The sequence below is a fragment of the Dromiciops gliroides genome, chromosome 3, assembly GCF_019393635.1.
Source record: "Dromiciops gliroides isolate mDroGli1 chromosome 3, mDroGli1.pri, whole genome shotgun sequence".
NCBI classification, from domain to species: Eukaryota; Metazoa; Chordata; class Mammalia; order Microbiotheria; family Microbiotheriidae; genus Dromiciops; species Dromiciops gliroides.
In genome coordinates this window covers 359,420,786-359,481,733 of record NC_057863.1, presented here as the reverse complement: position 1 = coordinate 359,481,733, position 60,948 = coordinate 359,420,786, and the positions used below count along the sequence as shown (strand labels likewise).

General features: G+C 43.3%; 1 protein-coding gene across 1 annotated transcript; it reads right to left on the bottom strand.

Annotated features, from left to right (window-relative positions):
* Positions 1 to 1,298: 1,298 nt before the first annotated feature.
* TMPRSS13 (transmembrane serine protease 13) lies at positions 1,299 to 47,364 on the bottom strand. The gene is given in 14 exon segments (XM_043993554.1): positions 1,299 to 1,458; positions 3,897 to 4,049; positions 4,286 to 4,428; positions 5,724 to 5,822; positions 10,201 to 10,373; positions 11,321 to 11,448; positions 11,450 to 11,484; positions 14,410 to 14,453; positions 16,507 to 16,599; positions 20,120 to 20,249; positions 21,834 to 21,956; positions 25,595 to 25,699; positions 26,863 to 27,058; positions 47,344 to 47,364. Coding segments are annotated over 14 exon segments (1,470 nt in total). The 3' UTR covers positions 1,299 to 1,431.
* Between the last annotated feature and the right edge of the window lie 13,584 nt (positions 47,365 to 60,948).

Below are 60,948 nucleotides of genomic sequence, written 5' to 3'. Positions count from 1 at the left end.
GGAGAGGAGGAAAAGACTTTATTTAAACATTCAGCATCTGGAGGGAGGTGAAAGGAAGGACACACTGGTGTCTTCTGGGAGCAAAGCCAGCTTGGATCCTCAGAAAGAGCAGTGTGGAGAGGTGAGAGCAAGGGGATGTATATGAAGGCTTCTCCTCCTTGGCACTGGAGCACACTGAGGTGCCACGTTGTCAGGCCCAAAGAGATGAGGAAAGTATGGATGGAATCTTAAGGCGCTGAGGGCTTGGTACAGGCCCTTGATAGGAGAGATAGGTCTGTCCACCAGGATTTTGCAATGGATTCTCAGACCCTGGGCAAGGGTCCACATCTTTGCCACCTCTAGCCCTCAAATTTTCTGGGTAGGAAAAGTGTGGTTCACTTGCTGACACCCAAAGGAGAAGCCAGGGATCTCAGAAGCCTGGCAGGTCCAGAGGAGCCCTAGGGAGCTCTTGGGGGCAGCATTAGATTTCTGAGTCCCAGCCAGATACCTTCTGGAAAAGTCCAGCCACAAACTGCGGACACAGGAGAGACTGGGAGGAAGATGCCAGCTCTGAGATTCTGTGAAGACCTTCATCTCCAAAAGAATCTCCCAAAACATTTCATTCCTTTCCAACTCTTTAAGAAAAAAAAAGAGTCAAAACACCCCTCACATGGCTGAGTGGCAGCCACAGATTACTTTATAGCTGCTTCCATTGACAGTCAGGAGGTTGAATGGCCACAGTGTGGGAGGTTGACTCATCAGGAGGACAATGCGGTCAGGGGCGGGGAGAATTCTGGAGCCCCTTTACTAGGTATACATTGCAGATCCAGCAGAAACTTCCTTCTGGACTTAGGAAAGAGTTGCTTCAAGGGCCCTCCACACACGCCCCAATGACCCTCCACTCCCAGTGTGGCTGCAGCCTAAAGAATCTAGGTCTCCCCGGTGCTGTGCCTCAGTCAGCTTCTCTTTGTGCCACAGTCCTGAAGTCAGCAAGACAAGATGAGGAGAATGGCACAGGTCATGGGGGGCATATCCAGCACTCCTCTAGGACCCTGTTCACCAGATCCACCCACTTAGGCCTCCATGTCAACTCCTTTCCCTCCCTAAACTGGTGTGGCCATCCCTGTTGAAAAGGTCCATGGAACTCAGGGTCCACTCTCCCAATATTCTCCAGTTTGGTTATAAAATTACTTTTCCATTTTATAACAGTGGTGTCCAAGATTGGGAAAGCCAGGGCACATATTCATATATACACGTATGTCCATGCACACTCACACACACACGTGCGCACACACATACACACGTGCCCAATGGATGGGGTAATAAAGTTACTGAAGAGCATCTTTTGGGCCCACATTTCCAGGTGATGCTGGAGAATCCCTGCAGCTTCAATCACAGGTAGAGCCTTCACAGTCAATGCTGTGAAATGGTCTGGCTTGCCATACCCACTTCTTAGGACTTTTGACCCCGCACCTCACCCTGAGAATGGAAGAAAAGCACAGAGCAGGTTAGAAGGGCATAACAAGGCTTGGCATTCTCCTTGCCCCACTTCCCATGGATTTGTTCTCTGCCTCTCAGGAGAGAAGATAGTGGGGCCCATTTCAACTCAATTGTAGAAATACTTCTTTTTAATTTTGTTTTTAATTTTTTCTTTATTTAGCATTTTCCCCCAATTACATGTATAGAAATACTTCTTAAACACTTACTATGTGCCAGGCATCATCTGGCAGGGTCAAAGGCAATAACAAAACAGTCTCTGCCTTCAAGGGGCCTACATTCAACTGTTCAGTAATAGGTAAATACATATACATATATACGTAGGGGGGCAGCTAGGTGGCACAGTGGATAAAGCACTGGCCCTGGATTCAGGAAGACCTGAGTTCAAATCCAGCCTCAGAAACATGACACTTACTAGCTGTGTGACCCTGGGCAAGTCACTTAACCCTCATTGCCCTGCAAAAAAAGAAAGAAAAAAAGAAAGGCTTCATGAAGGTGGCTCATAGCAGAGCCTTGAAAGAAGCTAGTAGGAATTCCAAGAAGTTGAAATAAAGAGGATGGACAAACTTTCCATACTTAAAGAACTGTAAAGGCAAAGGTAAGGCAATGGGAGGTGTTCCTTATTTTAGGACACAGTAACAGTGACCACGTTAAAGTATACGTGTACATTTCATTAGGATCTATGCTAAGGAAAGGGGCTCCTTTGATATCTGTGTGGCCTCTCCTATGCTTCCCCTTCAGTTCCTTTACTTGTCATTCTACTACCTCTAAAACACTGGAAGGGCTAGGTGCAGGGGTGTGATGGTGTATGTCTGACAGTTGCCTCTCCAAAACAAAACCAAAAACCCACCAGCAGCAAAAAGTAAGCATAACACACTTTTGGGGACAGGGGCCGCAATGAGGGTTAAGTGATTTGCCCAGAGTCACACAGCCATTATGTAAGTGTCAAGTGTCTGAGGTCGGATTTGAACTCACATCCTTTTGAATCCAGGGCCGGTGATTTATACATTGCGCCACCTAGATGCCCCAGTATAACACACTTTTAAGCCTCATCTGCATTATTAATATTTTCTTCATCATATCCTTAAATCTAGACAATCGACAAAACAATAAATCCACCCCTGATCTGTAAGTTGGCCTATTTCTCAGGTGTAAATGTTCATACTGAAAATTTAATAGTCAACTGGTAGAAGCTGGCCCCAGAACACCCCTGGCTGAGTATGATTTTTTTTTTCCTTTGGATCAACAAGACACCAAAGCACAGAAACATCAAGTATCTTGCCTGATCACATAGCAAGTTGGGGCAGAAACCAGGTCTCCTAACTCTTAGCCTCCCCCCACCCCAGACAATACTGAATTCCCAGAACAAAAAGGCAAACTCCATTAACAAGTCTCATCTTCATGGTCCATCCTAATCAATAATGTCTATGTTGGGCCCATGGGCAGGGGAAGGACAAGGGTGACATTTCAGGTTAGTACAGAAGCAGGGTCCCACCATATTTTCCTTTTAGGGAAGGAATGAGAGGGGAAGGTCTTTGAACATGAAGAAGCCTTAGGTTTTCACCAGCCCTGTATTTTGTAATTTGCTAAGCCATTTATCACGTAATATGGTGTGTGATATTTGACAGGTTTGTCTGGTCTCCTTTTTTTTTTTTTTTGTAAGGCAATTGGGGTTAAGTGACTTGCCCAGGGCCACACAGCTAGTAAGTGTCAAGTGTCTGAGGCTGGATTTGAACTCAGATCCTCCTGAATCCAAGGCCAGTGCTTTATCCACTGCGCCACCTAGCTGTCCCCGGGTCTCCTTTTTAGACTGAAAAACTTCATGAAGGCAGAAACTGGGCCTTCCCTAAACTTTGCATCTACCTTAATGCCCAGCTCGACACACAGTAGTACCACATAAATGTCTGCTAAAGTGAATTTTATCTTAATCCCATCATTTCTTAGTCACAGTATTATGGGTGGATGAGGCAGCTAGTTAGCTCGATGGCTAGAGCACTGGACTTGGGAGTCAGGAAGACAAATTCAAATGCAGCTTCAGACCCTAGCTGTGTGGCCCTGTCTAAGTCATTTAACCTCTGTCTACCTTGGATTCCTCATCTATAAAATGGGTTAATAAAAGCACCTACTTTTCAGGGTTGTTGTATCAAAGAAGATAATATTTATAAAGTGCTTTTGTAAACTTTAAAGTGCTATGTAGTAATAAATGCTAATTATAGTAATAATAATAAATGTCAGATTAAAGGGGACAAGGTTTTCTGTCCTCACCGAGGACAGGAGAGATGGGGCAGTACCTAGAGGTCCTGATAGGATTAAGGACTGGTACCCAGCAGAGCTTGGGTATTGACGATTGGAGAGCAAGGCCTAGGGCTCAGCTAGTAGTACCCCATCACTCTCTGGAGAGCATGCCCTAGTTCTCTCACCTCCATTTTGCTATAAATCCAATGAAGCACTTCTGTCACTTTGGTGTATACACCAGGTTTGTTCCTCTGGCCACAGCCTGTGCCCCAGCTGGTCACGCCTGTGAGGTACCATCGGTTGTTCTTCTCACACACCAGAGGCCCCCCACTGTCCCCCTACAAGGAGAAGATAGTGGTCTCAGACATGGAAGGAGACCGGATTCTTCCTCAGGTAGCTTGGGTATCTTGCTACAGGGAAGCCTGAGTCTCTCCAGTCCCCCATTTCCCCAATCCCCCTCACACACACACACACACACACACACACACACACACACACACACACTATTCTATCACCTGGGACACTAGGCTCCACCCTCCCCTCCCACTCACCTAAACAGGAGTCATTCCCTCACCTGGCAAGAGTCTCTCCCTCCTCGGAGGTCCCCAGCACACATCATTCGAGGAGTCAGGTAGTTGTCGTAGACCAAATAGTTATTGCACTGTTTAAAGTCAATGAGATTGACTTGAACCTCCCGCAGGTAGGGGGAAGTCTTCTCTTCATGGAAAAAGAGTGAGAGAGGGGAAGTAAGGGAGATGGGGAATGAAACCCAGAGTGTGATTTCCACCCATCCTAACCCAGCCCAACATCCACAGTGCCCATGACCAGGGAGGCCTCCTGGGGTCACAGAAACCCTTCTGTCGGGGTCTTCCAAGTGCTACTGTACTTGACCCAAGGCCCAAGGAAATCAAGTCCCCTCATGGTTGAATGTATACCCTGAAGTAAGTACACCCAGCAGGTACAATCTGAACAGCACTCATAAATGTATATGGATACACACGCACAATACTCTGATTTTGTATAAACTCATCCACAAAGTGCCTTCACATACCTGTACTGATCCTCAAAAGAGTTCCAGGAAGAAAGCGGACAACTATTCTCATTCCCATTTTACTGATGAGGAAATTAAAGTCGAATGAGGTTGCCTTAGGTCATCTGACCAGTAACCTGGGAGCCCAACCCAGACCTTTTCACTCCCATTCCACCATATCACCTGGTCTTTCCATATACCACATTCACATACACATAAACTCCAAAATGTGCTCTGCAGTTACACATACAAACACATGAAAAGAAAGGCCAAATTGACACAGACATATAAACAGGGACTCCTCTTATAAAGATGGCCACTACCCTCCATCTGGCGCCCATCTCTCTGTTTCACTTCCCCCAAGAAGCAGTAGGGCACAGTCATCATCATCATTATTGACTTATATTGTGTCCTAAGCATTTTATTCATGTTATCTCATCTTAACAGAAACCTTGTGAAGGAGTTGCTACCACTGTCCTCATTTTACAGATGAGAAAACTGAGGCAAACAGAGGTTAAATGATTTGCCCAGAATCTATAGCTAGTAAGCATTTGAGGCAGAATTTGAACTCAGGTCTTCCTGATTCTGAGTCCAACATTTGTTTCCTGCATTTAACACTAAGAAGTTAGTTAAAACTGTGCTGCCTGCCAGGACTCTTGGATCCCCGTGGCCAGTGACCTGTAGAGGTGGCTGTTGCTGGGGGTCATCCATTTCCCCCCTGAGGCTCATAAACTTCCCTCTAGGATGCTCAGCCCCACAGCTCTAGCTGCTTCCCCTGCTTTTCTAAGCTTACCACAAGAGCCCAATTAGATTCTGAAGACTAGGCACCCGCCTAAACTTTATTCCCCCCAGGTTATGTTCAACTCTGTACAGAGTGACCTTCTGTTTCAGGGCAGGGAATTTAGTAAGGCTGTGACTCAGGATGCCCACCTCCCTACCCCCACAACCAGCCACCATCTCAATATCATCTCTGGCTCCTTACCATCCGTCTCCTTTGTCTTGCCAAAGCCTGTGATCCAGCAGGTCTCATTGAGACCGAAGGTCTGCCCATGCATGGGTAGGCAGGCAGGATGGATGTGAGCTGCAAGAAAGACCCCCATGACGTCAGCCCAGCACCAGCACTGGAGTTTTGTTGTTTCATTTTTTCTCACAGGCATGGAATCCATCAAATGTCCTAAAAATCCTTGTTCTTCCCCCTCCGCTTGCCATCCCCCACAGATCTCAGAATCCTCATGGGAGCTGAGACTGACTCCTTCCCTTTTCCCAAGGAGGTCTCACAGCCAAAGTCCTCAGAGGACCTCGGCTCCCCTTTGCACACATACAGAATTACGTTGAATTTGAGATCAGGAAGGACTCCAGTGACCATCCAGCCAAACCCATGGTCATCCATATTGTGATTTCACTCCAGTTCGAAGGTCGATCCTCAGGTCACCCAAGCCACAACAGGATTAAGTGTATGGGCAGTGGACACTGATGAAAGTGGCTTACTTCCTGCCCCCTACCCCACTTGCAATAGAGGGACATCTCCTTGACAGAGAGCACGCAGGATGTGTGTTTTGTAGCCATTGGGCACTTTTGGCATTCTGTTATTAGACAGAAGAAAGTAGTCATGGTCTGAACTCTTGGACATGCAGGCAAATGGTCTGGTCTCCCAGAATTGAGTCCAATCCACTCTGGTGATGGTGTCACCCCCTCCCCGGAATTAATCCACAGCACTATGACCCAAGTAAAAGGTCTACTTCTGTTCACCATGACTCCAACTCCGGCAGAATGCAGAGGGAAAAACATTGAACTGGGAGTCAGAAGATCTGGGTTCAAGGCTCTGCTCTGACATTTACTGATTATATATCACCTTAGGGAAGTCATTTCTCCTCCCTAGGCCTGTTTTTCAGATAATTTGCAAAATGATTATTTAATCTCTAGTCCTTTCTAAAATATGGTCTTGAGCATGTTACTAGGCACTAGAAATGTTTAATTAACTTGAATTCTAATCCTAACAAACCTCTCAAGTATGGGTTCATTCCACTGTCCTGCTCTTTTATGTCTTATGGTATGCATAAGCAGAGTTTCTTTTCCTTCTGGCCTCCTTCTCTTCCCTTCAAATGTTTGTTTAAAACTTTCCATCGCAGACTTTCCTTGCACAGGGATGGCTGTTGCCCTGATGGTGGTCAGAACACATTTCAGAGATGCCAAGCCATCCCACTCTCTTAAGACTCTAAACATCAGGCCTGAGTGAACCTGCATCCCTCAAGAAGGGGCCCTTAAAATGCAAAGCATGCAGGCCAAGGTTTGTAATAGGTTCTGGGTGGGACCACCCTGGGTCACTCTATGTCCTACTTCCAGTCCCTCCTTGCTCACCAGGCCTCAGTTTCCTCCTCATTCCAATGGGCTAATAGCAATGACTCATGGCATCATCTTCATAATTAAGGAGCTAGATATCAGCAAGTACCCCAGGCCCCAGGAGCATGACAGTGGCAGGATTAACAAGGTTAAGATTCCTGGGACTTCAACTCCACCCTAGGACCTCCTGCTAGTACAATGTTAGACACATAGGAGGCATACTCCCAGTACTCCTTCCATTTCTCCACCTGCGTACCTTTGTAGGATCACAAGATCAAAGATCTATGGATGTAAGGGACCCCTAACCCTTTCATTTTGCAGATAAGCCAACTAAGGCTCAAAGGTGCATAGTAATTTGCCTATAATCACATAGGCAATAAATGTCAGAGGTAAGATTTGAACTCAGGTCCTCTATCTCCAGAGCTCAGCGTTCCTTTATACCTTGTACTCTCATTTTACAGGAAAAGAATCTGAGGCCTAGGTTAGTGAAGTAATTTTTCCAAAGTCACATGACTAGCTAGTGACAGAGCCAGGTCTAGAACCCAGATCTTCTGACTGCAAAGTGTTCTTCCCACAATCCCAAGATTGACTATGAAAGATCTTTCTTCCAGCTCTCCATCCTTTAAAGTTCAATTCAAGCATGTCCTCCTCCATATAGCTTCCTCTGAGTAGCACAAACCACAGTGATTGCCAATCACTTGAACTTCTGAAATACCATCTGAATCATTCTTTTGATGCTTATCAAAAACTGTCTATCACAGGGCTTTAATATATACATTTTTTAAAATCTATTCTATTTTATCTTCAGGTATTCATTTTCTCCCTTTCACTCACACATCCCTCTCCCCTCCATCCCCACCTCTAAGAGAACAAGAAAAACAAAACCAGTTACTAACACTTAGTCAAGCAAACCAAATTCCTGCACTGATTATATCCAAACCAAAAAAAGGCTCAATCTGTACTCTATCACTTCTATCTGGAGATGGGTAGCATGCTTCATCATGAGTCTTCTGGAATTGTGGTTAATCGCTGTAATGTGCGTCTTTCCAGACGTTCAAAGAAACAAAAGTCGAACTATGCTCTCCAAAAGTCACTATCACAAAATTGTTCATACCCTTTGACCACTCAGTGATAACACTGCTAGAACTAGGTTCCAAAGAGATCAAAGAAAGACAAAAAGCATACATACAAAAACATTTATAGCAACTCTTTTTGTGGAATGTCAAAGAATTAGAAATTAAGGGGATGGCCATTGATTAGGTAATGGCTGAACAAAGCCAGTATATGAATATAATGGAATACATTAGAAGCCAGTATATGAATATAATGGAATACATTAGAAATAATTAAAGGGATAGGTTCAGAGAAACCTGGGAAGACTTATATGAAGTGATGCAGAGTGAAGTGAGAAGAATCAGGAGAACATTTCATACAAAAACAAGAACATTGTAAAGACAAAAAACATTTGGAAAGACCAACTATAATTCCAGAGGACTGATGAGGAAACATTGCCCAACTCCTGATAGAGAGGTGATGGCCTCATCAGGTGGTACAATGAGTTTTGGGACATGCCCAATCCAGGAATTTGTTTTGCTTGACTATGCCTATTTATTTCAAGTTTTTTCTCTTCTTTTTTCAAGAAGTTGGAAGAACTGAGGTTTTTATTTAACCTGGAGAAGAGGTGACTTAGAGGAAATATAATTGTCTTCAAACATTTGAAGGAATGTCACCTGGAAGAGGGATCAGATTTGCTCTGAGTGGGCTCCAAGGAGAGAAATAGGAGCAATGAGTGGACGTTTTAGATTTTGGCTACATGTAATTAAAGCATCCCTAAAAATCAGACCTGTTTGAGAGCGAGATGGAGTTTCTCAACAAGTAGCGATTTCCCCATCATTTGAGACTTTCAAGTGGGGTCTGGATAACCACTTCTTTTGGATATTGTAGAGGAAATTAATATCCAAGTAGCAGCTAGACTATATAAACCCTGATCTCTGCTTCTTAAAATCCAACCCATTTTCCAAGATTCTGCTTTAATGCCCCTTCCTCCATAAAGTCTTTTGTGGTATAACCAGTCCAAAATTATCTCTCCAAAATTTGCAGAACACTTTGAGCCTCTCTTAGTTTTTACTCTATTCATTTCTGCATGACATCTATCATATAGTTATTACATATTTGTGTATAAAACACATCATATTCATTTCTTATATATTCCATAATTGCCTGTGTTCATGACATCTCCAACCATTAAAATGTAAGTTCCTTGAGGGCAGGGACTGTTTCACTTTTGTCTCTGTATTCACAGAGCTTAACACAGTGTTGGCACAAAGTAAGTGCTAAATAAATGTTTGTTGATTGATTCAATGATGTGTATCATATGCCATATTATATCATGGGCAGCTAGTTAGCACAGCAGAGAAAGCGCTGGTCCTGGAGTCAGGAAGACTCATTTTCCTGAGTTCAAATCTGGCCTCAGACACTTCCCAGCTGTGTGACCCTGGGCAAGTCCCTTAACCCTGCTTACTTCAATTTCCTCATCTGTAAAATGAGCTGGAGAAGGAAATGGCAAACCACTCCACTATCTCCACCAAGAAAACCCCAAAAGGGGTCATGAAGAGTTGGACACAACTGACAAAAAAAAAGACTGAACAACAACAAATATGACATCATCATAAGTGAGATTATATCGTGCTTTAAGGTTGGCAAAGCACTTAAATACTTCATCCCCTTTGTCTTCATGACAAACCTGTGAGGCAAGTGCTATAGGTATCATTATTATCCTGGTTTACAAATGAGGATACTGAGGCTTGGAGAAGCTAGCTGGCTGCCCAGAGCCACAGAGCTAGGGTCAGCCGTGAGACTGAAGCCTGATTATTCCTATCTCCAAGCCTAGCTCTCTGTTCACTATACCATGGGAGCAATGGCCAGGTGTCAGTCCTCTTCACATTCTCTCCCCTATTCTCCTCCCCACACACGACGATGCTTTGCATGCAGTAGGCACTTAATCGATGGTTAAGGAATGACTGAGTGGCTTAATGGAGGCTGCAAAGCCCAGCTTCCTCCCTGTCTGGTGCCGTCCCCGGGGAGATCTGGGAAGAGCAATGTTGAGCTCACTCACTCACCAGACAGGGTCAGGGGCTTGTCAAGCTTCATGAGAGCAATGTCATAGTCGTCTTGCTCATCGGAGTAGTTGGAGTTGATGATGATCTGGGAGACAGAGGCTGCTTCAGGCAAGCGGTGCAGGTTGATAGTCCCTGCATACACTTTCCAGCCCTCTAGGATCTTCTCTTGGGTCCTGCCAGAAGAATAGAGAGAGCAGCTCTGTCAGCAGCCACCCACCCACCCTCCTGAGCGGCTAATGGTCAGCATCCGATTCAAGCAGACAGCATCAACCTATACCTATGGCAGCCTCATTAGAAGATCAGTGTGAATGGTAAGTCTTCTGGGAGGCCCCTTGTAGGGACAGTTTCCAACTCCTGTCCTTTACTATACACCCCCTCTGCATATGCGGAGTACCTATTATTGCTGCAGCACCTCACGCCCTCCCCTGCCCCCCCCCAAAAAAGCCAGACACTGGGACAGCCATCTGTCCCTGCCACCCCCTTTGTAGGGATGCAGGTAGGACATTGCTCCTGGTCTATCTTTTCCCTGTGAGCCTTGATTCAGCGGCTGCTGCCACAAACAAAGCTTCTTTAGTTCCATTTCACAGATGCGACCTCCAGCTTCTTACTATGTTGAGGATACTCCTGCCCCTCCCACCTCCCCATCCTGAAACATCCTAAGATTGATCAGGAGTAGTTTAGGAGAAAGAATGTTGAATGTGGAGTCCACAGAACCTGAATTTAAAACCTAGATCCCATACTTGCTACTTTCAGAATTCCGGGGCCATCATTTAACCTCCATGGGTCTCAGTCTTCTAATCTGCAAAATGAGCACGTTAGGCTAGAGCTCTAAGATGCCTTCTAGCTGTGGAGTTGTGATCCAATGAATCAGGTCACTTCATTCTCATTCTATAAATCAGGTGAAGCTCCTGAGAGAGTAGCAGCAGCAGCATCTTCTAACTTGGCAGAGGTCATCGAACCTGATTATGGGCTGTGAGCATGACTCTATCTGAGATGGCCCAGATGCATGGCGGGGTGGGGGGAGGGAGGGGGAGGGGGAAGGAGATCCTTCACTTGGGAGTGTGTCCCAGCACTCACCAACCATCCCTCTGCCCCCACCCCACCCCAGATCCTCACTTACACAAAGAAGCAATGGGCAGCTGTGAGCACCCACTGGGCATCAATGAGGGTGCCCCCGCAGATGTGAGTAGTGCCGAACTGGAGACTAACTTGCCAGGGCCACTTGCTCTCAGGGGCCAGGGCCCCCCCCAATAATCCGCCCGGTCATGCCCCTCATACCACAGCCTGTGGGGGAAAGAAGAAGGGAAGAAGCCTAGAGTTTCTGATTCTTCCCTGTTAACCCCATTCTTTAGCCTGGCCTCCATGCTCTTTCCCCTTGGGCCCAGGAAGGGCTGAGAAAGCCCCACCCCTGTAAAACATGCCACCCACACCTGCTGCATCATGTCCCACACATGACCTGACTTTATCATTTCCTAGTCCCACATTGCAAAACACGAAGGATGTGCCTTGGGCATCAGTCACTTTGAGAATCATCTAATATTTGGCGATTCCAATGAGATAACATATGTAAAGCACTTTGCAAACCCCAAAGTGCAACAGAAATGACTGGTATTCTTTTTATTATTCTCTCTGGCCTCAGAAGGCTCTGGTACTTCCTCCCCTTTTCAATCTAATTTAATATCACTCTTAAGCAAGATATAATTAGGGGAATAAATCTGTCTTTTAAAATAATCATGTGATATACTTCAAAGCCCAGATTAAATAAACTGTGAATTATATTATATTTTTCATTATCTACTCTGTAGCTTCCTTGCTTCAAGACAGATAACTGAGGGTTAACTAGGACACCTTATCCTGATTTAGCATGTCCAAACAATCCATTTCATCAGTGAGTCTCTTTAATGGTAGGTAATATGCAGGGGTGAAGTGGATACAGTGCCAGGCCTGGAGTTAGGAAGACTCGTTTTCCTGAGTTCAAATCTGGTCGCAGACAATTCCTAGCTGTGTGACCCTGGACAAGTCCCTTAACCTTGTTTGCCTCAGTTTTGTCATCTGTAAAACAAGCTGTAGAAGGAGATGGGAAAGCACTCCAGTACCTTTGCCAAGAAAATCCCAAATGGGGTCATCAAGAATCAGATATGACTAAAAAACAGCTGAACAACAACAATATGCTGGGGTATGCTGGTAAATGTTTAACAAGAAAAGAAAATATACACATATGTACATTTAATCAACATGAAGTCTTGTTCCTTAATTCTTGAAAATAATAAATCATGCCCTGATTTGTAGCAATTACCAATCGTTAGGGCAGGCTCAAGCACGTGACTGTTAATAGGAGAGCAAACCTCAAATCACAGACTGGGCAGACTTCCTCTGGAGGTCAGTGGACCAGAAGCCAATGCGGAAGTTTATACTTTTTGTGATGAGGCTAGAGGGAGCAAATAGTAGGCTAAGAGAGCCTTTGGGTGCTCTGTCCAGTGCCCTGGCAGCCTAAGACTTGGTTCGACACTAAAGAATGAAATGACATCTGGGCTAGTACTCCTCCCTGTTCCTTTGTTATTGTTTGTCCTTTGTTCCCGAAGAGGACTATGACATTGGGGTGATGCCATGACTTGCACCGAATTGGATTTAAGTGAGGGATGGCTATGCAAGGTCAACAACCTCACTGTCTCCTCCAGAGCCAACTGGGTCCAGTGGCAAGATATACATCAGGATGACTGGGGCCCAGGATGTTTAAGGCAATTGGGGTTAAGTGACTTGCCCAGGGTCACACAGCTAGTAAGTATCTGAGATCAGATTTGAACTCAGGTCCTCTTGACTCCAGGGCCAGTGCTCTTTCTACTGTACCACAGAATGTCAGACTCAAATAGAAAAGGGGCCACTAATCTGTACATAAGGATCCCTGAGGGCTACATATTGACTTAGTTTTCAAATGTAATATCGCTATTTTATTGTATTTTTATTTGTTTCATTTTATATTTCCCAATTACGTTTTTATATGGGTTGGGCTGAGTTTGAGAGTAAGCTACATGGTTGACACTTCCCTTCTGGGCTTGAGTGCCTTTAGCTTAGCTATTACTAGAATCAGTGGAAATGTGAAACCATCATTCTGGGAAAATAGTGTGACATTGAAAGATTCCAGTGCTGAAGCAAAAGCTTGTTGATCTACTCCACTCTGGCTTATGCTCAGTAATGTTATTAGTTAAAATAACAACTGCTATCTTTTTTTTTTCTTTTTTAGTGAGGCAATTGGGGTTAAGTGACTTGCCCAGGATCACACAGCTAGTAAGTGTTAAGTGTCTGAGGCCGGATTTGAACTCAGGTACTCTCTATCCACTGCGCCATCTAGCTGCCCCGCGCTATCTAGCTGCCCCAACCGCTAGCTTTTACTAAGTGCTTTAAGCTTTGCAAACTGCATTATCAATGTGATCTCATTTGATCTTCAGGACAACCCTGTCAGGTGGGTGCCATTATTATCCCCACTTTACAGATGAGGAAACTAAGGCAAACCAAGGTAAAGTGACTTATCCAAAGTCACACAGGAAATGGGTATCAGAGGCAGGATTTAAACTCAGGGCCTCTGGCTTTGCAGTACTTTTTTCTCCTGCATCGGAGTGATGTTAGACTGTCCAAATAATAACTGTAATAATGACGTGCATTTCTATAGCACTTCACAGTTTACAACGCACTTTCCTCACAACAGGCCTATGAAGTAGGTAATATATACATTATTATTCCCATTGCACAGATGAGAAAACTAAAGTTCAGAGAGACAGCATGGTATAAAGGATGGGGCACTGGTTTTAGAGTCAGGAAGAACTGAATTTAAATCCTGCCTCGAACACATTGGCTGTGTGACCCTGAACAAGTCATTTTAACCTCTGTTTGCTTCCATTTCCTCATCTTGTAAAATGAAGGGACTGAACTTAATGGCTTCTAAAGTTCTATCTAATTCTAATTCTTTTGACCCCATAGTCTCACCCACAGTCACATAACTATCAAGTATCAGAACTACAGCTGGTACTCATGTCTTCTGATTCTTTTTGCTACTGGTATTTCATAATAAAGCCATGCCTCTCACGTAGACTCTGGCACAGAGCCACTGAAGCCCAGCCACCCACCCCACTCAAGTTCCCTGCTGTAGCCCAAGCCTGTCTCCTTGCTGGAGCCAGGTCTATTCTGGTCCAACCAAAAAAGGAATCTTCTTACGAGTGCACTGAAGAGAAATGAACTGATGGGAAGGGCAGTCAGACCTAGAGAGGGAGATACACAAAGAGGTGAGAAGCAAGAACAAACCTACCTCCCCCAGGGGACTTTACCACCAGCCAACCTGTGTTGCTACTGATGTCAGAATTCACTTCTCATAAAAGTCTAATAAAATGAGACTTGGCAGACAGAGCTGAGCGACTGCCAGGCGAGCTGGCTATTAAACGCCATTCTTAGTCATCTACCCTTTCTCAACCATCGCTCTTGTGGCTAAAGACCTGCATGTGCCTGGATAGATGGATTTCACAACTTCTCTCTGTGTGAATGCGATTTGTGGAATCTAAGAGGGTGGTGTAGCTGAAAGGGAACTGAGGAGGGACTCGTAAGATCTTGCTAACAATCCCAGCTCTGCAACCTCCTGGCCCCTCCCTCTAAAATGAGGGTTTTGGACTGGTTGGTTCCTCAGTTCTAAATCCTACCACCCCATAAATTATGCTTGTCTTCTCAAGGCTGGACGCCCTACTCACAGACTCCTCAGTCTAGCTCCAAATAGGAGCTCAGAAAATGCTAACCATTGCCTAATAGCAAGGCCCTGGTGCTTACAAGCACAGGAGACCAAGCTGTATCAGAAAAGCCCATGGATAGAAAGTATTTCCAAGGCATAGTTGGGGACTCACCAAGCCAAGCCCTGCCAGTTCTTGGAACTCCCTCCACCCCAATGATACGTTCACCCTCCCCATCCTTCTATTCAAAATCCACTTCCTCCTAGCAGATTTATAGTGCAAACAGTGTGATGTTTACTTTGGCATTAGCCTTATTCAATGTTATATTGTGCTTGTGGGTTCAGATCAGCCACTCTGTCCTAAATGTCAGCTTTCCAGAAGCCCAGAAGGTAGGAATTATGGCTATGGGCCATGCCTACCCTAAGTAGGTGTTGCATATGTGCTTGTAGACTTATCAAGACGGGGAAGATTGAATTTCCTGTGACCTCCAAAGATGTTACAAAAATACAGACTAATAGGATCTCAGGATTGGAAGGGAACTCCCGAGTCACAGAACCACAGATTCCTAGAGCTAGAGCTGGAAGGAACCTTTGAGGCCATTTAGAGTTCAAGAACTTGCTACCCAGAGAGATTATGTGACTGTTCCCAACTGTACTTTTTTTTGGGGGGGGGGGCGCGGGGCAATGAGGGTTAAGTGACTTGCCCAGGGTCACACAGCTAGTGTCAAGTGTCTGAGACCAGATTTGAACTCAGGTCCTCCTGAATCCAGGGCCAGTGCTTTATCCACTGTGCCACCTAGTTGCCCCCTCCCCAACTGTATTTGAACAGGAATCCCCTTGATCACCTTCCCAACAAGTCGTTATCTACCTTCTGCTTGAAAATCTCTAGTGACTGGACCCTCTGCCTTCCAAAGCAGATCATTGTGTGTGGGTTTTTCTTTTTTGTCATTGTGTGTTTTTAATAGCTCTAATTATCTCTAACTATCAAGTTTAAATTTGCCTCTTTGCCATTACCCTTGCTCCTGGCTCTGCCCTGTAGGGCTAAAGAGAACCAGTCTCATCCCTCTTCTAGGCAAAACACTTCACAGACTAGCTGATACCGACCATGCTCCCTTCTCCCCTCTCCTACCTTCTCTTCTCCAGGCTAACGATTCCCAATTCCCACAAGTAAACCTTGCATGGTACATTCTCCATCCCTCTTAGCATCCTGCTCATACTTCTCTGATCTAGCACAATTTTGTTAATGGCGCCACTAAGATGTGAGGCCCACAATGGAACGTGGCACTCTACAGGTGATCTCCGACATTGACTGCTCCAATAACTACCAGTGATGACAGTGGGACTTTCCCTTCCCTTTGCTGGACCCCATGACTCTTCAAACACAGTTCAAGATGGCAGAAGTTTTCTTGGCTACCATGTCACACTATTGACTTTTACATCCATGGATATAGCCTAGAAGTCTCAAGTTCCACACTTAAGCCAAGGAGGGGGGAAAGATCCCTAAGATAGACACTGGTCCTCTTGTCCTGCAGCTCACCTGAGTGTGGAAGGGCAGGTGGGCTCTAGACAAACTGGCAACACTCTTCCTCAACCCTTACCTGTTGATGCTTTCCTGGATGGTGTTGTTGTACTCAGAAACAGAGTAACTACTGGTTAACCCTTGGTTAATAACTTCACCTGTGTAGTGAGCGCTGATGAAACAAAGGAGAAAAGAATGAGGACCTTTGAGCCACCAGTCCTTACCCCAGGACTCCGAATTCTGACCTAGTCCTGAAGTCAGGTGATAAGTGTTCACAATCATAGCCCCTTAACATCGATGGAACACTTTATTATACCCCACTTAACACATTCTTATCTTTCATCTTACTTCATCCTTACAGCCTCACTGAAAGATAAAGCAGGATTTACTCTCCTATTTCACAGATTAGAAACTGAGACACAAAGAAAATAAGGAGCCACTCTCTCTACTCCCTATCAAGAAAAGTTTAAGTTTCAACACTGGCTTCTGGGCAAATGCCCTTCTGACTTCTAGAGGAGGTTTGCCCAGTCTGTGATTTGAGGAATGTCACCCATGTTATCCATCATCAAAGAAACTCACTGATTAAATGAATTGTTTGAAGGTTCTTTGTATGGATAAGGAGTCTTAGACACATGAAGGTGAGGATCAGAGGACTGGTCAAAAGTCCTAGACCTGGTCTTTTATGGTGGCTTCTCTCCAAGGAATGCACAGTCGTCCTAATTAAGGGTTGTTTCTGTCAGGGGTACTTTGGACCAGGGACTGTTAACCTTTTTTGTGCTGTATATCTCTTCCACAGTCTGATGAAACCTATGGACTCCCTTCCTCAGAATAATGTGTTTTTTTTAATATGGTTACTAATTGTTTCAAAGTTCTGATTAAGACCTCAGATTAAGAACCCTTGATTCACATGAATGCTCTGTCACTTGGTTGTGCCTGGATTCAGAAAGACCTGAGTTCAAATGTGGCCTCAGATATTTACTAGCTGTGTGGCCTTGGTCAAATCACCTAACCTATTTCCCTCAGTTTCCTCAACTGTAAAATGAAGGTAATAATAATACCTACTTCGAAGGGTTGTTATGAGGACCAAAAGAGAGAATTTGCAAAAGCATAGCACAGTGCCTAACACATAGTAGGCCCTATATAAATACTTATTCCTTTCTCTTCTGTCATCTTCTAAGATCCCTTTCAAGACATAGACACCTGTGCCCATAAGCCCGTTCAAACACATTTAAGCATTTACATGCTTGACCAGCCCCTTGCATAGTCCTACATTAGTGACACCAAAAGCTTGAAGACAAAAAGGGCAGAAGGAGAGCAGATTTGGGGGGCTATATATCACAGACCCTTTAAAATCTAAATGTCACATGGCACATCCATGAACCCCAGGCATTGTCTATACCTACTTCAACCTAGTAAAGCAACTACTTTGCCCTCCCTCATAGAGGTTCCCAGACTCCTTGGTCATCTCTCCCCACATCTCATTGACCTTCTAAGACAACAAGATTATAGGATTTGAGATCTGGAAGAAGCCTTAGAATCACTTAGTACAGCCATGAGGAAACTGAGGCCCAGAGAGGTGAAATAACTTGCCCAAGATTTTATTTTGTTTTGTTTTGTTGTTGTGGTTGTTTTTGCAGGACAATGAGGGTTAAGTGACTTGCCCAGGGTCACACAGCTAGTAAGTGTCAAGGGTCTGAGGTCAGATTTGAACTCAGGTCCTCCTGAATCCAGGGCTGGTGCTTTATCCACTGCACCACCTAGCTGTACCCAAGATTTTGTTGAAATCCCTCTTTCTATGGCATGAGACACATTTAATCATTGAATATCAGGTACGAAAGGGATATGAGAAGACCTCTTCTCGTCTACCTCCCTGCCCAATGTAAGAGTCCTCCCTATGACATCTACAACAAGTGGTGATTGAGGCCTGACTGAAATCACCTCTAATGTTAAGAAGTGCACCACCTTTCAAGGTAGCCAATTAGATTCTTGGACAGCTTCAATTATCAGGAAGCTCTTCCTTTGGCCACAAAAACGGTTAGACAAGCAGGATGGCTTTGAAAGTTATAGGCTGGGAGGCAACTAGGTGGTGCAGTGGATAAAGCACCAGCCCTGGATTCAGGAGGACCTCAGTTCAAATCTGACCTCAGACACTTGACACTTACTAGTTGTGTGACCCTGGACAAGTCACTTAGCCCTCACTGTCCTACAAAGAAAAAGAAAGTTATAGGCTGAATGAATCGTTCTCTCTCTCTCTCTCTCTCTCTCTCTCTCTCTCTCTCTCTCTCTCTCTATATATATATATATATATATATATATATATACACATATATGTATGTATGTGTGTGTGTGTGTATTTGCAGGGCAATGAGGGTTAAGTGACTTGCCCAGGGTCACACAGCTAGTAAGTGTCAAGTTTCTGAGGCCAAATTTGAACTCAGGTCCTCCTGAATCCAGGGCCAGTGCTTTATCCACTGCGCCACCTAGCTTCCCCCCTACGTATATATGTATATATTTTTTAAACCAAGTTAGACATAATAGGGACCTGCAGATTCACCCACAACCCTCTTCCTGTTCTACTATGTATATACAAATACTCATTCTATTTGGTGTTTGTTAAGATCAGAATAAAATTTAAAACTAATTCTTAAAAATGTTCTTCCTTATACTTATATAACTGATGCAAAGTGAAGTGAGCAGAACCAGGAGAACATTGTACACAATGACAATAATATTGTAACAATAACCAACTGTGAAAGGCTTAGCTGCTCCAATAAAGGCAATGATCCAGTTTCAAAAGACCCATAATGGAAAATGTGATCCATTTCCAGAGATAAAACCCACGAATTCTGAGTGTAGATTGAAGCACACTTTTTTAACTTTATTTTTTATAGGTTCATGTGTGTGTGTATCTGTACATGCTTTTTCCCCCCCCCAACATTGCTAATATGGAAATATGTTTTGCATGACTTTACATGTATAATCAATATCAGGTTACTTGCCTTCTCAAGGGGTACAGAAGGGGTAGGAAGGAGGGAAAGAATTTGAAACTTGAAATTTGTTAAAATACATGTTAAAAATTACATGTAATTGGGAAATAGTTAACAAAATAAATACAAATATATTTACAGTAAAAAGTTCTTCCTTATATGAAACTGAAATCCGCCTTTCTGTTGCTTCTATCCATTTGTCCTACAACTCTCCCTGGTACCTAGAAAATCATTTCAGGATGAGTCCTTTGATTGGTGTTCTAGAACAGGCTCAAAACCAGAAAGCTTATTGTTAAATTTTCAGTGTGAAAATCTAACACCTCAGAAATCAGCAAACACTACAAATGGGGGCTTGATTTATTGTTTTGTTGATTTCCAGACTTAAGAACGTAATGAAGAAAATGTTAATAATGCCGATTAAACTTTAAAATGTCATGCATTGTTTTTGCCCCCAGAGAACTAAATATTTACCAGCACACCCTTAAGTCTTTTGGCTCCCAGCCATCCTATTAAATAGCACAGCTGCCTCTTCAGAAAATATTCTGGGCCAAGACTGGCTCTCAGAAGTCTCTTAGGCTAATATTTAGCTACTATCAGGCTTAGAAAGTTTTGGAGGCTGGAGGGGAGGTGTTGGAGGGAAAGTAATTTGATGTAAAAGCATGGGGGTGTGGGAAAAGGTGGCAGATGGATGAAAGGACACAGTACCTCTGAAAGCCAAGCTGTCGGCAGATCTTTTCAGAGTAGGAATTGTTCCAGCCTTCACTGCAGACAGGCAACCACTGGCGGTGGACTCCGGAATAGAGTCTAAGCATAGACTTATCCCAGTCAAATCTCACTGGAAAAAAAGGAGAGAGACCCTGAGGCTTGGGATCTATGGGGTTATAAGTCATCCTCCCAGGGCACAGATTGGGAGGAAGGGAGAGCTAGACATAGTGAGGGCCTGAACTTTGGTTTGGAGAGGAAATAAGGTTCCAAAACAAAACTCCAAAATAGGAGCCGAGCCAGCAAGCTCTCTCTATATTGGCTGAGGTCTGGGCATCCTGAGACAGTATATGAGAGAAGACCCCACAGCTGATGTGTTGGTTAGTTTTGCTGACGTACTTTTTTTCCTCTTTTTTTCTTTTTTTGTGACATGGGACAACTATCTAGGGAAAGGATATTCAGTTAGTCAACAAGGATTTATTAAATTCCTACTATGTTCCAGGCACTGTGCTAAGTGCTAGAGATACAAAAAAGGCAAAAAAAAAAAAAACCCCACAAAAAAACAGTCCCTCTTCTCAAGGGGTTCACAATCTAATGGAGAAAAGAACATGAAGACGATTATGTACACGCAAAATTTATGCTATTTGTAAAATAAGATGGAGAAGGAAATGGCAATCCACGCTAGTATCTTTGCCAAGAATACCCCTAATGGGATCATGAAGAGTCCAACGTGACTGAAATGAGTGAGCAACAACAGCAAAACAAAAACTGGAGGTGGTAGCAGGAGGAAAGCACTAAGATTTTAAGGAGGACTGAGAAAGGATAGAAGAGGGATATATTAGGAAATGAAGGTGATGAAACAAAATCAATAAAATTATTATTATTTTTTAAAACTTGTTTTTTATTGTTGATTTTTTTAAAGAGACTTCCATGGGGCAGCTAGGTGGTACAGTGAATAGAGCACCGACCCTGGAGTCAGGAGTACCTGAGTTCAAATCCAGCCTCAGACACTTAACACTTACTAGCTGTGTGACCCTGGGCAAGTCACTTAACCCCAATTGCCTCACTGAAAAAAAAAAAGAGAGAGAGAGACTTCCTAGGTCTTAGTTTCCTCATCTGTGAAATGAGGGGGTTGGAATAGCTAGTATTTGATGTCCTTTCCAGCTCTAAATTGATTCCCTATGCTCCTAATCCCATAGGCCTAATCCCACCCAGGACTGTGGCCAGGCTATCTGTACTTGGGAGGAACACAGTCAGTCACTGGGGATGGGATGGAAAAACTACTAAGTTTTTTCCTGCTCTGGGAAGAGGTGTGAGGCCCCTAGAAGAGAGAGCAGGGACTGAAATCTGAGCCAAGTTCCTAGACATCAAAGGATATGGCATCTTGAATTTGGAACTGGAAGGCACCTTAGAGACCAATGAATCCAACCGTACCCCTTTTAACCAAGAGAAAGCTAAAGTAAACTTTGTCAACCTGCCTCTCCCTGCACACACAAATAGGCACGTGTATCCATGCAGCTAGGCTCCCACGTGGATAGAACATAAACACATGTGCATGCATAAACATTGACAGGTGTGATTGTCCAGCACCCTAAGTGAGGCATAAGAACCACTTCTTTGCCCCACATTCACCTGCCCTTTTACAGAGCCCCAGGCTCAGGCAGGATCACTCCCATTTATACCCAGAGCACTGCCCATCCACCTTGATGCCGCTTACCACAGCCCAGCTCATCACTCTTAAACTTGCAGTCCACAACCCCATCACAGCGCACCGCGTTCCTGTGGCAGCTCTCAATGGGCTCCTTGTACTTGATCTCTGTGTGGCCCTTCCAGAAGTAAACTGGAAAAGGAACAGATGTGTCTTAAGCTGCTGGGACTAAGGACCCAGGAGGCTCAGCAGTCAAAGAACAAGAGGTCGGCAGAGACATGGAGCTGGCTTCCCTCTGGGACTCTGGGGTTCTCCTTCAGCATTCTCAAAGAATGAATGGTCTGGGGCAGCTAGGCGGCACAGTGGATAGAGCACCGGCCCTGGAGTCAGGAGTACCTGAGTTCAAATCCAGCCTCAGACACTTAACACTTACTAGCTGTGTGACCCTGGGCAAGTCACTTAACCCCAATTGCCTCGCTAAAAAAAAAAAAAAAAAGAATGAATGGTCTGGAAAGCTCCCCCAAAGTGATGTAGCATAGAGAACAATCTCAAGGGAACAGAGGCAAGTAATTTCCATTGCTCTGGGACTTAGTTTGTTAAATGAGAGACTTGGATTGATAGATTTCTCATGTCCCTTTAAACTACAAAGGGTCAAGGAAGAAAGGGGGCAAAGTAAAGAGAGAGCATTGAACTTGGACCTGGAAAGACCTAGCTTCAGATTCTGACTCTGATATACGAGTTGTGTGACCACTGGACAACATACTTAAGCCCTCCAAACCTCATCTGCAAAATCGCAGATATGATATCTATAACACCCACCTCATGAGAGTGGTTGGGAGGTTTAAATAAAGTAGTGTATTTTTATAATAAATAAGGTAAAAGTGAATTGAAAACTCTAAATGTTAATGTTTATTATAAGTGATTATGAGTCCAGCTGCATTTCTGCTGCCCCAGAAGGAGAAGCCCTCTATGCTATTGACGCTATGTCCTAGTCCCATCTTAAAGTTCCATCAGGATCCATCAGCCCTAAAATCCTCTTGCGATACTTCCTACACCACTAGCACATACAAAATCTGTCCCCTAATTGGCTTCCACCATCCCCCCCCAGAGCCTCAAAAGTCATTGGCTTCTTGTCATCCTTCTATCTATTCAATGAAATGGCCCCTCAAAATTCTATCCCAAGGTCTTTAGATTCATTCCCTCATTGATTGTCTTGGATTATCTCTAAAGACCCTTCTATTTCTAATGACTGATGACTACAAGTGGTACCTAAAGTGAACAAAGAGCTGACCTAGAAGCCAGGAGAACCTAATTTCAAGTCCCAACTCTGAAATGTACTAGGCCGTCTGATCCCAAATTAGTCATTTCAACTTTCAGTGTTCTAGGAAACTATCTAAGACTATGTGTTTCAGGGAAGTCACTCACTTGCATTGGTGAAGGGAATTTTCTTCCTGGTGAGTTCACCAATAAAATCACAAATAGACTATTAACCCTGAATCTATTGGTGAGGGAAAGCTCACCTGTGATCATAATTGTAATTACAATCTCTGTGGTAAATTGGATCATTTTAATGATTCACAAAGCTGTGAACAGTGAAATGAACACCACAAATTGCACCACAGTCCATTCCCTTCCTCTTTTAGTCATACCTGTTCTAGTAACTATACCCAACCCTGAAGTTTCATCCCAGTTCTAGTCCCTGTTACTTCCACTGACTCTAGGACATCTCCACATCCTCATCATCACTCACATTTCCATATCACTTTTAAGGTTTATACCTTCTGGGGCAGCTAGATGGCGCAGTGGTTAAAGCACCGGCCCTGGATTCAGGAGGACCTGAGTTCAAATCCAGCCTCAGACACTTGACACTTACCAGCTGTGTGACCCTGGGCAAGTCACTTAACCCCATTGCCCCACAAAAAAAAAAAAAAAAAAAAAAGGTTTCTACCTTCCTCACCATAGCCCTGTGAGGTAGGGATAATAAATATTATTAACACAATTTTACAGATGAGGAAACTGAGATTTGGGAAGGTTGAATGACTATCCCAAAGTTAATGTAGCTCACAAGTATTGGAACTTGGATTCTTAACCCAGTCTCTCCTGACTACAAGTCTACAACCATCCATCACACAATGCTATCCAGTACCTCCTCCAACCCACTGTCCACAACTGAGATCATGTCCACACCCTCCAAACCAATTCCCTCTCCTAAATTCCCTATTGCTGATATTGGTGCTGCCATTTTCCCAATATTACATCTGAAATCTTGGAATGAACTTGGACTTTTCCTTCCATTCATACCCTCTATCAAAACTGTTGTCAAGAGCTGTCAAATCTTTCTTTGCAATATCTCTCGAATTAGTTCTTTCCTCTCTGTTACCATTACAATCCCCCTAATCTAGACATTCACCTCTTGGGTAATTGTTATAATCTATTAATCAGTCTCCCTGACTCTAGTCCCTCTATTTTCTACCTGCCTTGCCCCCAAATCAAACCATGCTGAATACCACCTAATCAGTTTTCTTTATAAGACATTTAAATCATATCACTCCCTTTCTTAAGAACCTAAAACCTACACTGTGTATCAGATCAAGTCCAAACTAAGTATACTGAGACTCAAGTATGAGTCTGTAATCTGTCCTCATTTACCTAAATTACACCTCTCCCTTTTCACGGCACATTAGGTATCATCCTTTGCTCCATCAGGCAAAGCTGGCTCCTGCCCAACTTCCAAACTTGTTCCTACACTTATTCTTACTTCGTTCACCTTTGATGGAACTGTGCAGCCTACCTGGAATGTCCATCCCACCTGGAATACCTTTTCTCTTTCTTGTTACCTATCCAAAGTATAGCCTTTCTAAGTCTGCCTCATCTTTCTTCTTCCATGAAGCTTTCTCCTGCAAATTCCTCACCCAAAAGTCTGGTCTCAGATACTTCCTAGCTGTGTGACCCTGGATAAATATCTTAAATCCTCTGAGTCTCAGTTTCCTCATTTGTAAGATAATAATAACAGCAATAGAACAATAATAGAATTTATATAGCACTTTCATGTTTATAAAGCACTATGTGTGCATATATATATAACCTCATAATATGCATGTATATTCATATATATATACCTCCTCTGAGTCTCATACTCCTGTGAGGAAGGTCCCATTATTAGCTCCATTTTACAGATGAGGAAACCAAAAGAAACAGGATATAAGTGGCATGCACAGGGTTATACAGTTAATAAATGTCTGAGGCAGTATTTGAACTCCATTCTTCCTGATTCAGAATCCAGTTCCCCATTGTACCACTTTGCTGCCTCCTAATGGGCATGAAAGAGTAAAAGTATCTACCTCACAGGTTGTATCAAGATAATGTCTGTAAGTCGCTCTGCAAACCATTAAGAACTACATAAATGCTAGCTATTTTTTTTTGTGGGGCAATGGGGGTTAAGTGACTTGCACAGGGTCACACAGCTAGTAAGTGTCAAGTGTCTAAGGCCGGATTTGAACTCAAGTCCTCTTGAATCCAGGGCCGGTGCTTTATCCACTGCGCCACCTAGCTGCCCCGCTGTTAGGGTAAGAGTTGAGGGGGTGGTTCGCTGGCCACTTCTCGTCAAGGAATCACAGGAAGGAAGGAATCTCAAGCCATCTAGGTCACCCCACCAGGATCCACATGATCCCTCTATACCATACCACAGAGGTGACCATCTAGCCTTTATCTGAAGGCCTCTAATGGAGAGCTCTCTACCTCCCAAGACATTTCATTCCACTTTGGGCTAGCTCTAATCCAGACATGCTCTGCCTTGCTTGCCCAGCCCACCCATCAGCAGCAGAACTCACACAATAGGATGAGAGCGACGACCAGGATGATGAGCAGCAGGATACAGCCAATGAAGGTAAGTCTCTTCTGGCTTCCCTGCCAGGTGATCTTGGGCATAGACACACCTAGGAGCGGGGCAGCAGCAGAGGAAGGTGAGGCTCTCGGGAGGGATACAGGTGCCATGGAAGAAGGAGAAGGAAACAAGGCTGGCCCATTTGGGCCCTGTTAGGGCTTTGACTCTCCACAAAAGATTCCTCAACTAATTGATCGACTGGAGTGTCCCCAAATGACAACCATTTAATGCAAAGTACCAGGATGCTCATTCTCACTGTTGGGAGACCATCTGGATCAGGGACAGGTAGGCCACATGTCTAGGGTATTAGGGATAGTTGGGATGGGCTCGCAAGGCAAGCATGAATAATATTTGATTGCTATCAGGACCAATCCTAAGTAATCCATTCAGAATGACTGATTTCCCTGGAAATTGGTGGTTCTTAACCTTATTGGCCATCCATTAAAACCTATGAATCCCTTCAGTTTATTTAAATAATTGTGGGAAACACCAAATTTCACTTAGAGGTCATCAAAAATAAAGATGTGATATTTTCCCTTCCAAGTTCACAGACCCTTTGAAATCCATCCGCAGATTCCTCTCCCCACCCCCCCACAAAGAATCCCCTGCTGTAGAGGAATTATTCCCCCACAACTTCCCCCCATACCCCTGTGGTCTGGGCAAGCCATTTTTTTTCTCCCATGTCAGTCTCCTCCAAAACAGGGAAATTTTTTATCTTAGGCCTCCCTCACAGGTGGAGCTTACTTACCATCACTCCAACCCACAGCTAGCAGTATGTGGTATCAGGTGGACCCCTAGTTAGTTGAATGGAATCACCCAATGTAAAGAGCTGTGGTTTTTCATTCATTTTCTATTTTTAATGGATTACCTCACACCCAGGAAGTCAGAACATCAGACAGAACAATAGCAGTCGAAGTTCGAATCTGTCTTACTGGTAGCCTGTGTTCCCTACCCCTTGCATTGCCTAGGTGATCTCATATGTGACTATGGTCTCCTATTTAATGACTTCAGTATCTCAATAAATACTCCATGCTTGATCGATAGATCTTCATCGTCAGCTCTTCTTATTCTCTTAATACATACAAACACACCCAGATCCAACAAACAGCACCAGGAGCAGGACCGCCCCCCTCTTACGTGGGTTCGATAGGCCGACTATTTCTCTATGGCTCTCGGGCCTACTTTTGTTTCCCTCAACCCAATATCCCATCTTACTTCTGCTTTCTGAGGCTGCCCGTGCGGCTGGAGATGACCTTGTGGGAGTTGATCTGACAGTAGAGCTCACTGGAGATGATCTAACCAATCTGACTGGGGATGCTCTGGCAGGGGATGCTCTGGCCGGGGATGCTCTGGCCGGGGATGACTCAGTGGATGGTGACCAGGTGGGTGATGACCGGGAAGGCAAGACATTCTGAAAGGAGAGGAGATGGGTTGGGCATTTTGGGCAATTCCCCTGAGCTTTCACATGTGTATACCTCCCAAATATTCCCAAACTAAGAGACAGAAACTATAAGAAGAAAGTCTGTAGTTTCTACCAAAGTTTCTTCATAAACAAGGGTCTGAGATGAGCATATATTCTAGCAAAAGATCATGAAACAGAATTACCTCAAATCGCCATATGTTCCACCAAATTATCACTTCTAGGGATCTGCTAAGGGGAATATGACTCCCAAGGACAGTGTGGCATTTTTCCTCATGCCCTGGGAGGAATCCACCTTTTGAGTTCTTTCTGTGCAGAGGAGTTGAAGCACCCTAGACCAGGTGACCAGATGCTAAATGTTGCCTATTGTCTTGGTATTAAGGAAACTAGCCCTCACCACCAAGCAGAGGCTATCCCATTGTAATTTAAAGAAATCCTGCAGGGGACAATAGATGGATAGATAGAAAGATGGATAGATGAGAGAGAGAGAGATGATAGATATTGTTTATCCTTCATTTTCTTTTTTTTTTCAGGGCAATGAGGGTTAAGTGGCTTGCCCAGGGTCACACAGCTAGTAAGTGTCAAGTGTCTGAGGTTGGATTTGAACTCAGGTCCTCCTGAATCCAGGGCCGGTGCTTTTATCCACTGCGCCACCTAGCTGCCCCTACCTTCATTTTCAAAGATAGCCAATGACATCACAGGTAATATCTTGAATTGGATTTAAGGGAGGCAGAGTTGTACAAAATCATTAGTCTCACTCTCTTCCAGAGTCATGGAAGTCCAGTGGCAGGACAAAAGTCAAGACAACCAACAATGGTCTGGGTTGCAGTTGATGACGTCTGTCTTTAATGTCTGACCAAGCTCTAAGTGCTCCACCCCACCTGCTTCAGGAACCTTTATGGCCATTGGAATAAATTATTCTCATCCACCCATTCCACAGCAGAATCTTCACATGCGTGGTGTAAACATCTCTCTAACTCACTAAAGGTTTTGAGGCCTGCAGGTTACCCTCAACTTGGTTTAGCCTGTCTGCAGAAATGGTTAACCAGAGTGTGGCTGCTGCACATGCTACAGCTTCTAGGAGCCACAGGTGAGAGTTGGGTGAAAGGTGGATACCAAAGGTGGGTAAACAGCCCCAAAGAGGGTTCAGCATCCCTCACACCAGAGGTGCCAGTCCTCCCTGAATATTGCAAACACCTCAGATAGATTACAAACATACATATATACATGTAAATATACCTGCATAGATAGCATCCACTTCCCAGGGTTGTTGTGTGAGGATCAAATGAAACAATATTTGTAAAGTACTTAGCACAGTGTGTAGAACATAGTAGGTGCTTAATAATGCTTCCTTCCTTCCCTCCTTCCTCCCTTCCCTCTTCTCTTCCTTCTTCCCTCCCTCTTTCCCTTTTTCCTTCCCTCTCTCCCTCCCTCCTTTTCTTCCTTCCTTCCATTTATTATTTCCTATGTGCCAAGCACTATACTAAGCACTGATGACACAAATACAGACAAATGAAGCCTAAAGTTCACATTCTAAAGGGTGGAGACGATGCAAAAAGAAAGAATTGGTATGGGGAGGTGAGGCAGGATGAGGGAGGAGAGGGGCATGGCTCCTGCTGCTGAAGAGCTGGAGAAAACAGGGAGGGGGTAAACAAGAAGTGAAATGAGCATAACAGGGTCCCCCTCTGAAATGATGGTCGGGTCAAGGCTGGGGACTCACCAATCCTGAGAGCAGCCTCAGGACACAGACAGTGGGCTAGGCACCTATCACAGCTACCAGCAGGCATCACCACTAAAACCAGATCTGCCCTGAGAATAACAGGAAACCCAGGGCCAGTGGGTAATCTGAGGTACCTTAAGTGAAAAAGCTAGCTGGATCTTGGGGCCTGCAGTTGTCCTCAGCGAGCGTTTTGGAAGACACGGCCTCCCCTCCTAACCCACTGCTAATCACTTGGCCTATAGAACATCCAATTTTCCCTTCCAAGCTCTGGCTGCCACCCTGGAGCAGCGCCAGAGCTGGTGGTGCCAATACGTACAGAGCTGCCTGGTATTTTTCCAGTATCTGGGCATGCCTCTCACTGCTGATTCTGTTTGAGCCTGGCACCTGCTGCAGCTAGAGGGTGTCTTCTCTTGCTCTCTCCCAAGCAGTCTCTGTAGGGGTAGGAACTAGAGACCCAGCAAGCCAGTCTGTGTGTCTCTTTGTCCCTTGTACAATTTCTGATCCAAACTGTTTGGGTTCACAGGCGGGAGAGGTAGGAACAGGAAGAGTGGGCTCATGGGAGCGCAACATTAATAGTTGGAAGGGACCTCAGGAAACCATCTAGTCCAACTCCTCATTGACAGCAGAGGAGGATTCAAAACCCTGGGAAGGCTAAGGGAGAGGCAGCCAAGGTCACACAGGTCGGGAGTAGCAGGGCCAGGATGCAAACCTGGGTGCTGTATCTCCAAGCCTCACCCTCCTCTCACTGTACCAAGCCGTTAGTTTGGGAAGGATAAAGAAAGTTGGCTGTGAGATCTAACTTGCTGCACTATGTGAGTTGGGGGAAAAGGTCACCTAAGTCTCCATTTATTTTAAAGGTATAGTAGGACATCCCTTATAATTATTTAACTTTATTACTAGGGATAACAATTAATAAAAATGGTCTATCTAGTTATTAATGTCCTTGCCTCAATCCAACACTAGCATCCCTCTGGGGTGGGGAAACATCACCAGCATTATTCTTCTTATCATTATTGTTGTTGTTATCTTATTATTGAGAGAATAAGATGACAGAGTGGATAAAACCTGGGGTCAAGTTACACTTCTGACCCATACTGGCTTTCTGTCCTGGCACAAAGCACTTAACCGGATGTTCCTAGGTAACACTCATAGACTCTAAATTACAGAGGAGGTGCCATCAGCATCGGTAGAAGTACTTTCATTGCAAGTTGCCTGCACAGATGGAACCAGAGAAATGGTCCAAAAAATAAATCTTATTATTCACATCTCTGAGAATTGAAGGTAAATGATGTAGATATTTGTTCATTGCAGCGTTCTGAGGATCACATTCCAGACCCAGAAGTGGAGAATTCTGGGGTCTTGCGCCATATTCCACTGGCTAAGAATGGATCAGGAGGCTAGGTGTCTTGGCCAGCATATTGCTGGAGTTAATTACTGAATGTTTGCTAGTGGTGTGGATTTCCCAAATGATTTTTCTCAAATTAGATGTTCATAAAGCACTTAACACAGTGCCTGGCACATAGTAGGTACTTAATAAATGCTTGTTCCATTCCACTGTTCCATTTTCATGAGTGTCTGCCTTAATGTGCTCAGAGATATGTTTATATTGCTGCTGATGATGATTACTGACCCACCTAGGATGGGATAGTTTGTTTAGTAGGGATTTTTTCACCTCAGGGAGTGGGGAGAGATGAAGAGTCATGCAGCATGAAGGAGTCTAGCATCCGCAATCCAGCTCTGTAATCCTCTCCTTGACTTGCCTTCATCCTTAACTCCCATAGGGATATAAGTAATAGGCTACATTGGGAGAAGGACCTCTCTCAACCAAATTCTCTGAAGCCCCACCTTCCCCATGGGGCGGGGGGATGGGTTGTGGAGGGATTGTGAAGTATGAGGAATGTGCAAACCAGCCTCTGAACTACATCCAAGAAGAAGCAAACTCTCCTGGACGTTGGCACTCATGACATTGTCTTAGTTGTCCCACCCTGGTTTTTTGGTTCTGCTCTCATAAGCTAGGGACTGGCTTTGCAGAAATCTTCACAGTGAAGTCCTCTGAAGATTTACATGGGTGAAGAAAATGTGCTTACCCCATACATTTTTACCCTCCTGTTTTCTCAGTCACATAAATCATTAGCCATGGGAGAGTGACTAACCCTTGAAACACTTTTGCCAGAGTCCCTGAAGCCCTGGCCCAGTGGCCTAACGCCATAGGTATTTGCCCAGCCTGTCCTGGCTCCTCTTCTCTCTGTGCCCAAGGTGTGAGCCTTCCCCTGGTGTAGGGGATAAAAGGAAACATACAGAATCTTCTCTGAACTGTCCCCTAAAATATAAACCAGGCATCTAGTATAGTGCTGGGGTGCGGTGGGTGGGAGGAATGGTGTAGAGAGAGCAACAATATCCCTGATCCTTTGGGCTGGGAATGGAGATTGTCTGGTGGGCTCCCTTATAGTTCCTCCTGTCACCCTGGGCTTCCTTTCATCTCAAGAAGTCAGACTGGAGAAACTACAGGAAGGGGATGAGAAGGTCCTCAGAAGAACTACGTCATCTTTCCCTCCAGGGTCATTTTCTTCTAGCAAACAAACAGGTTTAAACTATCTGTCCACCCACTGCCTCAGCCCCAGCAGGAGGTGGAGGTGACAGACCCAGGGTTAAGGGAGGTATGTAAGGGGCGGAGTGACCAAGACTCAGTCCCATTTTCCCTAAAAAGGAAGATGGGGGCAGCTAGGTGGTGCAGTGGATAGAGCACCAGCCCTGGAGTCAGGAGTACCTGAATTCAAATCCAGTCTCAGACACTTAATACTTACTAGCTGTGTGACCCTGGGCAAGTCACTTAACCCCAATTGCCTCACTAAAAAAAAAAGGAAGATGGAAGATGGTAGGAAAGAAGGCCATGCTGCAGGTCGGCCCTGGCCTTAATAGTGTATGGACAGTTACCCACAGAACTTGGAGGCTAAAAAATAAATAATTAAGTAGATGAACCTTAGTTTCCTGTCACTCACTGTGAAGTGTTCACAGGCCTAGAGAGTGAAGGCAGTATGCTAGGAATTAGGTTCTGTCCTAGGAATGGAGTATGTACATGGAGGAGGGAAGGGAAGGGAAGAGGAGAGAATAAGGACTGGACAGAAGAGGCCATTTTAGAATTCAGGACAAGGGACAAGGGTCCTACTCTACCCCAACTCTGGAATTCCCAAGACTCAGCTTTGGGCAAAGGTAGCCACGCTCAGGGACTCCTGGACACAGAAGAGGGGGCAGCCTTGTTGGCAAAGCTGTTGGGGGCTGGGGGAGAAGGGAGATGGAAGCACTATCAGAAGAAACCACAGACATTAGCCACCTCCCTTTGCAGAATCCCCCTTTGGAAAAGGACTCAAGCAAAGCTCCCCCAGATAACGAAATGTTGAGTGAGTCTCCTAGGAGAGATCTATGCCTCCTTCACGGGGACAGAGTGGTAAGGAGAATAAAATTCAGAGGCCACTGGGGTGTACTGGAGTGGCTTTGGATTCAGAACACCTGGGTTCAAATCCTTGCTCTGCCTTTGACCAGTTGTGCGACTCCGGGCAAATCTCAACCTTCCTGAGCCTCAGTTTCCTCATAAGTAAAATGAATTAATTGAACCAGATTGTCTCCCAGGGCTCTTCCGGCTCTAACATTCTATGAAATCCTCAGTCAGAAAGGGAGGTATCCAGGTTTTCCAGTACAGACATGGATCTTAGGGTGGAATCACCACCAAACTGTTCCAGAAAGTACATGGAGTGATCTAGTTTGTAGGACCTACCTGGGAAGCCTGACGTTTTGCACACAGGGGACACTTATAATAATAAGTGTTTGTTTAATGAGATTCCACAGCCTTGCTCTTCACTTATTCTGGTATTTGGCATTCCTTCCAATAAGGAAATCCTTCTTGAGCCCTAAACTAGAGCAGCAGTAACTAAACCAAACTTCTTCAGTTCCACAAAGATTTGTTTTTATACTATGCAAAGGACTGCCCTGGGTGCTTGGAAGTATAAAGACAGAAAAACAAAGGAATAAGCAACAGCAGCTCCTGTCCTCGGGAGTTTGTATTCCACTGGAATCTAGAAGAAACTGGTGAGGTTCCATTATCATGGTCAGAGCCCTGACATCTTCCTCTGCCCCCAGAGTCACCTCATACTGATCCATCTCTGGAGACCCTAAGTGCTTTCATTCAATGATTTTATTCACTCAGAACCATTTATTCAGTACCTATTTTTATACTAGGTAGAGGCAGAGTGGGGCCTGGAGTCAAAAGACTCATCTTCCTGAGTCCAAATTTGGCCTCAGATACTTACTAGCTATGCAGCCCTGGGCAAGTCACTTAACCCTGTTTGCCTCAGTTTCCTCATTTGTTAAATGAACTGGAGAAAGAAATGGCAAACCACTTCAGTGTCTTTAACAAGGAAACTCCAAATGGGGTCGGGCATGACTAAAATGAGTAGACCACAAAATTGCGCTGTCTACTTTGTTAGATGCTAGGAATACAAAAATTAAAAAAAAAAAAACAGTTCCTGCCCTCAAGGAGCTTAAATTCTGAAAACAGTTTCTTATTTTTTCTCTGTCAAAGACCCCTTTGGCAGTCTGGCGAAGCCTATGGACCACTCCTGTGAATAATGTTTTTAAATGGATAAAATGAAAACATGTAGGATTATGATGATATTGAAATAGTTATAAAAATATGTTTAAGTTTATGGACCCCCCCCCAGGATAAGGACCCCTGTTCTACAAGATGAATCAACATGTACACAAATAAAGCTCTACATGCTAGATGATGAAATTTCCCAGTCTTGGAGAATTGCCTAAGATGCAGAGGTTGATTTGCCCAGGAGCAACCAAGTAGTATGTGTCAGAAGTGGGCCTGAACCCAGGTGGTCCTAGGCTAATTTTTCAACCACTATACCATGCTGCCTCTTTATATGCATATACAAAATATATACAAAGTAAATATAAAAAGAATCAGGAAGACCTGGGTTCAAATTCTCCCTCTGACAAACACTGGTTATATGATCTTGAGTAAATCATTGAACATCCCAGGCAACTCTCAGATGTTCAGTTGCCAATCTGCATTGGCAGAGGAAGTTTCCTTACTGGGAAATTCCTCCATTTATGAAATCACAAGTTCAGATTCATCCTCCCCGTCCCCAACCCCTAGGTGGAGGAGGGAGAGGGAGGAAGAGCCTTCCAGAAATGGGTGATAGCCAGAGCAAAGGCATGGTGAGGGAAGGCTATGTATGGGGAACAACAAGTTGGACAATTTGCCTGGGAAGTGGACTTGAGGATGAGGCCAGTGTCTTCCGGCGTCTAGATGAGGGAAGGTACTTCTAATGGATCCTAAGGAGAGCCCAACAGGACTGTTAAAATAAGTCTTTCCTGAGCTGAACAAGAGCCAAGAGAATGCCATCCTGGAGATCCAGGCTGACGACAATCATAGAAACCTCGGGTTTAGGGCTGGAAGATGCCTTAGAGATCCAACCAACACGCCACCCCTTATTTTACAGAGACGAAAATGAGGCAAAAAGTCTTCAAGTGCCTTGCCCAGGATCACACAGCTGCAAAATGACAACTAGGTTTCTGACTACAAATCCATGGCTCTTTCCACTACCCTACGCTCACACTTTCCTAACATTTTACAATTTACGAGACAGAATTAAGGCTATTTTTCCAGCCTGCTGAGATGCTTTGGGATGTTGACTCTGTCATCCAATGTGTTTGCTATCCTTCCCAGCTTTGTGGCAGCTATGTCTTCTCCATCTCTCATTTTGTTAATGTGAAGCAATTAGGCTAAAAAGCCTCTAAGGCAAGAGTGTCCTCAAGCTATAATCCATATTTGGGGCCAGGTTTCTTCCTACTCAACCTATAAATCTCTACTGCTTCCGCTATTGCCACTGCTACTACTACTACCACTACTACTACTACTACTACTACTACTAATTAATTATTAATGTTCTGGATATTTTAGTGAGCCTACAAAAGATAAACTTATAACCTAAAACTTTAATTAAAATTACCCCAAAAAAGTTATTTTAGCCACTGGTACAATTGTCCTCTGAACATTAAATAGAAAATGCTAATAACAGGATAGTGACTTGCCCTAGGACCATTTCTATGTGAATTCCATAGAAAAAGATGAAAACATGTGATGATTATTAATAATAATTGAACTGTTGTTTTATTAATACTATTAATAATACTAATTAGTATTACTGATAACATTATTAATCCTAATTCATACTACTACTACTAATAACAACAACAACCATTCATTTTCTGTAGTGCTTTCCTCACAGCAAACCTTTGTGGGTAGGTAATGCAAGGTTTATGATCCCCACTTTACAGATGAAACAACTGAAGTTCTGAGAGATTAAATGACTTGCTCCTGATCACACCGCTAGTAAATCTCAGACCTGGGATTTGGTTCCTCTGAGCTCCCTCAGGAAGATAGAGAGAGAAGGAATAGATAGGTACTGGAAAGAATAATGAATGGGTAGAATTTGAGTGTGTCATCTGGTTCCCCTGCAGGCCTCGGGGATATAGAGGACCTCCCTTCCCTAGCCTGCATGGCCCTGCCCACCCACCCACCATCCCTATTTCCACCTCCATTCCCTAAAACAGCTTCCCCATCCAAGTAATTACTCTGTGCCCTTTTCCCCCAAGGCAGTGGCCCCTATAACTCCCTGCCTTCCTCTTGCTGGTATCCAACCCCTTCTAGAGCTGAGGAGACCAGAGACCAGTATCTTAGCAGACTGTGGTAACAGACTTGCCTGATGTCCCCCCAGAGAAGAGCAGAGAATAAGCTCTAAGTGATGACAAAGAAATCTCTTCCATGCCTAGTGGGCCTGGTGCTTTTCAAAGCACTCACAATAAATGATTGCATTTTATCCTTCCCAACCCTATGAGATAAATGGGGAATATCATACCCATTTTACCCATAAAGAAATGAAGGCAGGGTAGCTAGGTGGCACAGTGGATAAAGCACCAGCCCTGGATTCAGGAGGACCTGAGTTCAAGTCTGATGTCAGACACTTGACACTTAGTATCTGTGTAACCCTGGGCAAGTCACTTAACCCTCACTGCCCCACCAAAAAAAAAAAAAAAGAAAAGAAAGAAAAATGAAAAGAAGGCACAGAGAGATTAAATGATTTGCTCAGGCCATAATTTAGTAGCTGAACCAGCATTAACCCCCTTAATTTTCAACCTAGTGCATCTTTCAGGGAAGATTTTCCTTTTAGAGGTGATTTTCCTGTTATCCTCTGCGTTAACCTGAGGCTTTTCAGCTTTTACAAGGGAAGAAGTAAATAGACCCCAGCCTTTTTGTATTTCCTGGGGACTTGCATTTCTAGCACAGTCACCTGCTCTAGAGAGGGTTTGCCACCCTTTGTGCCTTCCCATGAGAGGTGAAACCTTTATTCTCATAGTCCTGGGGCCAGGCCACCAACAGAATTTCCCATAAATGTCCAAGATTCCTAATTACCTTTTCTGCCTGGAACCTCCCAAGATACTTTATTTGGGGCCTTGATAACTGTTAGCTTGTGGATATGCTTATCTGTGCATGTGTCCTGACTCCTTGTTAGATTATAAGTCCCATAAAGCTCCCTATCTTACCTAAGTAGGCAACTGAGCTAAAGTGGAAAAATCCCTGGTGTTAAAATCAGAGGACCTGGGATCTAGTCCTAGCTATGAGACACAATGATTGTATACCTGGCAGCTAGACCCTTAAAACGGAGATATTAATGCTTGGATTGTGGGCAGTTAGGTGGCGCAGTGGATAAAGTGCCAGGTCGGGAGTCAGGAAGACTCATCTTCTTGAGTTCAAATCTTGTTTTAGACTTTTACTAGCTGTATGACCCTGGGCAAGTCACTTCACCCTGTTTGTGTCCATTTACTCATCTGTAAAATGAGCTAGAGAAGGAAATGGCAGACCACTCCAGCATCTCTGCTGACAAAACCGAAATAGGGTCACAAAGAGTCAGACACCACTGAAATCAGCTGCTGAACAACAACAATGCTTGTATAACTTCTCTGACAGGATTGTTATCTTATAGATACATTGTTGTACACACAGTAGACACTTAATAAATGGGAAATAAAATTATTTTGTGACTTTCTGGGATCCTGGATCTGAAACTGGAAGGAACATCAGAGGCTATCTAGTCGAACCTCCTCACTTAGTACTTACTAGCTGTGTGTCCCTGAGCAGGTCACTTAACCCTATACAATAATAATGGCACCTACCTTCCATGATTGTTGTAAGGATAAAATGAGATATTTATGAAGTGTTTTGCTATATAAACGCTTATTATTATTTTAGGAACTTGAGGCCTAGGGAGGTAAAGTGACTTTGCTCAAGGTCACACAGATAAAGTCATACAACCAGAATTTGAACCCAGGTCTTCTGACTTGATACCACTGATTTCTTCATTATGCCTCTAAACATAAGAGGCAAGGGCCTTATGTAACTCTTTCTGCACTATGTACAAGGGGTTGCCTCATGTTTTCTGCTCATAAGGAAGAAATCTATAAGGCTATGGCATGAGAGAGGCATGCAGAGGTGTCAAATAGGTCCCACGACATTCCCTAGTGTAGCCTGAACCAGATTAAAATGTAACTGGGAATTACGATATAAATAATAATACAATACAACACAGACAATATTAGTTTATGATTTTCTAAGTCAATATGTGGCCCGTGGACATCCATTTCTATTTGGATTTGATATTACCCATGTAGCAGATTTGTAGCTGGGTTTGGATTCTGGTTCTGCTATTTCCTACTTGTGTAAACATGGGTATCACATTCTCTGTCAGCATCTCAGTTTCCTTTCCTGTAAAATTGAGGGGACTATATTATATTATATCAAAGTTTTCTTTTATCTCATAATTCTATAATCCTACCCTGACTGGGAGGGCAGTAGTAGAAGAATGGGACTAAAATTCAACTCCTCTCTTAAGTTGACACCCTCCATCCCCAGCCCAGACTACTTTGGTGGTCCCCACATAGAGATGGGGAGGGGCAGGAATTAAAACATCCATCAAATAACAATCTTAGCATAGGGAAGAATTTTAGTAATCATCTAGTACAAGAGTTCTTAGCCTGGGCTATGTGAATTCTTTTTTAAAAATATTTTGATAATTGTATTTCAATATAATTTAAAAATCACAGAGGTAGTATCAGAGGGGAAATTTGAACCAAGACCCTCTGTTTCCATAGTCAGTATCTGCATTTGTGTCTTATTAGCTAGTTGGTTCGACCATGGGGCTAATAAAGTTGAGATTATAAGTGAGGTTCCCTGCAGATCTGTTAACTTTGAATTGAGAAATACTTCACTCCTGAGTCACTTCACAAGAAGGGTAATGGGAAAGATAAACACAAATTATTAAATGTAAGGGATGGGGGGGTCACCCTTCTTTATTTTCTCTGGGACATTAGTCTGCCTCAGTGTTTGGAAGAAAAGCAGTAGCTGAAATAAGCATCTGAGGTAGAATTAGAACCCAGGTCCTCTGACTCCCTATCTAATATTTATTTTACTATAATATTCTTTATCTGTATGTTCTGAAATGTTATTGTTGAGTAATATCTAACTCTTTGTAAAGCATGCCAACACTATCCATGGTGTTTTCTAGATACTGGAGTGGTTTGCTATTTCCTTCTCCAGTGGATTAAGGTAGACAGAGGTTAAATGCCTTGCCGGGGGTCACATAGCTAGTGTCTGAGGCTGAATTTGAACTCAGGTCTTCCTGACTCCAGGTCCAGCTCTCTTTCCACTGAGTGACCTGGCTGTCTCCGTTCTGAGATAGTTGTGGAACTGCAACTGGAAGATTAAAAAGGATCATCTGCCACTTGATGCTGAGGAGGAGTAAAGAGGATACTTTATTCCCTACTAACGACAACTGATGACAAAAATAATGAGAAGACAAGAGATTTCTCTGCAATACATGAGGATTATTGTTGCAAAATGGGGAAGAATCCTGCCAAAGGAGCCATGGAGAGGTTTTTTGCCAATATCAGGATAAAGGTCACCATTTTTCCAAAAGGAATATAACATTACTTCATCTGCTGCATCAACTAAGCCTGAGGCTGGAAGTGATAAATACCACATCTTGTCAAGGACTAGGCCTAGCTAAGAAGCTGAATAGATCATCAGAGAAGCAGCCCAACAGTTGTAATCATGCAGCAGAGACTGTGCCTAAAGAGGTGTTAGGTAGCCCAGTCCAGAAAGGATCAGCCCAGTTTAACAGTAGAAACACTTGGTTCAACACAGAAACTATACTCATTGGGTAACTTGTATGGCAGTATCAAAATCTTCAGTTCCAGAATTCTGCATCACCATGGTCACATGAATGCCTTACCACCTGGTGCCTTAAATGCGTACCCATTCTTGGGGGGCAGCTAGCTGGTGCAGAAGATAAAGCACTGGCCCTGGATTCAGGAGGACCTGACGTCAAATCCAGCCTCAGACAATTGACACTTACTAGCTGTGTGACCCTGGGCAAGTCACTTAACCCTCACTGACCCAACACCCCCCCAAAAAAATATACCCATTCTTGCTTACAGGGACTAAGGGCTTTGGTAGGAGAGTGTGACTCAGGTTTATGAGTGGAATGTTGTATGATTATTATGTGTTTGTTTTACATTTTTAGTAAATGTTTTAGTTAAGATTAAAGCAGTATTAGGGGCCTACATACTCATGGGAAATACCTTGGGAGGGATGGAAAGGAGGAGCTCATGAACTACAGTGTTAGCAACGCCCACAAGTATCACTCCTGGGGCTCTGAGAGCATTGAGTATAGCAGCTGCCCTCGCTCTGGTGAAACTCCTCCTAGCTAGCATGGAGGCAAGTTTTGTTTTGTTTTGGTTTTTTGTGAGGCAATTGGGGTTAAGTGACTTGCCCAGGGTTACACAGCTAGTAAGTGTTAAGTGTCTGAGGCTGGATTTGAACTCAGGTCCTCCTGATTCCAGGGCCAGTGTTCTATCCACTGCGCCACCCAGCTGCCCTTGAAGGCAAGTTAAAAGGGAAAACAGTGGCACAGAGAGAAAAGGGGAATTTCCCTGCGAGGGTGGGGGTACAATGTTATAACACATTGCAGTTTTTCTGATAGTCAGCCAGCCATACCATCTCATGGTGAGACACCTATGGGGGACTGGTGGTCTGAAGGTCTAGAAACCTCAGGATGGATGCCAGGGCTGGAGATGCCAGTGCACCTTATGGGATTTGGTGTCTGCTTCAATAGAGAGACTGCCACAAGGCAGGGCAGCTGTATGTGGCCAATTCACTGGGTACTGTCCCTCTTTTCCCCGGCACTCCCACATAGAAATGTGAACATCTGTCCAGGTAAAACACATAGAGGCCAGGTTCCTAGACCCTTACTTAGGCAAGTGTCTCCCAGAGAGTCCTTAAAGAGATAAAAGGACATAAGGAACAACAGGGCCTTCCACCCTAACCTCTCTTCAATCAGGGATGGGTCCTGGAGGGGGTGGGGAGGGAATGTTCTCCTCTCCTGGAAGCCCTAATGGCTTCAGAAAGGCCTGGCATTCCCCATAGTGACTGGAGGGAGCCCTTTTGACTGTGGAAAGATTAGCAAAATGAGATCAGGTTTGCATTGGATAGGACTGGGTGGTCCTGCTTTGGAGTGGATGGGATTGAATTCTCTCTTGTTAGGCACTCACTACCAGAAACACACAAACCCCCCAAGACAACCGACTCACAGACAACTGACTCCTTCTAGCCCAGGCAAGGAACATCTCCATCCGTGCTTTCCTGGCACTGGAAAGAGCGCCCGCTCTTCTCCTACCCTTCAGGAAGTGCACGGTGCCTGATCCCCCGCAGACCCGGGGCCGGTGTAGATGCTACTGGGGATGAAAATGTCAATCCTCTTGCTTCCATCCCTTCTAGTCCCCCACTTCCAGACTGGAGTTGAGGATGCCCCTAGTGCTGTCACTATCACCCATAAGGCTAAGGAGAACAGGTTTAGAGCCTTTAAGCCGGAGGGAGGTAGGCTGTCCCTATTCTCTGAGCCTGGTGCTTGTCCTCCCCCCCCACACACCCTAAACACCTTCCTGCATGCCTTGGATTGTCACCTCCACCCCCAATATTGCAGTACAAAGAGGAAGTTACATTTCAAGACAACAAGCCATTTAATTGTTACACAAATCAGAATCTCTAGACATTATCCTAGGAGCCATACACCTACACCTACACACACACACACACACACACACACACACACATACTCGATATTGGCTGTTCAGTACAAAAGGATGAACTCATTGGGGAGAAGGGGAGCCTGAAACCTAAGAGAGATACTTGACAGCATCAGACCCAAGGATCTGCCACCAGGCTTACCTAAGGTCTAGCTCTCCCAAGTAAGTCGCCAATGGCTTGGGAAGAACTTATATTTTGTATGCTTTGTAGGAGAGGTAGCACAGAACATCTAATAGACCAGTAGATGGGGAGTCAGAAAGCCCTAGGTCTGAATTATTTTTTTAAAATAAAAGTATTTTATTATATTTCCAGCTACATGTAGAGATAGCTTCCAGCATCTGTCTATCTGAATTATTTCTGATACATGTACTAGCTACGTAATATTTGTCATACCATTTAGCCTCTCTGAACCTCAGTCTCCTCATTAGTAAAGTGGGAGTAAAAATAATACTCACTTAAAATCACAGAATTTTAGAGTCATAAGGATCTTCAAGAGTTATCTAATATAACCTCTACCTCCAAAAAAGTCTCCACTGTGAAACAGAGAACCCACTTCCTCCCAAGAAAATCCATTTTGGATAGCTCCAAAAGCTATCATTTATAGGAAGTCTTTTTACTGATACCAAGTCTAGATTTCTACCTCACCAGGTTGACTTGAGGATCAACTGAGATTATATATGTAAAGCTCTTTGCAAACCTTGAAACACTATATAAACATTAACGATTACTCTAGGGGAGGTGGAAAGTAGGAGTCATAGAAACAGGCTTAGACCAATGATTTTCTATTTGCTGGTCTGACATCTTGGTATTGTGCCAGGCCTGCTCTTGGGAGAGTGTCTCCAGCCATTCCCACAGGCCTATAGCCTCAGTGTTATTAGGGTGATGTTTTAAGAAAGCTTGATATAAGAAAATCTAATTTTTGAAAACAAATGAATTCAGGGGTGGTTATTCTTTAAAAAGGAGTTAAACTTGAGGGCAGCTAGGTGGCACAGTGGATAGAGCACTGGACCTGGATTCAGAAGGACCTGAGTTCAAATTTGGCTTCAGACACTTAACACTTACTAGCTGTGTGACCCTGGGCAAATCACTTAACCTCAATTGCCTCACCAAAAACAAAAAAAAAAGAGTTAAACTTGAAGAAGGCCCAAAAAGCAGTGGAAAAATGAATGGCAAGTCTAAGGATGCTGTGTTAGCTGGCCATGAGAAAAGACATCAAATTCATCACCAAGGTCACATATACTGGGAAATGGAGGCCAGCCAACCATGAAGAGGAGTAGGAAAGAGCAGGTAGACATCCCCACTCTTGCACTGCCCCCCCCCCTGATTTTGGAAGAAACAGAGGAAGGCCACCAACCCCTTGGATGTATCTCACAAAGTAGACTTATGGAAGAATGTGGAGAAGCATGAAGGATGATACAGGATGAGGAAGTGTAAGCAGATTATAACCTAAAGTGAGGGAGACAGAACCCAAGCCATCAATCATTTCCTACCCACCTGGCTGTACTACTTTGGGACTCTTCTGATCCACTTCTCCACCATGCCCTGGGGACCTCATCATTAGGAAACCGCATCATCCTGCAAGACCAAATCAGCTTTGGTCCTCACTACCTTCTGCCCCTTTGTCTGGAGGATGAAGCCATGAACCACAACAACACCAGGGGGCTCAGGACAAACAATTTCTCACCAGGCTGCACTACATGAAGACTTCTTGGATGCCTCTACCATAAGATTCCTTCCCCTCCCCCCTTTCGGTTTCCTTTTACGTATTGTCTTTTTTTTTTTTTTTTTTTTTTTTTAGTGAGGCAATTGGGGTTAAATGACTTGCCCAGGCTCACACAGCTAGTAAGTGTTAAATGTCTGAGGTCGGATTTGAACTCAGGTACTCCTGAATCCAGGGCCGGTGCTCTATCCACTGCGCCACCTAGCTGCCCCCACGTATTATCTTTACTCATTAGATTGTAAGCTCCTTGAAGGCAGGGACTGTCTTTTTTTTCATATTTGTATTTTTAACATTTAGGATGGGCCTGGCCCAAAATAGGTGCTTAATAAATGTCTATTGACTATCAGTACATAAAGGAATCAAAATACTTACTTCATGAAGAAATTATTTGCTTAAGAAAATGGTTTGACCCAGTTAGTTTGAATATCAAGTTAACTTCATCTATATTTTACATGTTATATTATATTTACATGTTATATTTTACTTGCAAAAATTCAATTTGCTGAATAGTTTACATTTTTTCCCTTACTACCTGCCTGACCTTTGACAGGCTACTTAAGGCCTCTTTAGACCTCAGTTGCCTCAACAGTAAAATGAAAAGGTTAGGTTAGATGACACACAGACCATTAAAAGAAAATCTACTGTATAAGTTTCTACTGTACAGTGGAAAGGGCACTGGCTTTGAAGTCAGAAGAGCTGTATTCAAGTTCTGATTCTATTACTCACTATCTGTGTGGCCTTGAGCAGGTGACTTAACCCCTCTCGTCTCAGCTTCCTCATCTGTAAAATAAGGGGACAGAACTAAGGTCCCTAAATTGATTACCTTTGAAAGGCCCCATTTTCCTTCCTTGGATACAGAAGGGAAGGTAGTATCTCATCTCCTCTTCCATATTATCCCAGGAGACTCCAGAGAAAAATGTATTGAATGGCCATCACTAAGCTAGCAAGCTTTTAAGAGACCAGCTCCCATCCTACTAGAATGAATGTCTAAGGCTATCTTTGTGTTTCTTGTAGGACACAACAGAGCATGTAAAGCTCAGAGAAGACTAGTCACCTCTGCTCTGCCCTGACCCCAACCTCATGAGCCTCCAGACCGTACCTTTCAAAGGTTTTAAAGAGTCCTGCCTCCAAACGCCCTGAAACACTACCCAGTGGGGACGTGCCCCGACAAACAAAGGTATGATCTCAGAGACCACAGAGGAGGGAATGGTGATTTAAAGTCGCTCACCGCAGCAATGAAAGTCTACTATGCAGGGGCCTATATGGCACCTGCCACCCCATGGGGCACCTAGGAATTAATTGTTCATTAGTCATCATTCTTCTACTAACAAGAATAATCCCACTCTCAGCTCTCTCATGTTGGAAATAAGTGTCCTTAGCAAATGTTGACCCAAAGTCACCCTCACCGAGCAACCATGTGTCATGAAGCCTCCAATTCCAGCTCTCCCACACCCCAGACCTGCCCCTTCCTCACCCTTTGGGCATCTATTATGCCCTTTATGATTGTCAAGTTCCTCTCATCCAAATGAATGAGCACTGAAAGTATGGGACTCCAAGATGACTTAGCAAATTGGAGGAGTGGACAGGAGCAAACAAAACACAATCCATAATGGACAAAAGTATAGATACCTACCCAGAGTTGGGAGGGGGAAATGCGGCCAGAGAGACTAAAGGAAAGGATAGAAGAGTGACAAATATAGTTTTAAAAAATGATCGGGGGGGGGGGGGGCGGGGCAGCTAGGTGGCACAGTGATAGAGCATTGGCCCCTGGATTCAGGAGGACCTGAGTTCAAATCCAGCCTCAGACACTTGACACTTACTAGCTGTGTGACCCTGGGCAAGTCACTAAACCCCAATTGCCTCACCAAAAAAAAAAAAAATAACAATCTGGGAGCCAACTCCAAATTAGCTTTGTACCTCTATGAGGCTCAGATGAGATAATGGATGTAAAGCACTTTACTAAACTTAAAATGCTACATAAGTGCCTTTAAGTTATTACTATTAACCTACCATCACCAGGCCTCTCGTCTTATGATGACTTTATTCTCTGAGCTTTTGACTGTACTCCTGTTAAGCTCAAGCAAGGTTTATAGAACAACATAGGGGTACTCTGGTAAATGTTTAACACTCAGGAGAGGAAGGGAGTGTATGAACACACCCTTTAAAGTGTAATCTATTATTCACACTTTCTTAACTCTAGACAATCAACAAAACAATAAATCAAGGCTTGATTTATAGAGATTGACCATTTCTGAGGTCTAAATGTTCATACTGAACATTTAACAATGGACTTTCTCAGGCTGATCTGAGCTGACACTAGCACACTCCACATGTATAAGGAGAAGCAAAGCATGGAATACACCTTCCCTTTAAAATCAGTATTGGTTGGGCTTCTGGGCCCTGCTATAAAAGTAAAGAAATATAAAAGAAATGTTAGGACCCCTCACCAACCAGGAAGGGTTATAGGGATGGGAAAGCAGGATGGGAAACATACCTCAAAGAAAAGATTCAAGGAACTGGGATCATTTCACCTGGAGAAGAAAAGTCTGAGGCATAATTTATCAAAGGCCTTTGGATTCTCCTCTATCTTCTCAACTGCCTCATTTTAGAAATGAGGTGATCCAGAGCTCTCAAAGACTCTGGCAGAGCCTACCAATCCTAAGAGACCAGGCCCAATGGAGTACTTGTTCTGCTAGGTGGTGCAAACACCAGAGTGTTAAACATGGAGTGAAGAAGACCTGAGTTCAAATCCAGCCTCAGACATTTATAGCTGTGTGACCATGGGCATGCCACTTAACTTCTGTATGCCCTTCAGTTTCCTCCCCTGTAAAATGGGGATAATACTTCACAAGGTTGTTATAAAGATCAAATGACATAGTTTGTAAAGTACTTGGTATACAGCAGGCACTTAATAAATGCTTACTACCTAGCTAAATCCAGCAAGACTTGTCACCAATTCATGGGTGGTAAAGTAGTTGGATTTTTTTCCCCCCTACAATTCTCAAAGATCATCTCCTAAAGCCCAGAGAGCGTTGTAAAGAGAGTAATCACAAAGATATCACAGATATTTTTGAAGTGTGAAAAACTATCTCAAGTATCTAGGGCAGAGCAGTATGGTGGAAAGAGCACTGAAGGCAGAGGACTCGGGTTCAAATTCTGATTAGTGACTGTGAGACCTTGCGCAAATCATTTAACCTCCTTGGACCTCAGTTTCCTCATTTGTAAAATAAGTATTCATACTAGATGACTTCTGAGGTTCTGTCCACCTCAAAATATAAGATCCTCTGAAGTCTATGAGAAGTTCTTACATAGAGGAGAGGGTGACCAAGGGCAGAGCAAAGGAGAGAAGCTTATCAGGCGGGGTTATGGTTAGGTAGGTATAAGAAAGAATGGGGCAGCTAAGTGGGGAAGTGAATAGAACACTGGGCCTGGAATTAGGAAGCTCATCTTTCTGAGGTCAAATCCAGCCTCAGACACTTATTAGCTGTGTGATCCTGGGCAAGTCACTTAACCCTGTTTGTCTCAGTTTCTTCATCTGTAAAATGAGCTAAAGAAGGAAACAGCAAACCACTCCTGTATCTTTGCCCAGAAAACCCCAAATGGGGTCATAAAGAGTTGGACATGATGAAAACTACTAAACAACAACAAAATAAGAAATTTCCAATATTATAATAGCAAAGATTATTAAGTGAAAGAATGGGTGGCCAAGGAAGACTGTGAAACCTCCTTTAAAATGATAAAAGTTATGAAAAATTCACATCTATCCGAAATGATTTAAATGTCTAGAAGCAGAAATGAATAACATCATCACTAGAGGTCCTTTCTCCTTCCATGAATCTCTAAACCCCAGAAAGGTTATGATCAAGACAGATTTAATAGTAATTGGAAATGACTGAGTACCCACAGGGTGCAAAGTACCATCTGTAGCACTTCCAGAAAATACAGGAATCTTGACCAACCCCAGCTTGGCTACTCCCACTGACCAGACCCCAAGTCTCCATTAGCTTCTCTCCCCCCTCACCTCCTTACTGAGCAAAAAGAGATGGAGATCTCTGATTCAAAGTAGCCATTAAATGTAAAAAGTTGCATTTAAAATTTAAGGGGGAAAGAGAAAGGAAGGAAGGAAGGGAGGCAGGGAAAAATGGAGGGAGGGAAAAGGAATGGAGAAAGAAAGGGAAAAAGAAAAGAAGGAAGGAAGGAAGAGAGGGAGGGACAAAGGAATGGAGAAAGAAAGAAAGAAGGGAAGGAGGGAGGGAGGGAAAAGGAATGGAGAAAGAAAAGAAGTAAGGAACGAAGAGAGGGAGGGACAAAGGAATGGAGAAAGAAAGAAAGAAAGAAAGAAAGAAAGAAAGAAAGAAAGAAAGAAAGAAAGAAAGAAAGAAAGAAAGAAAGAGAAAGAAAGAAAGAAAGAAAGAAAGAAAGAAAGAAAGAGAAAGAAAGAAAGAAAAAGAAAGAAGGAAGGAAGAAAAGAAAGAAGGAAAGAAAGAAAGAAAGGAAAAAACAAATCTGAGGCAAATGATGAAACCACATGAATCTCCTTCTCCTAAGCCTTCCTTCCAAACCCTCCCTGGATCCTAACCACCTCCTGGGAGGGACTAGCTGAACAGGGCTTCCCAGAGCTAGCTTACCGAGTGGTTGTCCCCTTCCATGATTTCTGGTGGGATGAAACTTCCCCAACTCAGCTGATGGACAGATCCATGTTGTACTGGACTCTGGTGTCCCAGGGACAGGAGGGAAAAAAGGGGGCTGGCTCAAAAGCCTATAGGGCTGGCCCCCGTCAGGAGTGGGGCGGGGGAGCAAGGTGGTTGGGATGTGTGAGGTAATGTGATGTATAAACAACAAGGCAGAACTAGCTGGACCTGTCCCTCCACCCCTCCTCCAGCTGGATCCCCAGTTACTCAGCGAATACTAGGGACTTTGCCTGAAACTGTCACCCTACTGGCACCCGTGGGTAAAGCTTTGTGTGGGGGTGTGGGCCTGGTACTTAAGGAGAAAGAGCAATGACCCTTATTAGAGAGATGTAGATAGTGTTATTCCCCTTGGTACCTAAAAAAGATTCATTCCCCACCAAAGCCTCTCCAATATCACCTAGTCCACATAGGAGACACCATAAGAGATCCAGACCAGGAGAGGCTAAAACCTACGTCACTGCTTGTGTTCCATCTCGAGTCTCAGAATCCAAAGAAATAGAGGCAGAGTAGTATGAGAGATAGAGCCTTGGAATAAGGGGAGAACCTAGAGTTAGGAGAACAGAGTTCAAATCTTACTTTGGATTCATACTAGCTGTGACCACAAGCAAGTAACTTAACCTTTCTCAGCCGCAATTTCCTCATCCATAAAATGAAGGGGGAAATGGGTGAAAAGGGTGGTTGTGAATAAGTTTTCAGTACTTGCCTTTCATACTAGTTGTGGGGAAAGTCCTTTGTACGCCTTTTAAAAGGCACTATAAAATTATGAATTCTTTTTAATATGATGCAGCCAGTGAATAACTCTCCATCTCAAAACAAACCAAAGAGGGAGTTATACAAAATTTCAATAAGAAAGGTATAGTTGAATTTCCAAGAACTTTCCTAATGAGGTTGAAAGATTCAACAATAAAATGCATCCTCTGAAGAAATTCAGCAGAACTCATTGTTTTTAATCACCTAGGACAGAGTCAAGGGTATGAAGGGGTATTAATGGTACAAGGGACCATCCAATTGGGTGAAGTAAGAAAGGACAAAGGATATCCCTGTCCCCCAGAAAATCTGCCCCTCACCCCTGTTAGAATTTGAGGAAAAGGCAGGCTCTTAGTAAAGGAGGACCATAGTGATAGGGCCACAGAGGCAGTACCAGGCCCATGGATGGCATGTTCAATCAGTTTCAGAGAAGTAAGGTGCATAGGCAGTGGTCATAGCAGGGAGAGAGAATGGCCCCAGACAGGAAATATAACCATCATCTCAATGTCAGCAGCCAAGGGCAAAATTCTTTTTGCCCCATGCTAATTATAACCAGGTAGTGCAGGGCAGCTAGGTGGCACAGTAGATGGAGTACCTGGCCTGGAGTCAGGAAGACTCATCTTCTGAATTCAAATCTGGCCTCAGGTACTTACTAGCTCTGTGACTCTAGGCAAGTCACTTAACCCTGTTTGCCTCAGTTTCCTCATCTGTAAAATGAGCTAGAGAAGGAAATGGCAAACCACTCTGATATCTTTGCCGAGAAAACCCATATGAGGTCATGAAGAGTCCAGAAAACATGACTGAAAATGATTGAACAACACCAACAAAATCACAGCTTAGAAATTCAGCAATTCTCATCTGTATGGAGTGGTTTGAAAGACAGTATGGTATGGAAGAATCTGAAAACTAAGAGACACCTGGCTCCTAGTCCCTATATGTTTCCTTATCTTGTCTATTCCAGTCCCTATATGTTTATTTCCTTATCAATAGAATTATAGCAGGGCAAGGGGGTGGGTGAACTGAACTGTATGATCCCAGGGTTGCTTTGGGTGTTTATATTCTATGATATCTGGGTGGGGAAGTGGACAACATAGCATCTAGGGGGTCCAACTAAATATAGGAGTTTAGAATTTGGGATTATTTCCAAGTGCCATATCCTGTTTCCATCAGGAATAATCACTGTGAAGAGAATAGAATTTATATTCCTATTCATGGCCTGGTCATCTTACCAAGCTATTTATAGGTGTGACCCATGAGATGGTCAAGTACTGAACAGCAGAGCTAAGATGGAAGCACCTTGCCGGTCCCTTTCTTCCTCCTCCTCTTCCTTGTTCTTGGTGTTCTCCTGGGTAATCTAACCCTCACTCAGAAGAATGGCCACTCTGGCTGTCTTGGAGACATCACTTCCACACATGAATCAATGGGGAAAATGAAGGAGAAGGAGGGAGGAGCAGATACAACTTCCTTGAAACAGGTTAAGCAAATCTCTTTGATTCCAGGACTTGGAGCTTCCAGAAGCTGGGACCATGGCTACCCAATACCTCTATTCACCCTGGGGAAAGGGAGGTGGGGAGGACAAGTTCCCCAAAAAGCTAATGAACAAATGTCCCACTGCTCTCTAGAGGAATCACACATACCCATCTGCACTTAAAAAAAGCCGTCTCCTTGTAAGCTCCTGTGGAGCCCTATTCCTAGCCTCCTTTGATCGCAGCAGTGTGGAAGAGGGACAAGAGCACTGAGTTTGTAGTCTAGTCGGCTCAAATCTTGCCTCTGACCTTGGGCAAGTCACTTAACTTCTCTGAAGGAGAAAGGCCTGAGTTTCCTCTTCTATAAAAAGGAGAAATTGGGACCTCTGAGGATCTAAGATGACAATCACACCACACACACACACACACACACACACACCTCTGTAAGACTATTTCTAAATAAGCTTCAGGGACTCTCCTTGAGAGACAGAATACAGAGGTTCATGCCCAGTGACTTCTTAAGGAACCTAACTTTTTCCACCTCTTGACTATGGGGGAGGGAGCTTCCCTGTGGCCTGAGCCCATGGACATGCTGTTCAGGGAGCCAACATTATAGGCCCATAGTACAACTTGTCTACATACAATTATTCCACTCCAATGGCCTGGTATGTTGGGTACTTCTCCTCAGTCCCCTGGCTTCCCCTCTCTCCTTTCTGCACCTGACTCCTTCTGTCAGGTTTCACTCTGACTGACTTCTTGGTCTCTCAGCCACCTGCATCCTGCCCTGTCTTACCTCTGACCTCTCCCTTGGTCTCCCTCCTAACCTCACCTCCTGAGAGTGCAACTAAGAGTTCTTACTTACTCCTTGTCTCTCTGCTCTCTCGTCTCACCCTGCCTCCCCTGAAGGGTCCCTAGCCTGCCCCAGAGAAGTGAACCTGTTGACCTGGTTGGGCAACAGGCAGTGTAGCCCCAGCTTCCTCCACACTGGTCATTAAAAATAACCCATAATCAACACCCCGGGCCCTGCTAGGGGAAGGAACTCCATCAGGAAGGCCCAGGTTAAAAATAACACTCACCTTTTATTCCCTAACTGCTAAGGACTGCCCTTCCCTGGCAGCAAAGACACAGGCCCCCACCCTGAAAACCATGTCTATTTGATCTCTCGTCATTTCCATCTTGAGTCCAGGAAAATTTCACATTAAATAAAAATTATTATTATTATTATAACATAGAAACTGAAAATAAACTTCTATTTAAGATAAACTAGGCATTAGGTCTAAAAGAAATCAGGCAGTGGACCAGTGACAAAATGGCAGACTCTGCTTTGTTGGGCACTTCTACCCCTCTCCAAGGTCTTGAGGGCTACAGCCTCAGGAATGTCATCACAATTGTTGGCATTAATATAGTGAGGCTATCTCTGCTCTTCACATTCCCTGTTTCCCACATAACATCCTCTCCAACCTTCCCTTTTTTGGAAACTTCTGTGCTTCATACTTCCACAACAGTGGTTTTCCTTAGCCAATATCTAGAGCCTCCTTTCAATAACATGAGCAAGAGAGGAAAACGATCAGACACACCTGACTGAGACGTCCCTATAAAACTGGCCTAAGCTCTCATCTCCCTTAGGACTGCCCCAATGGAGCATTCACTCACTACTTACTACTCTGGTGTGGAAAGTTGCCAGTTACCCTAGTTTGGAAGTGGCAATGGGCCTCCTTGGTATGGAAGGGCCTATCCCCATTGTCTCATATATTAACCAGGAAAAGGGATAGAGAAGAATATAATGAATTAGCTAGCATTTACATAGCACTTTAAGGTTTGCAAAGACTATCTCATTTGTTCCTCACAACAAGCACTGGAAAATAGGTGTTGAGGAAACTGAGGCTGAGAAAAGTTGAATGACTTGCCCCCAGGATCACACAGTTAAGTAAGTGTCTAAGGCAGGATATAAACTCAAATCATCCTGACTCCAAGGTCAGGACCCTATCCACTGCAATACCTCAATGCCTGGAGAACCAGAGCTAAGTGTACCAACCCCAAGAGCCATCCTTCACTGAACCCCTTCTTCCACATGCTGTAGCCTGAAGGCCATCACTCCAGGGGCCTCTCTGGTTGCATGTTTCTCTAGTTCACCCTATGCCCCACATTCTCACCACCAAGTATATTGTGTTTGGCCTAAAGCTTTACCTTACTGAATTAAAACCACCATCATAAGGCCTAATGCTTGAATCACTTAATGGCCAATCTAATTCTTTAGGGCCACAGTGGACTGAGACAGTACTTCATGGTTCTTATTTCTCACACATTATCTCATTTGGTCATGCAAGGGAAGTGGTGAACAGTAGGAAAAGCCCTAAATCTGGGTTCAAACATTGTCTCTACCACTTACTGCCTCTGTGATCTTGGGCAGATCACTTGATCTCCCTTGATCAGAGTTTCCTCATCAGTTAAATAAAAAGGTTGACTTGTGAGGCCTCTTCCAGTTCTAAATCTATGACCATTTGATCCCTCCCTCTACCCATTCTATAGATGAGGCAACTGAGGTTCAAAGAGGGTCCTAAAGTTGCATGGTTATCAAGTGGAAGTAGTAGGATTCAAACCTAGGTCTTTTCTGCTTTCCACTGGGACCCCAGATGCTTCATGTAGCTGACCCATCTTCCTTTAACCCTTCTAAGTGCCCATTGGTCAGCCAGTCAGCCAACAAGCATTTATTAAGTGCTTACTGTGTGCCTAACTCTGGGGATACAAAGAAAGACAAAGACATCATTCCTGCCCTCAAAGAACTCACATTCTATTGGGGAAGACAATATGTAAATAACTGTATTCACATGCTCTACACATACATACACATGTGCAAACATATGGTAAATGTAAGATAATCTCAAGAGGAGTAGAGGTAAGAGAGGACTGGGAAAGGCTTCTTGGAGGAGATAAGATTTGAACTGGGTCTTGAAGGAAGCCAAAGAGAGGAGGGGAGAAGGAAGATAATTTTAAGTTTTGGGGAGAGTTGGTAACAATTCCTGGAATCAGGAGGTGGAGCACTATGTGTAAGAAAAGGCAAGTAGACCAGTCGGATCTTAGAGTGCATGCAGGGGACCAGATTATAAGAAGATAAGAAATGTAGGGAGGGACCAAGTTGTAAAGGGATTTAAATGTCAAACAGAAGATTTTGTATTTGATGCTGGGGGTAATACACAGCCCCTGGAACTTTATCAGTCAGGCTTGTATGTTGGAGAAATAACTTTGGCAGTTGAGTGGAGGAGAGACTAACGTGAGGAGAGACAGAGATGTCAATTAGAAAGCCATTGTAATAATCTAGGTGACGAGTAATAAGGGTCCCTAATGAGGGTAGTGGCTGTTTGAGAGCAGAGCACATATGGCAGAGTTCTTATAATGGTTAAAAAATGAGAAGATTGGACAACTGATTGTTTTTGTGGGGTGAAAGTGAGGAACCAAGGATCACATCAGGTAAGTAGAAGACTGATGGTGTTCTCTATAGTAACTGGAAAGTTGGAGATAGGGGAGAGTTGAGGAGTAGGGAGGGAATAATGAGTTTAGTTTTGGACATATTGAGTTTGAAATATCCATAGGCATCCAGTCTGAGATGTCTAATAGGCAGAGCTGGAGCTTGTGAGAATTGGAATGTCACTATCCTGCTGAGAAAGACATTGCAGGGAAGCTCCTCCCTGTGGAGAAAGCATGAGGTGACCTTTCTGGGGTTTTGAAGGTCAGATTGGTGTCCAGAAGTTACATCTATAGAACCGCCTGTAGTCATGTCAATCAAAGCTACCAGCCAATTAGCTTGGAGCTGTGTGTGCGGACAGCCCTGCTTCCTGTTTCACAAAGGGCTTCTGGGAGAAGCTGCTGAGAAGCAGTCTCTTTTTCGTCCAGGACTTTGGCATGGTGGGAGAACTTCACATGGACTGCTAGGAAAAGCAAGGGTTTCTCTCTAGCTATCCTGCATAGATCTAAACTAGGGTTTTCCATTCTTTCTCTTCACTAACTTCTAATACACTTTAATAAATACTTAAAAGCCTAAACTCTTGATGAATTGATCAGTCAATCTTAGCTAGTTTCTCCCCCATACTGGGGTTAGTTCAGGTGACCACACATTAGATTTTAGACATCACAGCTAGAATTTTAGGCTCCACAAGCTCAGGAGAGAGACTAGGACTGGATATATAGAACTAAGAATTATCTAAATGGAGATAATGGTTGGATCCATGGGAGCCAATGAGATAACAGAGCAAAACAGTACATAGAGGTAAGGTAAAAGAGAAGAGGGCAAAGGAAAAAGGGCATTAGATTCAGCAATGAAAATATCATTGGTAAGTTTGGAGAAAGCAGCTTTATCTCAATGATGAGGTCAGAAGAGAAGGGCACCTAGTGTAAACAGCTTTCCTGATTTTTGCCAAGAGGAAGAGAGATGATAGCCATTGGGAATGGTCAGATCAAGTAAGGATTTATTTTTTTCTTAAGGAAGAAGACAGAGGTATATTTGAAATCATCAAGGAAGAGTTTGGTAGATGAGAAGAGATCAAAGATTACAGTCAGAATGATAGGGAAATCTGCTGGAGAAGATAAGAGGGGATGAGATCAAGGGTGCCTTGGCAAGCATTCTTCTTGTGAAACCAGAATGAAAGAAGAGTTCTTGGGGGAAGATGTCTAAATGATATGAAATAAGGAGGTGCCAAGGCATTTTCTGGTGTTATGATAGTGGAGTGAGGAAGGAACCCTCTGAAGCCCTCCCAAATTTCCCCTTCAAACGACTAGAAAACCACCTCAGAATTGTTCCAGAAGCAGGTAAGCAGCTAACCAGGCAGGAAAGATAGATCTGTCTCACTGGGTTAGAAGGGGAAGGAGGTCCAAAAACAGCAGCAGTAACAGCAGCCAGCCCCCCATCAGCAAGGCTCTAAGCCTGGGGCAACCCGCCACAGAGGCCCTTCCCTCTTGCAAACCAGCAGCCCCCTAGGCAAGTGAGCAGTCTGAGCTGCACAGCAAGGCCCCACCCCAGCACAAGCCACCAGTAGTGAATCCCCACCTTGAGGCAGGCCAACAGTAGTAAAATCTTAACCTTGGGGCCTACCAACCGAGAGACTCCGTTTCCATAACAACCCAGCAGCAGGGGGAGGGGAGACTAATCCTCAGGCAGATCTGCAACAAAATTACTCCTCCAGGACCTGCTAGCAAAGAGGCCCCTGTTTCCATAGCAACCCAGCAGCAAGGCCCCACCCCTGGAGCAGGCCAACAGCTAAACCCCACACCCAGGAAAGGCCAACAGGGAGGATCAACCCTCCACCCCAATACAAGCCAGAAGGGAAGCCTACCCTACAGAGAAAGCAAGCAGCTAAGCCCTGAAACCCAGTGAAAGCCAGCAGTAAGATCCAGATCCCCAGAACAAAAACTTGGGACACTACAGGACTAGAGCCTGACTCTCACATAAAAAAACCAAGTTTTTTAAAAAGGTAGAAAAATGAGAGAAAAACAAATAAAAAAGCTGGACTATAGATAGTTACTATAGTGATAGGAAGGATCAAGGCATAAACTTAGAAGAGGACAATAGCGCAAAAATGGCTACATGTGAAGCCTCAAAGAAAAATTTGGCCTCAGGCCCAAAAAGAATTCCTGGAAAAGCTCAAAAAGAACTTTAAAATGCAAATTACAGAAGTAGAAGAAGAACTGGGAAAAGAAATGAGAGTGATGGAAGAGAATCATGGGAAAAGATATACAAAAATTTACTGAAGAAAATAACCCCCTAAAAAACAGAATTAGCCAAACGGAAAAGGAAATACAAAAGTTAACTGAAGAAAATAGTGCCTTAAAAATTAGATTTGAGCAAGTGGAAACTAATAACTCTATAAAACATCAAATTATGATAAAACAAAATCAAAAAAGTTTTTTGTTTTTTTCATTCATGATATATAAATTTTATACTTATATCAAACATAGATATAATATACACATACACAAATATATGACATATATAATGTATATTTTCTACTTTATTACATTTAGATATACCTAGATATATTCTAGTACATATAACTTAGTATTTTAAAGCCTTCCTCTTCCTTTTCTTTTTTTTAATAGAGTTTTCTTTTTAAAAATTTTTATATAGATAAATAACTGTTTTATAAATAATGTATACATATTAATTTATATAAATAATATATATGACATATTAGTTTAAATATAATTACTATATAAATAAGAACAAAATAACTAATATATGTACAACATATATATTTATGTGTGTATATAGATACATATATACATCCTGTACACTTCCCAGCACACCCCTCCCACACATTTTTTTTCAGGTTAAATATTTTTATTTATATTTTTCTATACACTCTCTAACCCTCTTTCCCTGCCTCCCTTCCCCCTTTCCCAAGGCGGCAAACAATCCAATATGGGTTATACATATATGATCATGCAAAACATCACCATATTTGCCACTTGAAAGAATGTGAAAAATAGCATGCTTCAGTCTCTTCCATCAGTATCAGTTCTTTCTTTGGAGGTGTATAGTATGTTTCATCAATATTCTTTTGGGATTGTCTTGGATTATTGTATTGCTGAGAATAGTTAAGCCATTCACAGTTCTTTATCAAACAATAATGCTGTCTCTGTGTATAGTGTTCTCTTGGTTCTGCTCACTTCCCAATATATCATTTCATATATGTCTTTCCAAGCTTTTTTGAAGTCATCCTGTTTGTCATTTCTTACTACACAGTAATATTCCATTACCATCATATACCACAGTTTGTTTAGCCATTCATTTGATTTCCAATTTTTAGCCACCACAAAAAGAGCTGTTATAAATATTTTTGTACAAATAGGTCTTTTTCTCTTTTGGGGGGATGTCTTTGGGATATAAACCTAGTAAAGGTATTGTTGGATCAAAGGGTATGTATGCATAAAACCCCTTTGCTCTCCAAAAAACTCCAAATAATGCCATAAGACAATTCCTGGAGTAGCAGAACCCACAAAAGGATGAGCTGAGACCATTTTCTAGCCAAAGATGGCTTAGAAGCTTGGCAGGAGGGGTCTGCTGTACCAGGGTGGGAGTGGAGCCCAACCTCATGGTTGCACCAACACAGATCCAGCCTCAGGCAGGCTGTGCTAAAGAAATTTATCCCCAGGGGCCTCTGAATCTGCTGCAGTGCCAGCATCTTCTGGAACTAAACTCACAGTCTAATGAGAAGGTCAAGTGGTTAGCCGGGGGGAGACTACAGGGATCTCTGCTGGAGCTGGAATTTGGTTGTTCTACCCCAGCTACTGGGAACGAGGAAGAAATCTTGAGTGGCAGGACCAGGTGGGGGAGGGGCAAAGGCTCGCTGGAGCTAGCAACCCAGGAAAACAAAATTTTGTTGTCTGGTTGACTAGCAAGTAGACTTGGGGTTATTTACAGACCAGAGCACAGGCCAAGCAAGTGAAGAACCTGCCCATCCTTAAATAATATGAACTTGGACCCCCTGAAGCTTGGGAAAATGCAACCTGGAAGCAGTGCCCCATTTTAAGAAGAAGTTAAAAGTCAAGAAATAGGCAGGCAAGATGAGCAGACAGAGAAAGATGGAAAGATAGAAAGTTTCTTTAGTGGCAAGAAAGATCTGGGTGCACCTTCAGAAGAGGATAGCAATGTCAGGGCTCCTACATCCAAAGCTTCCAAGAAAAATGTGAATTGGTCTCAGTCCATAGAAGTACTCAAAAAGGACTCTGAAGATAAAGTAAGAGAGATAGAGGAAAAAATGAGAGAGATGCAGGAAAGTCATAAGAAAAAAGTCAACAGCTTGAAAAGCCAAATGGAAAAGTTCTCTAAAGAAAATAATTGCCTAAGAATTAAGATTGAACAAATGGAAGCTAGTGACTTTATGAGAAACCAGGATACAATAAATAAAATCCAAATGTATAAAAAAATAGAGGACAATATGAAATATATTCTTGGAAAAACAGCAGACCTAGAAAATAAATCTGGGAGAGATCATTTGAAAATTATTGGACTACATGAAAACCATGATAAAAAAAGAGCTTAGACATCACCTTCCAAGATATTGTCAGGGAAAATTGCCCTGGTCCTCTAGAAACAGAAGGTAAAATAGAAATTGAAAGAATTCACCAATCACCTCCTGAAAGAGATCCCAAAATGAAAACTCCCAGGAATATTATAGCCAAATTCCAGAGCTCCCAGGTCAAGGAGAAAATATTGCAAGCAGACGGAAAGAAACAATTCAAGTAATATGGAGCCATAGTCAGGATAGCACAAGATCTAGCAGCTTCTACATTAAAAGATTGGAGGGAATGGAATATGATATTCTGGAGGGCAAAGGAACTGGGATTACAATCAAGAATCACCTACCCAGAAAAACTGTGTATAATCTGTCAGGGGGAAAATGGGACTTCAGTGAAAAAGAGGACTTTTAGGTATTTGTGCTGAAAAGACATGAACTGAATTGATAATTTGACTTTCAAATACAAGACCCTAGAGAAGCATAAAAAGGTAAACAGGAAAAAGAAATCATGAGGGATGTTAAAAGGTTAAAGTGTTTACAATCCTACATGGGAAGATAATAATCTGACTCACAAGAACTTTCTCAGTATTAGGGCAGGTGATAGGAATAAATTTAGACAGAGGGCACAGGTTGGAATTGATTATGAAGGGATGATATCTGTAAAGCATTTATTTTTTATCTTTTTTTCTGGGACAGTCAAGGTTGGATGGCATGCCTGGGGTCATGGAGTTGGTGAGTATCTTGTGTCTGAGGCTGAATTTGGGCTCAGGTCCTCCCAGATCCAGGGTGGGTGCTTTGCCCATTGTGTCACCTTGCTGACCCATGATGACATCTTTAGGGTAAAATTGAGGGGGGAGAGGATTACACTGGTGGAGGGGGTAGAATGGGGTAAAAACTCACATGAAAGAAGCAGGAAAGGGCTTATGGAGTAGAGGGAGAGATGGGGGAGGAGTGGGGCAGTGAATGAGCCTTGCACTCATCAGAATTGGCCCAAGGAAAGAACACACTCAATTGGGTGGAGTAATCTATCTAACTGCAGGAAAGTAGGAGGGGAAAGGGATAAGGAGGGAGGGTTGAAAGAAGGGAGGGCAGATTGTGGGAGGGGGAAGTCAGAAGCAAAACACTTTTGAGGAGGGATAGGGTAAAAGAAGATAGAAAATAGAGTAAATACCATGGGGAGCGAATAGGATGGAGGGAAACAATTAACAATAATAACAAAAAAATTGAAGCAGAGGTAAGAGTAATGTAAGATAATGATAATGATGATGATTGGAGGAAGATGATGATTGCTTGAAGAGGAGGATGATTGAATGATTAAGATGAGGATCAATTGAGGAGGAGGAGGAGGAGGATTGAGGTTGATGATGAGGATTGATAGATGATGATTGATTTATGACCATGACAAAACTATGGCACTTACTTTGCTGGGCTATTGTGAAGAAAATTTTTGGTCAGGTATAAGGTACTATATAAATTTTGTCTATTACTGTTGTTGCAAAAATCAACCTCATGGGTTTATAGTAAGGAAATCTCTCTTTACTATACAAATGTAGTTTACTATAAAAAAATGATGAGCAGGATGCTATCAGAAAGACCTGGAAGGACCTGTATGAGCTGATGCAAAGTGAAGTGTACTATATACAAAATAACAGCAATATTGTGAGATAATTTGCTGTGAATGACTTGGTTATTTTTATCAATGCAATGATCCAAGACAACTCTAAAGGTCTTATGAAAAAGGCAATCCATCTACAGAGAGAGAACTAATGGTATCTGAATACAGATTGAAGCATAATTTTTTTGTTAGTTCCTTTATCTGAAGTTTCGTTTTTGTCTGTTTTCTTTCAGAACCTGGCTAATGTGGAAATGTTTTTATGTAAAATGCTTTTTATTTCATAGGGTTTTTAGTTCCAAATTTTTCTCTCACCCTCTCTTCCCTCCCTTCTCCCCCAAATGGAAAGCAGTCTGATATAGGTTATATATGTACAATCACATTAAACCTATTTCTACATTAGTCATTTTGTGAAAGAAGAATCAGAGCACAAGGGAAAAACCTCAAAAAAGAAAGGGAAAAAAACAGTCCAAACGTAGAAACAGTATGGTTCAATCTGCATTCATAATCCACAGTTCTTTTTTCTGGTTGTTGAAAACATTTTTCTATCATGAGTTCTTTGAAACTGTTTTGGATCATTGCACTGCTGAGAAGAGCCAAGTCTATCACTATTGTTCATCGCACAATGTTGCTGTTACTGTGTACGATGTTCTCCTGGTTCTGCTCCTCTCAGTCGGCATCAGTTCATGTAAGTCCTTGCAGGTTTTTCTGAATTCTTTCTGCTCATTGTTTCTTACAGCACAATAGTATTCCATTGCATTCATATACCACAACTTGTTTAGTCATTCTATTCATTGGCATTCCCTTGAATTCCAAATTTTCGCCACCACAAAGAGAATAGCCATAAATATTTTTGTACATGTGGGTCTTTTTCCCTTTTCTATGGTCTCTTTGGGATACAGACCTAGCAGTGTTACCACTGGGTCAAAAGGTATGACATTGTTAAGGGTTAAAATTCTAGTTAGTCTGTCTAAAACATTTAATGAGTGGTCGCCAATAAATTATAAGCTTTAGCAAGAGTTAGACTTTAAGCATTTATTAAGGAGAATAAGAATTTGGTAAAGAGAGAGAGAAAGGCCTAGATTCCTATCTATTAAAGGGAAAGCGCATTTCTAGCTCCACTCTCCAGAGTCCAAAGGCCAGAGCGTCAGCGCAAGCGCCAGTCTCTTCCTTCCTCCTCCCACTAGCCCACGTCACTTCCTGACGCCAAAGAAAAGACTCCTGGTCTTGCCCTCAAAGACTTTCGCTTCATGGGCAGAACTCTTCTACAGTAAGTCTCCAGCAGGTGGCGTCATTCCAATCGTTACAACATGGAAATGCTTTGCATGACTGCTCATGTATAGCTTATATTAAATTGCTTAAGATCTTGTGGGGGGGGAGGGAGGAAGAGAATTTGGCTCACAAAGTTTTTTTTAAAAATTGATATCAAAATTTATATTTTATGTGTATTTTGGGAAAATAAAATTCTAAATAAAAAAAAGTGAATGGGATGAACTCACCCATTAAAAAAAACACCCAGATAACAGAATGGATTAAAAAACAAAATCCTATAATATGTTGTTTGCAAGAGATACATTTGAAGCAGAAAGATACACACAAGATAAAGGTAAGGGGCTGATGAATAATCTATTATGCTTCAGCTGAAGTAAAGAAAGCAGGAGCAGCAATCATGATTTCCTACAAAGCAAATATAAAAATAGATCTA